Source organism: Culex quinquefasciatus, chromosome 3 (genome assembly GCF_015732765.1).
Source record: "Culex quinquefasciatus strain JHB chromosome 3, VPISU_Cqui_1.0_pri_paternal, whole genome shotgun sequence".
Lineage (NCBI taxonomy): Eukaryota > Metazoa > Arthropoda > Insecta > Diptera > Culicidae > Culex > Culex quinquefasciatus.
Genome location: NC_051863.1, coordinates 89,387,786 through 89,459,874, shown reverse-complemented (window position 1 = coordinate 89,459,874; position 72,089 = coordinate 89,387,786). Strand labels below are relative to the sequence as shown.

General features: G+C 37.0%; 1 protein-coding gene, 1 long non-coding RNA gene and 2 pseudogenes across 2 annotated transcripts; 2 read left to right on the top strand and 2 right to left on the bottom strand.

Moving 5' to 3' along the window:
* Window positions 1–14,104: 14,104 nt before the first annotated feature.
* On the top strand, window positions 14,105–17,277 carry LOC119769051 (annotated as a pseudogene).
* A 27,433-nt stretch (window positions 17,278–44,710) lies between these two features.
* LOC119770612 lies at window positions 44,711–50,588 on the bottom strand. Its single transcript, XR_005278912.1, has 3 exons — window positions 49,851–50,588; window positions 49,594–49,797; window positions 44,711–44,871 (listed from the first exon to the last, which is right to left on the bottom strand). It is a non-coding gene; the product is annotated as an uncharacterized LOC119770612 (long non-coding RNA).
* A 13,013-nt stretch (window positions 50,589–63,601) lies between these two features.
* On the top strand, window positions 63,602–64,339 carry LOC6049095 (annotated as a pseudogene).
* Window positions 64,340–64,512: 173 nt separating this feature from the next.
* LOC119769050 lies at window positions 64,513–67,532 on the bottom strand. The gene is made up of 3 exons (XM_038260940.1): window positions 67,431–67,532; window positions 67,153–67,371; window positions 64,513–64,566 (listed from the first exon to the last, which is right to left on the bottom strand). Exons 1-3 carry the CDS (start codon window positions 67,530–67,532, stop codon window positions 64,513–64,515), a joined length of 375 nt encoding a protein of 124 aa, XP_038116868.1.
* Between the last annotated feature and the right edge of the window lie 4,557 nt (window positions 67,533–72,089).

Below are 72,089 nucleotides of genomic sequence, written 5' to 3'. Positions count from 1 at the left end.
GGAGTGTGTGTTCGATCGATCCGTGGCCTTCGGGAGCCGCGATATATTGTGGTTAAGTGATTGCTTCTGTTTTGGTGGCTGGGGCGAAGAAAAAGTTCCGCTCAGTGTTGGCGGATGCAAGGAATGTTCAGGCCAAGCAGCTGCCCCCAGAAGAGGAATCCTCTTGCCCTTAATGTCACTTGGCCTCCTCCTCCTCCTGCAGGTGCTGTCTTGACACGGATCAACGCCGGAACGATTTCGGTGGATTTGACAGGACACGGTGGGTCTCGTGGCGCAGGGGTAGCGGCTTCGGCTGCCGATCCCGATGATGCTATGAGACGCGGGTTCGATTCCCGCCTTATCCACTGAGCTTCTATCGGATGGTGAAGTAAAACGTCGGTCCCGGTTTCTCCTGTCTCGTCAGAGGCGCTGGAGCAGAAATCCCACGTTAGAGGAAGGCCATGCCCCGGGGGGCGTAGTGCCAATAGTTTCGTTTCGTTTTCGGGAGTTCTCGGTGAAGGAAAACACCGCTGGTTAAGTTTGTTTTGGTTTTGGTGTCGCGTGATTGGAATCCTGATTTGTGGGGGAACATTGTTTTCGCGAATTCGCGATTGTGTGCGTGTGTGTTTGTTTACGTTTGACGTATTCTTGGTGAACGGGTGATTACAACTGGATGAAACTTTCTTGGTGTTTCCGGAGGGGGTGAGCGAGAGAAAAACTGACAAATCCGCGTTGGTGCTGGCTGCGGCCTGCGATTGTTCATGTGACTGTGCTTTGGGGTTTGTTTACGTTTTTAATTGATTATTGTGAGTGTGTGGCAGGGGCAGGGACGTGACAATGTGACATTGCTTCTACCCCTTAAGGGGTGTCCGTGACAGAAGGAAGAACCTTTCTCTGGTTATTTCGGAGGAGGTAATCTATTGAGCGACTCGCGGGCAGTTTCCCGGTGAAGGTGGAGAGTGGAGTCCATCTGAATCGATGGTACATGCTGCTTCAAAATTCTTAGTAGGAAGAAGTATTTCAACGATTTTTTGACTCAGATAAGTATTATTTGCTTTCCTTTTCTATTTTTTTTAAATATCATGTTGGATTATTTGATAAAAAAAACCCTGGACATTCTGTTTGAGAATTGATACTTTGTGTTTTGTTTTCTTCAACAGGACCACAACCTGGACATGTTTCGGGACATTCAGCATCTGGCATTTTGTTTAATTAGACAAATTAACTGCGATGCAATCATGCTTTGGTTGGATGGATTGGAAGAGGATTAACCAGGTATGTACGAAAAATATTATTTTAAGGTGAACCTATCACTGTTCGAACTTCATTTTGTAAATTTTGCGAATATATTTTTTTTCAAACCAAATCAATGTAGTCATAAATTTTATATTAATTGAATTTTCACCAAGATATATTGATCACAGATGGCTTCGAAAATCTTTTTCTGGGAAGTCACTAGAATATTTTGTGCGAATTATTGTTTAAATATTTTTTAAAGACGTTCTCGTGAAGAGATTTTTTTTATTTAACGTTGTTGCCGTATTATAATGGTATAGTAGTTGTCCTAAGCTGAGATGAGGAGTACCTTTAAAAACTTAATTCAAAGAAAGATTTTGGTTTTGAGCGAATAATTCAACTGAAGAAAGAACATCATCTTTCTTCAATATTTGATTTGCTTTTATTATTTCAGTGTTTTAAAGAATTTGGGCATGAATCGTTTTTAAGTTTATAAATTGATTTTTTTAGAAGTAGATTATGTTAAAGTCAATGTAACTTTTTCCAACAAAAAGTTGTTTATATTACATTGAAAAACTGATGATCTATGTAACTTGCAATATCAAAAAAAAGTGAAATTTTATTTAAATATTTAATGAACCTCTTTAATTATTTTTTACATTTAAAAATATTGTTGACTTTCAGTACATCATTTTAATAACAGATTGATTGAAAGTTATTAACAAAAACCTTCAAAAAATAGATATGACTGGTGTCCCATAAAAAATACACATTGTTACTGAGTTTTGTGGCATTAATATAAAATGAATATTAATGGCAAAAACTCAATACATAAATCGATTCAATTTAAATATCAATGTTGATAATTAATTCAATTTATACGCAATGTTTTTTCACAGTACGCTTTCACTGTGCGTGCACGCTCTCTCTCTCTCTCTTTTCGCTTTTCTCCCACTTGCTGCTTACACTCGCACACACGGCGAAATGTCAAAACAGGAATCAAAACAAACCGGTGCTGTGGTTTTATGTTTCGTAAATCGGGAAAAAGTGCATTTTGGTGCATTATGTGTCGATAGTCGTATGTATTTGTGTTTGTTTATGTGTAGTGAGTGAGGAGAAAGTGGAGGTTGTCGTTTTACCGCGGAAAAAAACGATTTGTAGCGAGAACCTTGTGTGTTTTTGCGTCACCATTTTGGTGCATTAGAAGAAGGAAAACTAAGTAGATTCACCACCGCCAGAGTGGGCCACCGATGGAAACTGAGGCTTCAATTCGGTGCGGAGTGAACCCGGCAGGCTGTGCTGTTTTTGTTTATGTGTTTTATGTCGGTAATTGCGTGTGTATTAGTTTGTTTATGTGGGGATGTGGTTTGCAAAAGAATTCGGAGGAGGTTTTTCGCGATCGACTTTTGCACCTGTCACAGAAGAAGTCAGAAGAGGAATCCTCGTTGCCGGTATGGCCACCATCATTCAGCTTTACGGAAGCTCTACAATCTCCAGATTCTTCCTGTGGCAGACGGTGCTAGTTTTGCCTGTTGACAGATGCATCTCGCGGAAGAGGAGCTTTGCAGTCGCAAGGTATTATTTATTTATCACAGCCCCCAATGTTTTTGTTCTGCTGCAGCTTGTCCCCTCCGTCAAAAGCCCGGTTCAAATATTTTTTATTTTCAGCCTCTGAAGGAGGACGAGGCAAAACGGTGCAATCTAATAAGCAGCTGCGTTTTGTAACTGTCTCCAGCGGGGCGGGTCCTACCTATTTAGCAGCACCATCTTCCACCGGAAGATTTTGGGGCCTCCATCGTTCCGGTAGCCATCATTTGCATTGGACAAATCCGGTCATTTCGACAACGGAATTCTCGTTTTTATTCAGATAAGTATTGTTTGCTCACATTTTGTAGAAGTTACATTTAATAATTATTGTAAAGGCGGAGTATCTTTACAAAAATGATTTACATTTTCATTTTAGAATTGATACTTTGTGTTCTCTTCTCTTTCACAGGACAGCAATTTCTGGACAACCATCATCATATCATAGTATTCATCATAGGGGATTGACTGGATGGATTTAGAGATCATTTACAAGGTATGTTAAAAAATATTGTTATGTGAACATATCACTTTTTATCAATTGGATATTAAATACATGTCAATTCCCGTTTTTTTTTTAAGATAATGGGTCTTAATTGAAAACATTCATGGTGTTAATTTTTGAGATATTACCCTTAAAACTACTTTTGAGAAAACTTCTTGCAAATTGTAATTCTCGCTTACTTTTTAAAAGGTCCTATGTTAATAGGAAACTCATGGCGCTTTGGTGGTTTTGAAAAAGTAATCTAGAATTATTTATTGGCAAAAATAAAAAGGAATCTAAAAATATGCAATTCAGCATTTCAATAAGACGATTACACCAGTTGTATGATTCACGTTTTTTCAATTCGTATTCAGTCATATTTTCGTTTTGCAAAATCATCTTCAATCAAAGTCATCTTTATGGTTTATGGGTTTATGGTACCCATGCTTATTAATGTTAACCCCAAATCAAACAAAATTATCAATTTATGTAAATAAGTTAGACTCTAGTACATTTATATATTTTCAGAAAAAAAAAAACACCAATATATCACTTGTTTTCATAGTTCTTTTATGTTTTCAGATGACAGTTTTGACATAAAAAAAAACTTCTTCTGACTATTTTTTTGTAAACAGTGCATTGGGCTTACACACTTACCAAAAATCATGATTTTCTAATTCAATATCCCACTTTTCATACGATTTTTTGAGTTCAGGTACTACAACCATAAAAATGGTTAATCGTATGAAAAGTGGGATATTGAACTCAGAAAATCATGATTTTTGGTAAGGGTGTACTCAGTTCAGATAGCGCGATGCACTTTTACTTAAAAAATAAGCCCTTTTAAGTTTTCTGTCGAAAAATACCATCTGAAAATAAAAATGTATCATGGGAAGTTACGAATTATGGATTTGTAAGATTTCTTCACAAATCACAACTTTTCATGATACATTAATGTTTCTGGATGATATTTTTACGAACAGTTTTTTCAGGCAAAACCTGAACCTGTCATGATTTTTATGTTTCTTAATGATATTTTTTCGCACCAATTTTTTCAGGAAAAAGCAGAATTGGCCATGATTATTTCATGTTCCTGGATGATATTTTCGGTACCATGACATGATATTTTTAAGTTCAAAATGTCAACTTGGTTTGATATTTTTTGATGTTTCGTAGAGTAACTCATGTTACATTTTATGTTTCTACATCTCTTAAGTCAAGCGTTCTGGAAACATGTCATCTTCATGTTTTTGGCAACATGACAAGTTTACCGTAAGATGTAATTTTCTGATCGGGGGGTTACTCTACGAAACATCAAAAAAATATCAAACCAAGTTGACATTTTGAACATCAAAATATCATGTCATGGTACCGAAAAATATCATCCAGGAACATGAAATAATCATGGCCAATTCTGCTTTTTCCTGAAAAATTGGTGCGAAAAATATCATCCAGAAACATAAAAAATCAAGACAGGTTCAGGTTTTGCCTGAGAAAACTGTTCGTAAAAATATCATCCAGAAACATTAATGTATCATGAAAAGTTGTGATTTGTGAATAAATCTTACAAATCCATATTTCGCAACTTCCCATGATACATTTTTATATTCAAATGGTATTTTTCGACAGAAAACTTAAAAGGACTTATTTTTTAAGTAAAAGTGCTTCGCGCTATCTGAACTGAGTAAGCCCAATGCACTGTTTACAAAAGGAAATAGTCACAAGAAGTTTTTTAATGTCGAAAACTGCCATATGAAAACATAATAGAACTATGAAAACAAGTGGTATATCGGTATATAGTGGTATTTTTTTGAAAATATATAAGTGTACAAGAGTCTAATTAATTTATATGAAATGGATTGTTTTGTTTGATTTGGGACTAACATTAATAAGCATGGGTACCATAAACCAGATGACTTTGATTGAAGATGATTTTGCAAAATGAAAAAAGCGTTAATCATACAGCTGGTGTAATCGTCTATTTGATATGCTAAATTGTATATTTTTAGATTCCTTTTTATTTTGGCCAATTCTAGATTACTTTTTCAGAACCACCAATGCGCCATGGGTTTCCTATGTACAAAGGACAATTGAAAAAAAGCGAGAATTACAATTTGCGTGAAGTTTTTCTAAATGGTAGTTTTAAGGTTAATATCTCAAAAATTAACACCATGAATGTTTTCAATTAAGACCCATTATCTTTTGAAAAAACGGGAATTGACATGTTTTGAATATCCAATTGATAAAAAGTGATATGTTCACATAACAATATTGTTTAACATACCTTGTAAATGATCTCTAAATCCATCCAATCAATTCCCTATGATGAATACTATGATATGATGATGGTTGTCCAGAAATTGCTGTCCTGTGAAAGAGAAGAGAACACAAAATATCAATTCTAAAATGAAAATGTAAATCATTTTTGTAAAGATACACCTTTACAATAATTATTAAATGTAACTACAACAAAATGAAAGCAAACAATACTTATCTGAATAAAAACGAGAATTCCGTTGTCGAAATTACCGGATTTGTCCAATGCAAATGATGCACTTTTTCCCGATTTACGAAACGAAAAAGCACAGCACCGGTTTGTTTTGATTCCTGTTTTGACATTTCGCCGTGTGTGCGAGCGTAAGCAGCAAGAGCGAAAAGAGAGAGAGCGTGCGCGCACAGTGAAAGTGTACTGTGAAAAACATTGCGTATAAATTGAAATGTATATTTTAAGGGATACCAGTCTTATCTATTTTTTGAAAATGATGTACACAGAAAAAAAGTTGAATTTTGGAATGTTGAAAATTTGGTAGGTTGAATATTACCTTTATTTACTAATACTTCATAAAAAATGTTTAAAAATGTGAACCTGATGAATATTCATCAAAAACTGATTGAAATTCATCATTTTCTGGGGTAAAATTAATCTTTTATTTTGCCACAAAATCTGTCACCATTTCCTGATGAATATTACCATAATTTTTTTTTCTGTGTACCGAAAGTCAACAATATTTTTAAATGTAAAAAATATTTAAAGAAATTCATTAAATATTTAAATAAAATTTCCCTTTATTTGATATTGCAAGTTACATAGATCATCAGTTTTTCAATGTAATATTAACAACTTTTTGTTGGAAAAAATTACATTGACTTTAACATAATCTACTTCTAGAAAAATCTATTTATAAACTTAAAAACGATTCATGCTCAGAATTCTTTAAAACACTGAAATAATAAAAGCAAATCAAACATTGAAGAAAGGTGATGTTCTTTCTTCAGTTGAATTATTCGCACAAAACCAAAATCTTTCTTTGAATTAAACAGTTTCTAAAGGTACTCCTCATCTCAGTTTAGGACAACTACTATACCAATAAAATACTGCAACAACGTGAAATTTAAAAAAAACTCTTTACGAGAACGTCTTCAAAAAAATATTAAAACAATAATTCGCACAAAATATTCTAGAAAAAGATTTTCGAAGCCATTTGTGATCAATATATCTTGGTGTTTCAATTCAATTAATATAAAATGTATGACTACATTGATTTGGTTTGAAAAAAATATATATATATGCGCAAAAGTAACAAAATGAAGTTCGAACAGTGATAGGTTCACTTTAAAATATTTTTTTTTGTACATACCTGGTTAATCCTCTTCAAATCCATCCAACCAAAGCACGGTTGCATCGCAGCTAATTTGCCTAATTAAACAAAACGCCAGATGCTGAATGTCCCAAAACATGCCCAGGTTGTGGTCCTGTTGAAGAAAACAAAACACAAAGTAGGGGCAGGGGGGGCAGAATGGACCGCCTAAAGGAAATGCACCAAAAACCATAGAAAAACATGAAAATTTATGAATCCAGTGTAGTAGGCTTATGCTTTGGAATGTTCCCTTCAATGTTGTATACTTGGACGATGAAATTTTTTTACATAAAACTATTTTTGAGCCACTTTAAAAAAAAAAGTTTTTTCGACTAACTTTCCAGGGTGCGGGGCAGAACGGACCACCCTGCGGGGCAGAATGGGCCGCCTTAGAAAACAAGCCATTTCTTCTAATACAACGTTGAAGGGTGATAAGAAATTACTTGAGGGGCCTTTCCATTATAGTTTCCATGAAATTTGATCACTTTTATAAAAATAGTAACTTAAAAAAACAAAGATTTTTGAAAATAGTGTAAATATGTCGAAAAAAGACACTATTTTTACAACTAAGCGTCGAAACAACTAAAAAATCATTTTGTTTTGTTGCATTAAACGTGATTTGTGAAGCTACCAGGAGTGAAATAATCCATTTAGCTCAAATTTTGTAACTTTTGATTGTTTTTATTAGGCAGGAAAAGGGTGGTCCATTCTGCCCCCAAGTGGATTTTAATTTAACACTTCCACCACCAAGCCTCCAAATGATTTTAAGGTTCCGTTGCTGTTTGTATACCTTGGTAGTATCATCTAGTAACGTTATAAGCATTGAGCAAACTTTTTCAAAAAATCCAACTTTTCAGAAAGCTTATTTAAGAACCTCAAAATAAACAACATTTGCGTGATTTTTCAATAAAATCACATTTTTGCTCATAATTCGAAAAATACAATGAATTCAAACATCGTTTTCGGTGTGGTGATGTTATTTGACCTCCTTTATAAGACCCTTGCCTTACAGTTGGTCTAAATCCATTCTAAAGCCCAAAACCAAGGGTGGTCCATTCTGCCCCCATGGTCCATTCTGCCCCCTGCCCCTATCAATTCTCAAACAGAATTTCCAGGGTTATTTTTATCAAATAATTCAACATGATATTATATAAAAAAAAGGAACAGGAAAGCAAATAATACTTATCTGAGTCAAAGAATCGTTGAAATACTTCTTCCTACTAAATATTTAGAAGCAGCATGTACCATCGATTCAGATGGACTCCACTCTCCACCTTCACCGGGAAACTGCTCGCGAGTCGCCAATAGATTACCTCCTCCGAAATAACCAGAGAAAGGTTCTTCCTTCTGTCACGGACACCCCTTAAGGGATAGAAGCAATGTCACATTGTCACGTCCCTGCCCCTGCCACACACTCACAATAATCAATTAAAAACGTAAACAAACCCCAAAGCACAGTCACATGAACAATCGCAGGCCGCAGCCAGCACCAACGCGGATTTGTCAGTTTTCTCTCGCTCACCCTCCGGAAACACCAAGAAAGTTTCATCCAGTTGTAATCACCCGTTCACCAAGAATACGTCAAACGTAAACAAACACACACGCACACAATCGCGAATTCGCGAAAACAATAGGTCTATTCCCGTACTGCAGAATTCTGCAATTCTGCACGAAATCGGCAGCAGAGCGTTCCCATACTTTTCTGCAACATAAGTAACTTTTTCCCAGGCAGAACTTCTGCAATGAGAGAGACAGAAGTTGCAGCAAAACCGTTCCCGTACTTTTCTGCAAGCTCTCTCTTCTCTTTCTTGTTGAAAAGTGACTGCAAGTTGGTGTGATGGATGTTGAGTACACGCTTACATAAAGTTTGCAATTTTGGTGAAATCAAGCATTTTATTATTAGTTGTAATATTTTTTTTTGTTTTATTATCACTAAATTGAATTAGTCTTTTGAAGAGACGTTTGTATATTTTGAATTGATGATTTTTTTGGGTAGTTAGTTTTTTTTATGTCTGGTTTTATTGAGAACGATTTTTGTGTTAACGATTTCATGCTTAGTTCATTAATGTAAATGGTATAGCGATATTTTTTAGTGTTAAAATGATAACTTTTTGATTAGACTAAATATGTGTGTTTAAATAATAGGTAAATTTAATTGCCAAATAATAATTTGTACCTTTAACGGTGCTACCAATTTGTATTCTTATTTGAACCAAAAAATGTTATGTAATTTAGTCGAACTCTTAAATTTTAGGAAGTTTAAATTCTGAAATTCGGGAATTCTTAAATGCGCCATCTTGAATCACAAAAAGTACATTTTTTTGGAGTCGTTAGAAAATCAGGTTTAGAGGATTTAGAGATTGAACATTTTGACGAGTTCTTCAGAAAATAGAGTACGAACTGTTTCTATGTTTTTAATATTTGAGTTTTCATTTTTATGTACAGAATTTTAAAATTTTACTTGTTTTAGTTTCTTAATTTTATATTATTTTTTAAACTGTAACTTTTGGATTTTTGTGTTCTGAACTTTGAAATAATCAAACTTTTGAGTCATTTATTTCGAATTTAAAAATATTTGAATTTTTAAGTTTAGGAACTTTTAAGTTAGAAACCTTTATTTTTATTTCAAATTTTGAAAATTAAGATTAAGAATTTTCAATGTTTCATTTTTATTATTTGAATTATCAAGCTTTTAATTTCTGATTTATTGTTTTTTTCAGAAATAAACATTTGCATTTTTAAATTTCTCTAATATCTGATTTATTTTTTTCAAGTTCCTCAATTTGAAAATATTTTTTTTTATATTTTTAATCACGAATTTCTTAATTTTCAGATTTATAAATTTATGAGTTTCAAAATTGTAGAGTTTGTGATTCATTTTTTTATTTGTCAATTTCGCTGCGTCACCGTTGTTCTTCAATGTGAAATCCAATCATAATTTATTTTTTCTTTTTCTTTTTTAATTATGTTTTTTTAAACGTACCTGCCATTCTCATTTCTTAAATTGTTTACCTAATGTAAAAGTTTTGAGTTGTTTCTAATATAAAATGTCTACCTAAGCATTATTAATTTCTAGTTTAATAAATGGTACATGCTTGATTTTTTAGATAAAATGTTGATTTGCATAAAAAATAAGTCCTCGTTCTAGAGGTAAACTTCTTTCAATTACAATTTTTGTCAATCCATTTTTTTAATTGTTTTGAAATAATTAAAAAAAATTCAATACCCAATTTGAGTAAATCCACTCAACTGTGTACAACATTGCAGAAAAAGTACTGGAACGCGCTTACCCAGGCAAAAGTTTTGTGGCTTCTCTCCTTGCAGAACTTCTGCAAAGAGAGATGAAGAGAGCGAGTTGAAAAGTACGGGAACGTGCTGCAAAAAAGTGACTTATGCTGGCTGCAGAATTCTGCAGAAGCTGCAGAAATTCTGCAATTCTGCAAGTACGGGAATAGACCTAATGTTCCCCCACAAATCAGGATTCCAATCACGCGACACCAAAACCAAAACAAACTTAACCAGCGGTGTTTTCCTTCACCGAGAACTCCCGTGTCCTGTCAAATCCACCGAAATCGTTCTGGCGTTGATCCGTGTCAAGACAACACCTGCAGGAGGAGGAGGAGGAAGGATGCCAAGTGACATTAAGGGCAAGAGGATTCCTCTTTTGGGGGCAGCTGCTTGGCCTGAACATTCCTTGCATCCGCCAACACTGAGCGGAACTTTTTCTTCGCCCCAGCCACCAAAACAGAAGCAATCACTTAACCACAATATATCGCGGCTCCCGAACGCCACGGACCGAACGAACACACACTCCCTCGGCCACAGAACGTACTCACAACCCGCGGCGATTCGCGGACTACAACTTATCCGCGGAAAACTACTGCGCGAAAACGTAAACAAACCAGCCCGCCACGAACGCAAAAGCTGTCTGTCTGCCGATTGCCGATTCCTGTCACGACATGTCTCGCGCGTTGCGTGCGAGCAGTGAACGAAAGAAGAGAGAAGAGAGAGAGAGAGAGAGAGAGAGAGAGAGCGAGCGCGTGGGCTCATTTTTGCGCTTTGCGATGAAATTTTATGTGCGTTAAAATACTTTTTAATGTGATTAGTTTAACTAGTGTATTTAAAGTAAATTAAAGTGAAAAAAAAACTCACTAAAAATTTCCATTAACAAAAGTGGCATTTTGCGGAGGAGTGAAAATTTTGCTAAGTCCAACGAAAACATGATGGAAAATAATTGTTTCATCTCATGATTGACAGGTCGATTTTTGTTCTAAGTCCAAAAATAATTGGACATTCGAAATTTTGCTAAGTCCAACGAAAACAAGATAAAACTAGAAAATATCATCTCATGATGGAGAGGTCGATTTTTTTCTAAGTCCCAAAATAATTTGGCTTTCGAAATTTTTCTAAGTCCAGCGAAAACTTGATCAAACATCAAAATATCATCTCATGATATACGGGTCGATTTTTTTTCAAAGTCCCAAATAAATTAATTTTCGAAATTCTGCTAAGTCCAAAAATATCAAATAGAAATGAAAATAAAACATTTGATGATCCACTGTCTAGGAACATAAAAAGTATCATGAAATTCGGCGGCAATTTTTTTAGTTTTTGGAACAAACAAAAATCATGCCATGTTCACAAAAACAACTCAAGTTATTTTTTTGTTCGTCCCATGATGCGACTTTCTGCCCGGGTCACTTTCCGCCCGGGAACATGTCATCTTCATGTTTTTGGCAACATGACAAGTTTACCGTAAGATGTAATTCTCTGATCGGGCCGCGGGAAACTGCGGCATTCAACGCGGAACGAGAAGATGGGCGAGGCCTTCCTTCCTCCTCCAGACACATAACGTGTACGCTGTCATACGCGGTCATGTGTGAAGAGATACGGTAATAATCCTTCGGTAATTGACCTCACTTTCAGATTCAGAATCAGACCTCGGATGAAGCTGTTTCCTTTTTCTGTTTCTGTTAGCCGATTTAGCGTTCAAACGCTTCACCGTCGTGACGACAAAATCTTCAGAAGCTTTGCGTTTACCTTTGTTTTGACGCATTTTGCAAGCAAAGTTCTCTTGAAAAGATGGCTTTGTTACATAAAAAAAACAAAATACAACAAAATTTCAGGTGGGGTTTGTTCTTGAAAAGACTGTTTAGAATTTTGGAAAATAACTCAGGTAATCTTTAAAAAGACTGTGAATTTTGTTTGAAATAACTCTGAGCTTAGGTCAGTGGGGGTGACTATGGGTCAAAAACGACACACCTCTCGTAATTACTTAATAACAAAAACAATTTAAATAACATCGAAAATCTTCCAACGTAGATTTGTTCTTAGATAGTTTACTAACATTTTCCCAAAATATGGTGGATTTTGATGAACACTAGCTTAAATGCCAATAGTTTGAAAATTAACCCAATCTCACCCCTTAGAGGAGTGACATTGGGTCAAATGAAACTAAAATGATGCTCAAATACAACGATATGGTAAAAACAAGTCATCCAACAGTGTTTCTTGTTCGAGGGAATCGTATTGACATGCTACAATGTTTGAAGTGGAGATTTTCAAACATTTGGATAGTTTTGAGCAATCCCAACAAAATTTTTAGAAAAATGATTTTTAAGAGGTCATTTTTGGCCAAAACGTACCTCAACTTTAGAGAGGAGCGGTCGTGGCTGAATGGTTACGATGTTCGCTTTATAAGCGAATGGTTCTGGGTTCGATACCCATCTGCTCCCAACGAGAAAGTTCTGGACTCATTGAATTTGGAATTAATGAAAAAACATCAGCTCACGGCGGGGTTCGATCCCCTGTCCTTAGGATTGGCAAGCAAAATGCTTTCCACTTTACCGTGGAGCATTAGTAGCTTTAGTAGGACTTAGACTGATATAGTTGAATCCAAGAAACGGACGAGAATAAAGTTGAATGCAAGTTGAATATCAGAACATACAAGAATGCATTGCATTGCATGCATGCAGGCGCATTTGAAATGAACCTACTTACCTCGCTATAAATAGCCTGGGCGACTGCTAGAATTCATCCAATAAGAGATGAGAAGAATTGAAAGCATTCCCATTAGAAATGAGAACACACGAAGAATTCGAACAACAATGCCAACGGTCGTTACCACTCGCCTAGGGTGGCTCCTCAGACCATTCACCTTCCCAAAAACCGTCCAACTCCAAGCGAAACTTACTTGAGGATACCGTGGAGATTTTCCTTAATACTCTTAAAAAGTGGAGCATCAACACTTCCCGTCTTCCAATTCCCTTTCCTTGTCCCTGGTGCGCGGTGGAGATGGGAGCGGCCGGCAATGGACGGCTGCCATGGTGGTGAGAATCTGGTTCAGGTGGAATTGGTTCTATTCCCAATTATCGATTCCTAGGTAACTTGGGCTTAGACAATCAGCACATCACATGGCGAAAATCCAGTCTGCAATCCGCTAAAATCACCGTCTCCTAACGAAGCGAAGCGAAGCGAAAAACGTACCTCAACTTTAGACAGCTGTTAAAATAACAGGATTTGCTCTAGGAACGAGATTTTTTCAGCGAAGTCATCTTAAGATGTCTCCTACACAACCCTTTTAACAAAATTCAGTTTAATTGAGAAGAATCTAAGAAATTGTGAAAACCGTAAAAAATCACTTTGACCCAATCTCACCCCCCAGACCCAATGTCACCCCCACTGACGGTAGTAAAAAATACCGCAGCTCTGTGTTCGCAAGACACTGACCTATCTGAAGTAAAAAATAGTTCTAGTACTTGTACTTGTACTTATACTTACTACGTACTTTTTAAGAATTTCAAGTAAATCTAGTTTCTGATGTATTTTACTTCAAGCTTCACAAGTAATTCAAGCATTTCAATAATTTAAAAATATCAGGGATTTAAAAAAAATCTCCGTCACAATGTCTTCATGAAAACAACGAGCTATCACATTCCCTCCTAACCGGGGTGACATTGATAGGATTTCAATTTATTTTTGAAATATTTTCCAACTTGTATGGTTTGTCTCAAGATTATTATTTTCAAAACATGTACTGGGGTTATTATTATTAAAACATGTACTATGGCTCACTTCACTGCAAAAATTGTTGTAAAACGCCTGCGTGTAATAATGGTTTGTGTAATCAATTTTATGTAATATTACATAGTTTTCATGGAACACATTTTGTATTTTTGCCTAACACCAATTACGCCTAAATTGTGTAATATTAACAACCTTTTTAATTAATATTCCATACGCGTGTTTCCTCATATTTAGCTGTCAAATTTTTCCACCATCAGCAATCAAAACAAAGCGTACCAAGTCGGCCGGCTTCAAGGAGGCGATCCAGCAGATCGAGGACTTTATCGCCAACCCGGAGTACTCTGCGCAACTGTTCACGGGCGAATTTGACAACCGTCCCGAAACGGACGTCGAGTTCAACAAGCTGCGCGGGACGGAACAGGATAAGAGAGAGGACGGCCAGGAGGGCTAGAGCGTGAACAACACGACGACGTTGAGTGCGCTGGAAAAGGCCTAACGACGAGGACGGTGCGGTTTCAGTGCGTTGGTCAATCGTCAACTAACTCACCGGGCGGGACTGTTTTTCGAGAACGAACTGGAACGGAATGGCCGAAGATCCGGCGTTGCATAAAATGGCTCACTGCTTCGGGCGTAAGCTGTGATAGTTCCCCGCCGCCGTTACTAATCATGGATCTGCTGCGGCATCACTCGGAGTTCGAGCAGCTCGATCGTTCCGGTCTGTAGGTGAACTCCACCGTCCACACGCTGGAGTATTCCGACGCCAACGATGTAATCAGTTTGGCGCAGTTTAGGCGCTTTTCACAAAAGTGCTTCACCCGACTTTGGGACGCCCCGTACACGATCCAAGGCCCCCTGACCTGGCGACGGTTCCATCGCCTGGCCGGACGAGGCACAGGCCAATGCGAACCTAAACCCGTACCAAACTGACCCTGCCCCGTACGCCATCCAATACTGGGACAAACTTCTGCTTGAGCCGTACTCAAACGCGCGGGACATTGCGCAAAAGTCTTCCGCCATGAAAAAAGTGTAACCAATGGTTAGGTTAGCTTCAAGAGTGGTGAGACTGTTGTTCCGCGACGTGTAAATTAGCATGCCGAAAGGGAACCCTGTGAAAGCTGGAGAGCGGAACATCCCCACTCGAGTAGCGGTCCAACGCCAATGGACGCTACCAACGCTGCACGCTGGAGTAGTTGCGCTAGTCACCACCAGAAAGCGCCACGAGAAGGACAATGGATTCGCTAGGGCGAAATAGGATGAGAACGGGGCGAAACGGGAAGGATGGATGAGGTTGAGGATCGCTGGAGAATCTGCGCCATTGGATCGGTCACTTGCCTGGTTATTGAAGAAGTTGACGGTCGAACCAGCTACGTTCGCCGTCACGTAAAAGTGAAACCTGTTCACAGTGTGTGAGGTGAAACCGGTGCAGAAGACCGGAGGAAAGGGTCCGTCGATCGGAAGATCCGGACGAGCTGCAGGAGAACCTGCACAGAAACTGGACAACCAGGTAGAGGACGATCCCAAAACAACAAATCCCCGAATCAGCCAACCCATCTCCTTTCCGCCATCTTCTAACGCTGCCCCATTGTGCCCTACAGACCCCTCGGTGTGTACGCTTCGCGTACCGGCCGGCAAGCCCAACCCTGGGTGCCGGAAGCCCGTGTGACCCACACGATACCCGCAGTATCCCCTCAGCGATCGTCACGCCAGACGATCGCAGCTTTACATCGTTCCGGTGTGGGAACTGCCGGTCGCGACGCCGCCATCTTGTTCCGAGGAACATCCCTGTCGCGACCATAACCGCCACCGAATCTGCCAACCGTTACAACCCGTCGACGCCGGAAACCAGGCAATCCGGTGGACTTGTCCACCGAAGTCCTGGGTCCGTCAACAAACCCAGGAGCGTCGAGGCAGAAGGCGAGGAGAGGGTCCGAGTACGAGCTGAAGCAGCTGACCGTCAAGCACGAGCGAAGAGCAGAAGAAGGCGTTCCGCTCCGGTGGAGTGTGTCCCGGATGCGAGGAGGCGACAACGACGGCGAGTAGCAGAAGCCGACGAGAACGAGCAGCGGCAGCAGTGACAGTTCCGGAAAGGGGCCCCAAGGAAGAAGGAAGAAGAGGACGTGTGAGGTAGGACTATAGGATAAGGAAGTGGGAAGGACAAGGAAGTGCAGCTTGAGTCTGCCGAAATAAACTGTCACGCGAGTACCGGAATAAAGTGGGTGTTTTGTTTCAAAGGTATAAGCAGGTGTTTCCCTTTTGTGCCGAATTCGGATTAACAGGCAGACCCTGAGGTTTTTAGTAAGGGAGGTCTCATCATTGCTGGAGTTAGCCAGCCATATGTTATAAAAGTTTGTGTCGAACTGCCCAATAAGTTGAACCCGGATAAAATGCTTTGTTTTGTTGTCTTTTTAAGGTTTAAATTTTGTGTGAGCGATGTTTAGATGGATTTTTAAACCTGGATGTTGTTCTAGGTCGCTCCAACCTCCAAGGCCAACGCCTTCGTCAACAAAACCAGGGCCATCGAGGACATTGCGAACACGTCATCGTCGAAGCGCAAGCGAATACAAATATCCGGCGACGTGTAGACGCTACACCTGTACATCTTCTCGCGGTGCGTCGCAACGTGCCCGTGTCACACCTGTTGAATCGCCCCGAAGCAGTGGCGCGTCCTTTCACGCCCGGAATCAACATATCGAGCGTGTCGAACGCGCTTCGCAACATTCAGACCTCAAATCTGAAGTTCCTTCCTCGGGCTCGGCATCATGGGCTGCGGTATCGTAAAGAACCTGCTCAACTCGGGCCACTCGGTTGTAGTGGAACCGCACCGCCACCAAGTGCCGCAAGTTCAGGAGGCGGGCGCCGAGGACGCTGACACGCCTTCGGATGTGATCGAGTTTACGGACGGGACGAACTCGTGCGTGTCGGATCTGCAAGAAGCGAAGGATGTAAGGCACTTCCTTGAGTGATTTCTGGAATATGATCTCACTTTTGTTGTTACAAATTACAGCTGGTGTTCGGCAATTGTTGCGTCTTGTCGGCCAATCTCGTCGGCAAGGGCTTCGTCCAAATGACCGGCGACGACCCGGAAAAGTCGCAGGACATCGCCAAACAGATCATTTCCAAAGAGGCTGGTACCTGGATCCAAAAGTAAGCGTGAAACGCGGACCTCGCTACAGCCCAGATTCTAATTAGTTTCTTTTGTCTCGGCCAAACCAGACAGTGCCATCTCGCGCAACACGTTCTACCTCGGTGACATGGTCAACGTGACCATGATGGACCTGGTGCAGATGATCCACGGCGTGACGCTGGCCGGCATCGCGAAGGGTCTGTAAGTTTCGGTGATGCAGCATGCGGCAGCCGCAGCTGCGAATGGAAGTTGCATCGACCCTCAGGACGGTCTCTTCTGCTCGAGGACACCCAGAATCACATGACCTGAACCTTCTGCTGCGTGGTCTCACCATCCACATCGTGTTGATTTCCCCCAGGATCAGCACGGACCTGGAACGGGAAACGGTGGATTCGAGTTCGGCAATTACGTCATCTAGAAGTACTTCGCCGAACGGAAGCAAACCTTCACTCTCAGCTGCCTTCGATAGCCCTAGAAAGCATTCCGCCGATCCAGCAGCAAATCGTTCGCGAGCAGCGAAAAAGAACATCAAAGATCCGGAAAGCGTTGAAGATCCGGCCCACAATGGAACATTAAAATGATTGTTCAAAAATAACGCAAAAATGTAAAAAGACAATAATTAAGTAATTAATTTCAAGTGTTAAAGAGAAAATTATAAGCAATATCGAGAATAAAAATTTCGTTTGTTTATGTTTGACATGACATTTCAAGGTAGAAACCAATTCGATATCTACCCCTGGTCCCAAAAATGGGCTCTGTGTAATATTACACATTTTTGGGTGTACATTCATGGATGTAATTTTAAGCGGTTTTTTTCACAAAGGTGATGTGCATGCTTTTTGATGCGATTTTACCATCGGATTTTTTTCTGTGTTCTTGTTGAGCTATTTATTACTCGATTACAGTTGAAAACGCTTTAAATGAGCTGTAATCGAATGTCAAAGTGCTGAAATGGCAACATTAGAGGCACGCTGGAATTAGATGCTGATCCCCTACGTTAAAAATTTTTATTTTGAATTTCAGGGTGTTGATAGTCACGTTTTTCTTGATAAAATCAGATTCAAAGTCTTCGAATTTTATTTTTAGGTCAAATGGACCACACTAAGGTTCCCTGGGCCTTGTAAAGTCAAGGGGCATGATTTGATCCTAGTGCATTAGTTAAAATTTAGGTATACATTCTTTTTTAAAAGCACTATGGACACCACTTCATGCTACGAGAACTCGCTTTGTCGCAGCCCCAGGGCTTAAGCGTTGACCGATAAGCTGTCTTCGTGAACTAGGTAGTTCTCCGATAGTGAAAATATCACAATTGCACAAGGCACCGCTGCTTCTGTGACTATTTCACTATCACAATGTGGGATTTAGGTGGGACTTCAGGATAGTACAATTGATTTGTTGCTTAGCATTAGCATTTAAAATAAATCTGTATGCTTTCCAAATCTATTTGATGATAAATTTAGTTGCAATTGTTAAGTTAGAGTAATGCTGTCAATAAACTTTGATTGATGTAGAATACTAGGCATTCTTTTATGTCAAATTGTCCATAGAGTCTCGATCAATCAATAATGTAATGATATCGGACAAAATTCGTTGATCTGTTGAACTAACGGTTTTCGGATTATGGTTGTATTGACCATTGTTGCGAATCGAGGAACTACGGATCTTTTGACGTAAATGGTCATTTCTTTTTCAAATCGCGATTTCTATCCTATTTGTATTTCAGTTCACAAATTTTTATTGTTTTTTTGATAGAAGTAGTACTACAACAGTTAAAGGAACGTTTAGTTTTGAACATTAAGTTTAGAGGATTTCAGATTAAAATTTAGATTTTCAATCCAAAGTAGTTAGCAAATGAATATTTGGACTTAAATGAATAATTGAATAAGTTGGACTTATGAATAACACACAACTGTGCATTTATTCTAGAGTCAGATCCATACAGCGTCAGTGTTTATTTGGTCGAAGTGTACTAATTGATTGGCAGATCTGATTCTAGTTGTAATGTACGACAAGACTACTGACGGACGTGACGGGACGAGGGCCCAGTTTAGAGGTTTCAACATCAACGATGTGCGGCTGGACCACCATCCCAAAAAAAAAAAATCAAATGGACCACACTAAGGTTGATGATATACATTGTAATAAAAAAATCAATGTTTATATTTAGTAAAGGCCGTTGCAAATACTTTTCAAAGTTAAAATATTTCAAGTACTTCCAGTATTTCAGGTATTACAAGTATTTCAAGTTTTTTAAGTATTTCGAGTTTTTTTTTATGCTTAACAAGTATTGCAATTGTTTTTTAAGTGCTTCAAGTATTTTATTTGTTTTTTTTTTATTATTTCATGAACTATCTCAAGTTTTTTTTAAATAGTTTGAGAGGTATTCCAAGTTTTTAAAGTTCTTATTTTTTAAGTTTTCAAATGTGTCACTCTCCACCAACTCACACAGCAGTTGCCCGACCCCTCTTGGACATTCGTGATACTTCGCGCTAAGGGGTAATTTTGGTTCCTGTTCACGAGCCTGAGGTCCATTTTTCAATATCTCTTGATGGTGGGGCGGTACGATCCCTTTCATTTTTCTGGATTTATACTTTGACAAGTTTTTAGTGATTTGTAGCTCGAAACCGAGCAGAAACTTGCAATAGAGACCACAAAAGACCCGAAGGTCGGTTATGTGGATGGTTTGATTTTTTTTAGCTCGAAACCATGAAAAGATAGAAATTTGGTGTCAAAGAGACTTTTGTGTAAATTTGGACGCTCGACATGATGGCGTACTCGAATTAAAAAATACGTAAACGTATCTTTCATAAAAAAATAAATACTAGTTTTAAAATCACCGCTATTTCCCGTTACTAAACTGTCAATTGTCTGATTGTTGAATAGTCCAACAAATATTTTTTTGAAAAAGATCTAGAGTTTTTTTTTAAAGGTCCTATAATCATATGAAACACAATAGCTTATTGGACATTTTCAAAACAAAAATCTCTATAGATATCTTAAAACGAATGCTTAATTCGGAGGATCGAGGGTGACTCCGTACTAAAAAGATGGAGGGTGAGATCGCAGAGAGTAACTAATCCACCTTTCCATGTTTTCGGCTCAAATCTCTCTTTTGATTCTTTGATATTCTGCCAAACGACACTGTCTGCCCTTTGACCTTTTCTTCCGAAAATTATTCTGCCAAATGACACATTAAGCTGGTTGACATTCTGCCAAACGACCGTTCTGCCATTTGTCCTATTCTGCTGAATAGTTTTCTGCCAAATAATTTTCTGCCAAACGACTTTTGCTGCCGGATAGCATTCTGCCAATTAACCTTTTCTGCCATTTGTTTTTCTGCCATTTAGCGTGCTGCCGAAAGTCATTCCGCCGAACGATTTTCTACCAGATAGGTTTTTCTCAGTAACTGATAATAGTGGCTGTCAAATACGTGTTCTTATTTTATACGTCTTACTTACATCGGTCTTCCCCAAATATTTTAGTAGTGAGGTCCAAAAGTATGCTGGGATAAAGTGAACTAAAACTGCCGATAATTTGTATAACTTGAGGCTAGACAGGAACTTGAGATGGGGGTACCTGCAAAAGAAAACATTTGAATGATTTCTAAATTCGACAAGAAGCTTATAACATAGAGCCTATATGGAAAAGCAAAATGTTGCTCAATACCTTGCAAGAGTAAGGTTGGAACAAGCGGCGAAACTCTTTACACCAGAGCCTCGGCTTAAAACTTCAAACCCCGCATAATCAAAAACTGTTCAAAATTTTCCATAGTTTCAGAAGAAAAAATACTGTAATACCAAAATAATATAATAATATAATTTTCCGAAAGATCTCGCCGAGACATGAAAAAATTGCGTGCAAAATTTCCTGACAATCAGCATAGGAAAGAACATTTCTTTCCACCGTAAACTCAAACCCGTGATCTTCGACTATGCCATCGCCGGAAACACCCTTGACAACAAATTGTGTTTCACTATCCACCTCCATTACATCGTGTCCAGAGCCAATCGACAGCTTGGATTCATCTTTAGAATCGCTGATGACTGCCGAGATGTCGCCTACGCTCACTGTACTGCGCGCTGGTAAGATCCATCCTCGAGTTCTGCTCCGTAGTGAGGTGGCTGTACCATAGCACTTGGACTGCTAAAATCGAATCGGTTCAGCGAAAATTCACTCGGCTCGCCCTTCGCCGTGCAAGGAATCCTGCCGGTTGGAACACGTACGAAGAACCTTGTCGTGATTTGCAGCTAGAGACTCTCGAGCAAAGGCGGCACGTCTCACAAGCAACGTTTGTTGCCAAAGTACTGGCCGGTCAAATTGACACTCCTTGGATTCGCGCGCAAATTCAAATCTACACACCTGATCAGCCACTTCGTCAACGTCAATATCTACAACTTGCTCACCGCAACACCAACTATAGACAGCACGAACCAATTCGTTTCATGTGTAGCCGATTCGAAAATTCGCTCAAATTATTCGCTCTATAGCATTGCCTTGGCGTTCTCGATTGCGAGATTCCTACTCGAAACTAGGTGTTCGAAGGCTTGATTGTTGAGGCAATTGCAAACCTCTTTTACACCTTAGCTTCCATCCACCCCGGGATTCGAACTGACGACCTTTGGATTGTTAGTCCAACTGCCTACGAGCGACTCCACCGAGGCAGGACCCAGGGAGACGACTCCTACACCTAGACTGAGCTAACGACCTAACCTTTTTAGGTTAGTCCGGGGCCAACATTTACTTCCCGTCCGACGGAAGGCATGATCAGACAAATCTCGTCTCGACAAATGCCACCGGGACCGTCTGGGATCGAACCCAGGCCGACTGGGTAAGAGGCAACCACGCTTACCCCTACACCACGGTCCCGGGTGTAGCCGATTCAACGTATCTCGAATAAAATTATATGATGATTTGCATTGTCAAAACCATGTAGTTACAATAGATATAATATCTATAGTTAGTTTATGGTTGTTTTTTTTTAAACTTCATTAGAATGACGATAAAGCTACCGTAGATTTCATGGTAACAGCAAATTTCATGGTTTTGTTATTGGAATTGTTATAAATTTTAAACAATAGAACTACCATCAAATTCATGATTACAGCAAATATTATGGTTCTGTTAGGCCGATGCAAATATTTAAAAAAGTTTTTGTCCCTCGGCCCTGGCCGAGGTCAAGGGGGGGGCAAAAAAATAAAAAAATATAAAAATTTTAATAACAAGCCATAGTCTTCACATTTAAATGAAAAAAGTGTTTTAAAATGCATTTTACACTAGTTCAGTTGTTTTGCAATCATTAGTTTTCAAAAAATCTAAGATCTGACAAAAACAAAAATTGTATCGAAAAAAAAGATTTTGCATCGAAAATTTTCTAAAAATCTTAAGATTTTTTTATAAACCCAAACATGCTAAAAATGATTTTAAACGCAGGAGAATGTATTTTAATTTGATTTCAGTTGGTTGCACTTGAATTTTCATTGAAATTTTGAAGTTTATTGTAAAAATATTTTTTTTGCCCCCTGATTTTTCGGGCCAATTTTTTGAAGGGGGGGGTGACAAAAACTTTTAAAAATATTTGTACCAGCCTTATTGGAAATCTCATAATGCATTTTTTCCAATTATTTTTTACAGTAAGTTTCATTGTAGTGTTATACCTAGTTGCGTAGTGTAAGGTTTATTTTTAAATATTGCGAATCTTGTAATTAAAGTATTGAAAACCGAGTAACCGAGCTCGTATAATAAAATATATTATAAATTACAATTATAATATTAAAGCATCGGGACTGGCAACACCAGCCAGCAACAGTCAACTGTTCGGAGCTCCTCAAACTTTTCGATTTTTTCGCCGTAATTAACAGTGTTTACCCGCGAGTTTGCTGCTCCAGCATACCAAGGGCCGGCCGTGGCCGTGGCAGTTCGAGTGCGGCCTCGAAAAACCCGCGAAGTTCATCTACCGGCAGAGTGCAGAAAGGTAAACACACCAACGCCGCATCGACCGCCATCGCGCACGGGAGCGTGCCCGGTGACGTCACCGATCCTTCTTTTTTACACGTGTCATACCGTCCACGTGAGTCCCCAGTACGGACGAGACAATCGACCCGGGCATCCGGAAGCACTTCCGACCAGCAGCAGCAGCAGCAGCAGTCCACCAGCACTACGACAACAACCACTTCCAACGTTCCCACCAGCAACGAATTTGAGATGCTGAGTGGAGAAGAAAACAACACCGCCAGTGACAGCAGCAGTGCTGGCGACGACGATGACGATGATGAACTTGCGCGCAAGCAAGAAAGCAGAAAAAGTGTAACTCTCCGAAGGAACGACGACCACCTCAATTTTTGTTTTGGATACGTTGGCGGACGATGTTGACGAGTTGCTTGAGGGACTCCAATATTGTCTTAAAATTAGTAAAACTTCGGTGCAAGTGATTACGCATAAAAACAGAATTTCGACTTGGTGGTGAAGAAGTTGAAGTTGCGAAACTTCAAATTCTTCACATTTGACCCACAGAGAAGGTCCCAGTGAAGATCGTCCTTCAGGGATATCCGGACCGCCCGATCTCCGACCTGGAAGAACACCTATCGGGCGTCAAGGTTAAGCCTCGAGAGGTTAAGGTGCTCTCGAAATCGACAACGGTGACAGGTACGTACACATTGTACCTCCTGTACTTCGATCGTGGGTCGGTAAAAATCCAGGACCTACGGCGGATCAAAGCACTGGACGGCTTCTTCGTTACGTGGCGATTCTACACGAAGAATCCGACCGACGCAGCGCAATGCCACCGCTGTCAAAAATTCGGACACGGTTCAAGAAACTGTAATCTTCCGCCCCGGTGCGTAAAGTGCGGTGAGAACCACTTCACCGAAAGGTGCAATCTTCCGCGGAAAGACCAGCTGGGGGAAAACGCCCAGCAGCACAAAGCGCGCGTCAAGTGCGCGAACTGTGGTGGAAACCACACGGCGAATTTCCGTGGCTGTGCCGCGCGGAAAAAGTACCTCGAGGAGCAGGACAAGAAGAAGAAAGCGCCAGCGTCCCGCCAACCTCCAAAGACTTCGAGCACGAACGCTGCAGCAGCTGGCGGCGGAGCGGTTCCATCGACCAACCCAGCGTTCCCTCCCGGTTGGGGAGGTTCGTACGCTAGAGTAGCCGCTTCTGGGAGCGGTACTTCACCGGGACAAGCAGACGTTACCGGAGATGATCTCTTCACGCTTCCCGAGTTTTTCGCTCTTGCTGGAGAGATGCTCACGCGCTTTCGTGCCTGCCGGAACAAGGCAGAACAATTCCAAGCTCTGAGTGAGCTTATGATGAAGTATATCTACAACGGATAAGCTGCCTTGTGCAGCGAAGTTTTCGACGTCAAAAGACAAAACAAACTGTGATCTAGTTTTAAGCTTTTCTATCTCTATCCTTTTCCTTAGCAAATTTAAAAGGTTTTTTTAAAATAATTTTTCCTTCTGTTGGCAAATCCATTGTTAGAATATCCAATTACATCAAAATGAACTATAGTACAAATCATAGTTGAAAGGTACTCCAAAACTCTATTAGGTTATAAGAATTACGAAATTGTGAATTGATTATTTACTAATAAAAACTAATTGAATTGAAAAAAAAAAATAATATTAAAGCACTTAAATATTAAAATACTTGAATGTTAAAATATTAAACTATTTTCATTTAAAAAAATATTGAAATACTAAAAAACTAAACTATTTTCATATAAAAATATTGAAATATTAAAATATCAAAACATTGAAATATTTAAAAAAAATATTACAATATCAAAAGAGTCGAAAATACAAATATTTCGATAATAAAATATTCGTAAAATTATACTACATATATGGCAACATAAAAATATTAGATTTTTCGAAATTTTAACATTTTAGGATTAAATGTTTTTGATTGCTTCTACACATTGTGAAGTTTTGATACTCGGACACTTTTTTTTATTACACTAACATTTAAAAATTTAAACATTTAAACATTTAAACATTTAAACATTTAGACACGGGATTTGTGCATTATCCATCGTCGTCGCCGTCGTTTGTAGTGTTTGTGTATGGTTGTGTTTTGGAATTTCTTCCAAATCGATTTGGCCAGTCGCGTTCGATTGTTTATGCCGCTCACACGTTCCGTCGTCGTCGTTTGAAGTAGAGACCCTAAATAGGGAGACTGGTCTAAGCTGGCTAAATCGATCTGGCAACGTATGTTTTGAGCTTGGCAACACTGATAAGTTTTGCTGGGCATAAAGGCAAATGCTCGTTTGGATACGTCAAACTCGTGTCTGTTTGGGTACGTCAAATTCACTTCGACCAGTCTCCTATTAAGGATCTCTAGTTTGAAGTGTATCCCGCCTATAGCGTCCATTTTCCCGGGGTTATAAAATTCCCGGGAGATGGGAAATTTTCAACAAATTTCCTGGGAAATTTTCAACAAAGGAGAATGGGCAAATTTTGTCCAAGGATGTACACGAACAGGACCATCTTTTTCGAAAGATCTCGCCGAGACATGAAAAAAGTCTTCTGGACCAACTCTCTAAACCCCGGGGTTCAAAAGTTACATGCTGTTGAAGTTTGAGCATTTTGGGTTAAAATGTACAAAAAATCGAATTTTTGCTATTTCTAAAATCATTTATAAAATCTCTGTTTCATTATGGATTTCGATTTTCTTGACTTCATTCGACGCGTATCAGCAAAAACTATGAGTTCTGATATGTCTTAGCATGATTGAAACATGATTTCTTTTGTTTTATCCGTTTGAACCGTTTGTGCAAGATGCATCCCATAGAAACAAGTCGAAACTTCAAGGTTTTGAAACCGGCTCCGACCCAGACTGCTTCAGTGAGTATGGAAGGCTTCAGTGCAATGTTGTAACAACTTATTGGGATGGTCTGAGTCATCCGAGAACTCCTTGGAGTTAAGACCGGTGAGTCTACCGCCGTAACAAGCAAGATGTCGGCGGTTTTTGACCACGGATCATACCCGCATGGCTTCAGTGAGTATGGTAGACTACTATGCTGATGTGTTGGAGTGTCCTGGGTTCTCCTAGGACTCCCTGGAGTTAAGATCTGTGGGTCTACTACCGTAACAATCCAAATGTCGACCGGTTTTGACAACGGAACATACCCGCATAGCTTCAGTGAGTGTGGTAGACTACTTTGCTAATGTGTTAGGATGTCCTGGGTCATCCAAGGACTCCCTGGAGTTATGATCTGTGGAGCTACAGCCGTAACAAGCAAGAGGTCGACGGTTTTTGACCCCGGAACAAACACGCATAGCTTCAGACAGTATGGTAGACTGCTTTGTTAATGTGTTGGGATGTCTTTGGTCATCCTAGGACTCCCTGGAGTTTAGATATTTGGGTCACTGTAACAAGAAAAAGGTCGATGATTTTTAACCGCGCATCATAACCGCAAAGATTCAGTGAGTATGGCAGACTGTATTGCTGTTATGTTGGGATGTTCTGGACCATTCCAGGGAGTCCTTGTAACAGCCGTAGACCTACAGATCATAACTCCAGGGAGTCCTTCGATGACCCAGGACATCCTAACACATTAGCAAAGTAGTCTACCACACTCACTGAAGCTATGCGGGTATGTTCCGTTGTCAAAACCGGTCGACATTTGGATTGTTACGGTAGTAGACCCACAGATCTTAACTCCAGGGAGTCCTAGGAGAACCCAGGACACTCCAACACATCAGCATAGTAGTCTACCATACTCACTGAAGCCATGCGGGTATGATCCGTGGTCAAAAACCGCCGACATCTTGCTTGTTACGGCGGTAGACTCACCGGTCTTAACTCCAAGGAGTTCTCGGATGACTCAGACCATCCCAATAAGTTGTTGCAACATTGCACTGAAGCCTTCCATACTCACTGAAGCAGTCTGGGTCGGATCCGGTTTCAAAACCTTGTAGTTTCGACTTGTTTCTATGAGATGCCTCTTGCACAAACGGTTCAAACGGATAAAAACAAGAGAAATCATGTTTCAATCATGCTAAGACATATCAAACTCATAGTTTTTGCTGATACGCGTCGAATGAAGTCAAGAAAATCGAAATCCATAATGAAACAGAGATTTTATGAATGATTTTAGAAATAGCAAAAAATCGATATTTTGTACATTTTAATCCAAAATGCTCAAACTTCAACAACTTGTAACTTTTGAACCCCGGGGTTTATAGAGTTGGTCCAGAAGAATTTTTTTAATGTCTCGGCGAGATCTTTCGAAAAAGTTGGTCCCGTTCGTGTACATCCTTGGACCAGCTCCCATACAAATTTGCCCATTCTCCTTTCCTGGGAAATTTTCAACAAATTTCCCGGGAAATTTGAAATTCAATGAAAATTATTCTGATCAAGCTTCTGATCAATATTTGGCAACAGAATTGTATAGAACAGCAACTTTAATAGGTAGTCCAAATGAGTGCGAGGATCAATTAATGGCTTGACTGCTTGTAAAAAATCATGCAACTTTGAAAAAAGTCTTATTTTTATGCTGTTTTTCAAATCGTACCAAATCAAAAAGAAATAGTATTGTTTTTTTTGTTAAGAAATATTTTTTACTCGAAGTGTTTGGATAGTGAAAATCTATGCTCCACAAGAATAAAATTGCTTTTAATTTGTCTCAGTGATCATAAAATTGAAATGGAAAAAATCATGCAGAAATAATGTTGTTCATGACAAATAACTTATTCCAGAAATAGTACTTTCAACTTGTAAATAAATAGATAATTATAATCACAAATACCAACAAACTTACTGATTAGATTTTACTTCCCATCAGTCCGCAGTTTTACTACGATATTTTTATTACGAAACGCATTTTTCTTCATTATATCGCGTTATTTCGCCTGTCGAAACACTTGCGCTTCCGTGAATAGTGGAGTTTAGTGCAATAATTGTGATATTGTGACTTAATTCGTGTAATTAATATTATATTCGCGCCGTTGTTTTCGTCGTCCTCGCGAAGCATTGTAGCCTAATAACACTGCACTCGTTACCCGTAGTTGCGCCACCTCACGCGCACTAGTGAAGCAGTGCCGTTGCAGTGTGTGTTCTGTTTACCCTTCTCAACTACCCAGTCGAAAGAACGGGCCAAAAGCGGGTCAAAAGCGTTCCTTGTTTTTAAACGATTTTCGGACAAATTTCGGATCGAAGATGCCTAAATCTGGAAAGATTGAGGTGCTTGCGTGCTGTGATGCCGGTTCTCGTGGAACGAAGATTAGTTGTGAATTCTGCGCCAAGAGCTGGCATATAAAGTGCGCCAATATTACTGCGAACGCACTCAAAACACTTCGCGACACTGGTGGTGCGTGTTGGCTTTGCCCGACGTGCAGATCACCAGATGGAAGACAACCTGCTTCGAGTGATACCAGCAAACTGATCTTCCAGCGTGTCACATCTGCGCTGTTGCTAATCGGGAATTTGACGGATACAATGCGAGTCTTCTGTCGGGTGTATTCTGCATCGCACCCGACGCCCGCTGCTCTTGATCCTGACCTCTGACACCTTTCACGCCAATCTGAGCAATCTCTTTGACTCGATTCTTGGTGACGGTAACAAAAGGCCCCGTACGAGCAGCTTGACCAGGCCATCTGAAGTTCAACCCGAGACAATTCTGAGAGTTGACGTTCCGGTTGACCAAACTATCGAGTCAAACATTACAGTTCCTCCCGTTTCAGACGCTGCTGGCACTTTCCCGACGGCCACACCAGAGAATTTGGCCGCTGTCGCTACCACTCAGTCGGCCGCGACTCTGCTGCCCGCCGCTGTACTCGGCGTTTCTCCTTCGGCTTCCCAGCAATTGGCAGCCACCGTTGCCGCTGCCACCGCCGCCGCCTCGCCAGTCAGTCCGCTGGCTACCTCTCAGCAGCTCGGCGCTTCTCAGCCGGCCGGTTTCCAGCAATCCCCAACCGCCGAAACCAATCCGCAAGTAGCCGACGTCGCAGCAATTTCGCCTACAATTCAGTCCGGCGTACCACCGCTCCCCTCAGCAAGTAGCCGACCTGTAGCAGATGGATTTGTCGCCCCCGCAGGTTCTGCAGCCGCTGCGAATCATGCAACAGGCCCCGCCACAATCGCTAACTATGCCCTCGTCCCAGCCTCTAGTTTTGCCACCACCGACTATGCTTTCCGCCCAGCCTCTGGTCAAGCCTCAACCGCCGCCGCCGCAAATCATACCCTCGCTCCAGCCTCTGATTTCGCCGCCGCCGCCGCTAACACTGGCTCCGCCTCCGCCTCTGATTACGCAGCCGCTGCAGACTGCTCCGCTAGCATCAACCTCTGCTGTTACACCCAGCTTCCACAACGAACTTGCCGCCCGCTCTTCTGCAGTTATCAACGCCAACCAACAATCGACAAGACCTACTGTTAATTTTATACCATACCCGACCAGTTTTACCGTAACCGAAGGAAATCATATTAACGTTTATGGACCTAGTCCACCACTGCTTGATCAGCAGCTTACAGTCAGTTCCACCCAGAATGCTCAAACACGCCAAACAAATTGTATGCCACACACCACTCAAACCACTTTAGACCACAATCAAACATCGATCAGTCTCTCACCACCTAGCAATCTCAATCAGCCCCACCATACATTACTTGTAGCCCATCTTGCGCAACCAGCACCAGAGCTGAAATGGTATTACGTTTCTCGATTCTTGCCAAACGAGACTCCCGAAAACTTGATTCGCTACATTCGAAACCAAACGAATTGTGACTCATGAAACGTTCGTTTGAACAGCCAGTGCTGCACTGAGTGCCGCACTCGTCGGTGCCAGTTTTGGTTCAATCGAACGTCATCTGTCAGTGTGCGTGGAACTCGCATGAAACTGAAAAAATATCGAGTGCGGCACTAGAGTTTCAGTTCCAAGATGGCGGTGAAACTCGTGCGGAACTAGCGCGAGTTTCTTCAAAGAAACACTTTGACAGCTCTGAGTGCGGCACTCAGTGTGGAACTAGCCATCAAACGAACGTACCATCAGCCTCAATCGAGTGCCAGAAGCTAGTTCACAAAAATCGTAATTCGAACAGACCTTTCACATTTCTCTCATTCAAACTAAGTGTCCCTGAATCGATCGAGAACTCAGTCACTGCTGCTGATTTTTGGCCTGAAGGAGTTACCAGCCTTTTTATCGAATCGACAACCCGCCGAACAAACCGGTCCTCCCCTGGTCAGCCTCCAGCACAGCAACCCCTCGTCGCCGACCTTCACTTACCATGATGCCGAGCCAATCGTTGACGCAGCGGGCAGCCTACCTGTATCCTCACAACCTGTCGTGGCCTCCGTTCCATCCCAACCAGCTGACGGTGCCTTCCGTATACCAGTACATGCCGCTGTACAGTTGGATGCCAGAGTTCAGCAACATTCAACAATCAACAATGGATAACAGATAACATTTTTCTACCATGGACCATGTTCCGGATTCACCGGTTCCAGGTGGCCAATGTGTCCGGATGTCCTTGGACAGTCTTTTGGGGGAAAGTAAGCAACTTCCCAGAGCCAGTAGATATTTTTTGACATGTCGGACTATGGGAATCACAGATAACATTTTTCTACCATGGACCATGCTCCGGATTCACTGGTTCCAGGTGGCCAAAGTGTCCGGATGGCCTCGGACATTCTTTTGAGGGAAAGCAAGCAATTTCCAAGAGCCAGTAGATATTTTTTAACATGTCGGACTATGGGAATCACAGATAACATTTTTCTACCATGGACCATGTTCCGGATTCATCGGTTCCAGGTGGCCAATGTGTCCGGATGTCCTTGGACAGTCTTTTGAGAGGTAGCAATCAACCTCTCAGAGTCAGAAGATATTTTTTGACATGTCGAACTATGGGAATAACATATTACATTTTTCTACCATGGACCATGTTCCGGATTCACCGGTTCCAGGTGGCCAAAGTGTCCGGATGGCCTCGGACAGTCTTTTGAGGGGTAGCAATCAACTTTCCAGAGCCAGTAGATATTTTTTGACATGTCGCATGGCATATTTCCGTGACTTCTAGATTTTGTCCCCCACGGTTGTACTACAGAACCGGTTACGGAGGTCCCGGGGCTACCTGAAGGGGTCATTATATGTCGTTAACACATTGGGGGATTTGTTTTTGATAATACTTCAGTTTTTCACACTAACAAAACCAGCAAATCAATCCATAGTCTCCAGTCGACAAAAGGTGCCGGTGGACAGACTGAAGACATCACGGAATCACCCACCCAAGGGGAAACAGGAAACGGAATCGAAAGCGAAAGAAAACGTCGTAGAGGGATTCATTTTGGCAATATGCAAAAAGCTGAAGAAGGGGTTAACAATTAATGAAAAAATAAACAAAATGGTTCAATGTTGACATAAATAACATACTATAAATAACAATAAAATGCCGGGTCCGGTGGTTTAGTGGTTAGCGTGGTAGCCTCTAAATCCCAGTATGGCCTGGGTTCATTCCCAGATGGCATTTTTCGAGACGAGATTTGCCTGATCACGCCTTCTATCGGATGGGGAAGTAAAACGTCGGTCCATTTGCGTAAAAGAGGTTTTGGGTGACTCACCACACATAACCTTCGGACGCAGAAACTGGCAACAGAGCCCACAAAAGACCCGGGGCCGTTAAAGTGGATTGCTTTGCTTTTTAATTAACAATAAAACTACTGTAAAATCAACTTATTTACTATTTATTTTTATGTCCGAATATAGTTTTCACCAGAGTCTCGGCCCGAAACTTCAAACACGAACAAAAGCAGCGAACCGAAGATTGGCAATGACGTTTTGGAATTTTGACAGTTTGGAACGCATGAATTACCCCATTATCGGATTCCCGCATGGGTGATGTGGAAATTGTTGCACATGACTGAAGTTGGAAATTTTGCAACTTATTTTAATTTATGCTAAATTTTAAAATTTAAACACGAATCTACAGCGAATCGATGTGAAAACTAAAGATACACTAAAGGCACGATGATTTGATGTGCAATCTTGATCAGAATCGCGATAAAAGCGGTTTAAATTGAAAAATTATAATACAACAAATTATGGTCTTGTATTTAACGAAATTTTGTCTGTTTTGTAAGACTTAATGTTATTGCACAATGGTTATAGAATTTTTTACAAAAAAGTAATTTTTTCGGTTCGTCCACAAATAATCTCATGTTTGTAAACAAACGACGCCATATTGCCAATGTTGTTCGGTAGCTCATATCAGGCCATCACCGGGGCCCTGGTTTTCACAGTAGTATTTGGTGGGGAACAAACCATACAGAATTATTTTTACTGTGCAATCTATTGTAATGCTTTTTTTTTAATTTAGATTTATTCAGTTTTTCTTTTCCATGTACATTCATTCAGTTAGATTGGGGTGCGTGTGGTTGAGCGGTTCGGTCGACGGTTGATTGGTTCGCGATTCTAAACTAGTTTTTTCGTGTGTAAAACGGCAAATACCGGCCTAAAATGCACAAAATCTGACGTGTCCGACCAGTAACATTGCCGGATGGATAAAGTTTTTTCGAACTTTTCTCGAAAGTGCGTGTAATTTTGTGAAAATAAACCGTCGATCTTCTCTTGAAAGATGGCTACCGTCCACCAAAGCTGGACTCTGCCCCGTCGTCGTCGTCGGCTGTAAACATGTATTTGTGTGCCCGGTCAGAAAACGCGTCGTGTAGTGTGCGTGTGTTGAAGGAGAAGAGGAGATAGGACGATCATCGTGCTGCTGCTGTGATGAGGCAATTCGGAACGAGTCGAAAAGTTTGGACTACTCTGAGCCAGAAGCCATGCGGTTTTTATGCTGATGCCAAGAGGATTTCCAGAGCAGCAAAGCCAACGATCATCCGCGGTGAGAAAGTTCCAATTATATTTTCCTTGTACCATGATTTTTTTTATGTTTGCGAGTGTGAGTGAGAGCGAAACAGATATAGCGTAACTTATCTAGATAGATTTTTGCCCTAAACAGTGGGCCAAATTTTAAATTTTTCATTTCTTTTTGTTTGTTGTTATTTTCTAGTTTTTTAAACTGGAAACTTGCGTGGTATTGAGCAGAGTTGTTTTTTTATTTAATTATTTTTTAGATCATGCATTTTAAATAAGAAACTATAAATACTGAAAGCTAATAAGAAATTGTAAGCACTATTTTTTTTTTTCATAAAATTATTTTTATTAGGTCCTTTTCGGTACTGGGACCTGGTTAGGACCGAGTCGGCTTTTGTAATTACATTTGACTTAATAATTACAGAGGATCTTGTGATTGTAAGCACTATCTGCATGTGTCACCTTATATGTTTTAACCGTAATGTTAGGCAAAACTATTCATTTGAAAAATGGTTGACCCTAAATAGTAATTTAAATTAGTTAGTTTTTTGTGTGACCGTCTGAGTGAAAGAATGAGTGAAAAAGTGAGTAAATTACTAATAAATAATTTGGTTACAGCGGTTTTCGGTGGTCTTGCGATGGATTTCAACCAAATTTAGTCGGATAGTTTAGTCTGATTAGCAACGCGTTTACGTCGGAGCGGTCTTTTTCTTCGCGTTCGCCGCCGTGTTTGATGCATACATGAACTGTTTTCCGTTTTATTCCTCTACTTAAATAATGAAAAAGAAAGAATATGAAATATTGACTAAGGGCGCGTTTTATTATTAATTTGTGGATTATACTTAGTAATATGCTCTTTCAGTTAGTTCAAGCTTTCCACAGCCGGCTGTCTAGGCTTGTACGATTTAATTTATATTTAAACACTAATCGGGGATTGGCGGAAACTGACAGTTGGATTTTACCGGTAGAAAAGTGCGCGTCGCGGCCGTTTTCGTCGTCTTCTTTCCCCCGTATATTCGTGTGATAGCCTCGTTATTGATCGATTTTGATTTGCTTTTGCTCGGTCGTTATTATACAACTTACTGCTCAATCATTTAGTTTTAGTCTAATTCGCGATTAAAAGCTCAAAAATTCCGACAGATGGCGCAAAGCATCGAAGAATGACGATTCAAATTTTCGCTGTTCGGTTACATAGGAATGCAAACTTAAAATTGATTTTACAGCTCTTAGAACAACTTTTGAGAAAAAAATCAAGTAGTATGATTGTTAACTCTTTGCCCTCTTTAAATTAACGCAATAAAAAATAATTTGAAAAAAAATAATTTTGAAAAAATAATATTGTTTAAAATGGTAGAGCATCAAAAGTTAACAAAGTATCAGCTCAAATTTTTGCTCAAAAGTTGTTTTGAACGCTGGAATTTAACAAAACAGAATTCGCATACATAACCTCAAAGGGCGGAAATTTCAATCGACATTCTTCGCTCTGTTCTGCTACTCAACACTAGGTGTCGCATGTCGTTTGGCTCTTGAACGGCAATTGAGAGATTCGACAGAAACGTGCACGCATCCTGGTGGCGAGTAGAAGCACTACGCAACGATGTTCGGAATGACAGCGTGCTTGGAAATATTTTTTTGTAGTTTTGATTTTATTTCCTTCAAATATTTTTTAACGTCGATGAAAGTTATTGTAAAGTGTGGCAATCGCATAAACGAATCATAGGGGCTGAGTTAATTTTTCATGTTTTTTCCTCAAATTTACCAAAAAGATCTTTTGAAAAATTGATTTAAATATGATTTATTTGATTGATAATGCTCATTATGTGTGTATTATTGATAGAACAAACTATTAGAGTCATATTACAGCATAATTACAATAATTTTATCAAAAAATTGCCAGTTATTCAAATTTTTCCAAAAAATTCCAAAAAATCACCAAAATGCATTTTTAAGGTCAATATTTTGGTCAAAGGGGAAGAAAAGTAAAGTTTAAACACTTTTACATAACATTTCATCATTACTTTTAACTTTTGCAACATTTAACTCAAGTTGTCCAAAATATCGATCATCTGTTTAGAAAAATCGTTTAAATAAAATACCAGTCACAATTAATCACTACAAATCACCACGCATTATGATCGTATGCGAAATTGCCACTCTTTGCAATACCCCACTTTTCTGAAAATGCTTGATTTTTCATCATAAACGCGATTTTTCCCTAAAATCTGCTCAAACTGTATGGGAGCTGTCATTCCGAACACCGCTGGAACAACAGCGAACCTAGCGGAAAAAACGTCGTCGAATTCTTCAATAAAGTGTTCAAGTTTTAAATCTGTCCCAATACCTTCGCATCATTTTGGTTCTATCTTTCCACAGCCGGCTGTCTAAGATTTTAACCATTCATTAAACTCAACAGAAAATAAACGGGAATCGTCTCATCAGCAGCATCCGATTGTTTGCCTTGAGAATAATCTATCACTCTATAAACAAAACTTTTGATTTTTGGGTCACATCATCATCTTCTATGATGAATCCTGACCATTACCCTAACCCACTAACAAAATCCCAAGTAGAAGTAGTTTTTCCGGCACACGTGGGGGTGTGGATATCGTATAGAACCCACTCTTGGTAGCAGCCTGTGCTAACTAACATTCCCGTCCCATTCCCCCGAGATCTACAAACTGACATGGCGGGCGCCGTTGGTGGCCAACGACTGCTACCTATTCTTTCTAGCTCTAGTTTTGATGATCTTGATGTTTTATCTTTTCAACGCATTCATACATGCTGTTGATAAGAGAAACGTCACTAGATCGTTGAAGCGTACGATCAGTCGAGTTGATAGGGTATTGCGGTCCTGTTCAGCAACGGAGAAGGACAACCATGGGTGGTCTCTCATGCTCATGCTCATGCTCCATGTACATTCATTCAGTTAAAATATTATTGAGTGTCCAATCACAATCGATGACTTTTCACCTCAATTTTAAATACTAGCAACTTTTATTTATTCATGAAATATTGTAGCTTTCGCTATTCAGTGATTTCAAATGTAGGAGGTCCTACATGTACAAAAGGGAAAAGGGATACCTTAAAACTAACTTATAAACTATATAAAGAGCGGATCAATGCAGCTGAAGACTGCAATGATTTTTGTCGAAATGCATCAATTATCTTATTGGACATAACATCCAAAGTGTCAACTTCGGCTAATTGATGAAGTTCACTGGTGCTGAACCAGGGAGGAAGTTTCAGAATCATTTTCAGAATTTTGTTCTGAATCCTCTGAAGTTTTTTCTTCCTGGTTAAACAACAGCTTGTCCAGATCGGCACAGCATAAAGCATGGCAGGTCTGAAAATTTGTTTATAAATTAACAGTTTATTCTTGAGACAAAGTCTAGAATTCCTGTTTATAAGTGGATACAAACATTTAATATATTTGTTACATTTAACCTGGATACTTTCAATGTGATCCTTGTAAGTAAGGTTTTTGTCAAAAGCAAGTCCAAGATATTTCACTTGATCCTCCCACTTTAAATTTACCTCATTCATCTTTAAAATGTGATGACTTTTTGGCTTAAGAAAATCAGCCCTTGGTTTGTGAGGGAAAATAATAAGTTGAGTTTTTGCAGCATTTGGAGTAATTTTCCATTCTTTCAAATAAGAATTGAAAATATCCAAGCTTTTTTGTAATCTTCTTGTGATGACACGAAGGCTTCTACCTTTGGCGGAGATGCTTGTATCATCAGCAAAAAGTGATTTCTGACATCCTGGGGGCAAATCAGGCAAGTCAGAAGTAAAAATATTGTATAAAATTGGACCCAAAATGCTTCCTTGAGGGACGCCGGCACGTACAGGTAGTTGATCAGATTTGCTGTTCTGATAACATACCTGCAGAGTACGATCCGTCAAATAATTTTGAATAATTTTCACGATATAAATCGGAAAATTAAACCTTTTTAATTTCGCAATCAAACCTTTATGCCAAACACTGTCAAATGCTTTTCTATGTCTAGAAGAGCAGCGCCAGTAGAATAGCCCTCAGATTTGTTGCTTCGAATTAAATTTGAAACTCTCAACAACTGATGAGTAGTTGAATGCCCAAGGCGAAATCCAAACTGCTCATCAGCGAAAATTGAATTTTCATTAATGTGCATCATCATTCTATTAAGAATTATTCTTTCGAATAATTTACTAATAGATGAAAGCAAACTAATGGGCCGATAGCTTGAGGCTTCAGCAGGATTTTTATCCGGTTTCAAAATCGGAATTACTTTGGCATTTTTCCAACTACTGGGAAATATGCCAAATCAAAACATTTGTTGCAAATTTTGACCAAGCTACTTAAAGTTGCTTCAGGTAATTTTTTAATTAAAATGTAAAAAATGCCATCCTCACCAGGGGCTTTCATATTTTTAAATTTTTTGATAATAGATTTTATTTCATTCAGATCCGTATTGAAAACATCATCTGATGAAAATTCTTGTTCAACAATATTCTGAAATTCTATTGAAATTTGATCTTCAATAGGACTCAAAACATTTAAGTTGAAATTATGAGCACTCTCAAACTGCTGAGCAAGTTTTGAGCTTTCTCCCCATTAGTTAATAGAATATTATCACCATCTTTTAAAGAAGGGATTGGTTTTGAGGTTTCTTAAGAACCTTTGAAAGTTTCAAAAGGTTTGGAATAAGGTTTAATTTGTTCGACATCTCTTGCGAACTTTTCATTTCGCAGGAGAGTGAATCTGTGGTCAATAACCTTTTGCAAATCTTTTGAATTCGCTTCAGTGCAGGATCACGAGAACGTTGATACTGTCTTCGGCGAACATTTTCAGACGAATCAGAAGCTGAAGATCGTCATCAATAATGGGAGAATCAAATTTGACTTGGACTTTAGGAATAGCAATATTCCTAGCATCCAAAATTGCATTAGTTAAAGATTCCAAGGCTGAATCAATATCAGCTTTGGTTTCTAAAACAAAATCATGATTTAAATTGTTCTCAATATGATGCTGATACCTGTCCCAATTAGCTTTGTGGTAATTAAACCCGAGCAGGGGTAAATAACACGGGAATACCAAATTTTGGTATTACTTGGGCAAATGACAGCGACCAAAATGTGCCCTTGGTTGCCCAGTAATAGATGGTAAAATACCATGAAATCATACCAAAAGCTTGTATGTGGAAGGGCACAACAATACCATACCATGTTATTCCAAAGGTAAAATAATACCACAAAATAAAATCATTTCAATACCAAGTTGAGGTCTTCTGGATTTTTGAACATTGCTTGAATACCAAAACTTGGTATTGTCATGGTTTTAATTTTAGGTATTCCCGCCCTTGGAAAATCATATTTTGGTATTCCTGTGGTCTTCCACAAACATGATATTGGTTTGATTTCATGGTATTTTACCATCTATTACTGGGCAACCAAGAGCACATTTTGGTCGCTGGTATTTGCACAAGTAATACCAAAATTTGTTATTTTCATACCATTTTTAGTGCAGCAGTTGCAGTTAGTGAAAAAAACGTAAATGATCCTTATGCAACAACCAAATCTACTCACCTGATGATTCCATGTTGTTTTTAGTGATATTCTTCACCACACCGAATGCATTTGTCATTGATGAACGGCTGTACTTGAAGTTCTTGAAGCTTCTGAAAATTAACAAGATTGAAAAATAAGTATTATTAAAATGAAACTGGATTGAAATTCACCAAAATTCAATAATCTGTTGATTGACTCGTTTTTCAAAGTATTTGGTTATCCCAACTTAGAAAAATTTCAACGTTTTTGAAAAAAATATTAGTGGGTATATCACAAAAAAAATTTAAATCAGCTTTAACATTTTTGGGTTTCAAGTCAAGTTAGCGCAAAATTAATTATCTCGTCAAAAATTTAAAAAAATCCATAGTTTCAGAGAAAATTGATGAAACCTTTCAATACCAAAATAATACCAAAATGTGGCATCCTGACTTAGAAATTTTTCCACAATGTCAAGTCATTTCTGTAGGGGGTATATCAAAAATGTTTAAAATCAAGTTTGAAATTTCCGGTTTTCAATGAAAGCATTCGCTTTGAGACATCATTTTAGCGCAAAATTAATTATTTTGTCAAAATTGGTCAAAATTTTCCCATAGTTTGAGAGGAATTTGATAAAACACTTTAATACCAAAATAATACCAAAATGTGCCATCCTGACTTAGAAAATTTTCCACAATTTCAAGTCATTTCTGTAGGGGTTATATCAAAAATGTTTAAAATCAAGTCTGAAATTTTCGGTTTTCAATGAAAGCATTCGCTTTTAGACATCATTTTAGCGCAAAATTAATTATTTTGTCAAAATTGGTCAACATTTTCCCATAGTTTCAGAGGAAATTGATAAAACACCTTAATACCAAAATAATACCAAAATGTGCCATCCTGACTTAGAAAATTTTCCACAATTTTAAGTCATTTCTGTAGGGGGTATATCAAAAATGTTTAAAATCAAGTTTGAAATTTCCGGTTTTCAATGAAAGCATTCGCTTTGAGACATCATTTTAGCGCAAAATTAATTATTTTGTCAAAATTGGTCAAAATTTTCCCATAGTTTCAGAGGAATTTGATAAAACACTTTAATACTAAAATAATACCAAAATGTGCCATCCTGACTTAGAAAATTTTCCACAATTTTAAGTCATTTCTGTAGGGGGTATATCAAAAATGTTTAAAATCAAGTTTGAAATTTCCGGTTTTCAATGAAAGCATTCGCTTTGAGAAATCATTTTAGCGCAAAATTAATTATTTTGTCAAAATTGGTCAAAATTTTCCCATAGTTTCAGAGGAATTTGGTAAAACACTTTAATACCAAAATAATACCAAAATGTGGTGTTCGACCATTGACAAATTCTGCAATTTTGCAATATCAAAATAATACCTTAAATTGGTATGATACCACATTTTGCTCTTGCATAATCCTTAAGACAAAGTTTTAAGGGTCCAGGAATACAAAATTTGGTATTGATACCAGAGAAAGGTATTATTACGCATTTCCCTTGTTATTTACCCATGCTCGGGAACACAGAACTATTGGGTCTGATAACTGCTTCATGAGAAAGTGAAAAAGTTACTGGAAGATGATCAGAATCAAAATCAGCATGAGTCACTAAAGGACCACAATACTGACTTTGATTTGTCAAAACCAAATCAATTGTTGATGGATTTCTAACAGAAGAAAAGCAAGTTGGCCCATTCGGATATAAAACCGAATAAAGACCAGAAGTGCAATCTCTGAATAGAATTTTACCATTGGAATTTACTTTTGAATTATTCCAAGATTGGTGTTTGGCATTAAAATCACCGATGATCAAAAATCGAGATCTATGCCGAGTAAGTTTATTCAAATCCCCTTTGAAATAATTTTTATTTTCCCCAGTGCATTGGAAAGGCAAATATGCAGCTGCAATCATAATTTTCCCAAATGAAGTTTCAAGTTCAATGCCCAAACTTTCAATAACTTTTAACTTAAAGTCACGTAACGTGCTATAAGTCATACTACGGTGGATAACTATTGCAACTCCACCGCCATTTCGATTCATTCTGTTATTGGTTATAACTTTATAATCTGGATCACTTTTCAAATAAGCGCCAGTTTTTAAAAATGTTTCGATTATAACAGCAAAATGCACGTTATGAACACGTAAAAAGTTGAAAAATTCATTTTCTTTCGCTTTTAAAGAACGAGCATTAAAATTCATAATATTGATGGAATTACTTAGATCCATGATTAAACTTCAGGGTAAGAACAACATCATTCGCAAATTTTAATCCAATCTGGATTGCTTCCATCATGGATGTGGCATTACTCATTGTTTGAATCAAACCAAACAGTGAGTTTTGCAAAAATCATTTTTCAAACGTAACATCGCCGAGATCAGAAGATCCCAAAGCGTTGCCAGCAGAAAAATTTTCAAATGAAATTGAGGTACCTGCCCAATTTGAAGATTGGTAGAGGATTTAAAATTCGTGGATGAACCCGAACCCGAAACGACGTTGGCATAAGAAATACCATTAGTGTTACCTAACTTTTCCACGGTAGGGGTATTGTTCGAGTGAGACAGCACGAACGTTTGATTTAAAGATGCAGGTACAACCTGACTTTGAGAAAATTTCGGTTTGGATTTCGGCTGATGCTTAGCACGAGAATCCAAAACCTTTTTTCTGATGGGGCAATCCCAGAAATTTGATTTGTGATTTCCACCACAATTTGCACATTTAAATTGGGTGACTTCTTTCACGGGACAATTGTCCTTGTCGTGAGAAGAATCCCCGCAAACCATGCATTTTGGAACCATGGCGCAATGATCAGTACCGTGACCGAATGCCTGGCAACGCCGGCACTGGGTCAGATTCTGGCCATTACCGCCATGTTTCTTAAAATGCTCCCACTTTACCCGTACATGGAACAAAAACTGAACTTTGTCCAAAAGTTTCAAATTGTTGATTTCATTTCTATTGAAATGAATCAGATAAAATTGTGAAGTCAAACCAAAGCGAGAAATATTCCCATTTGATTTTTCTTCATTGGTATTACTTGGGATGGGGCAAAGCCAAGCAACACCTTAAGTTCGTTTTTGATCTCATCCACCGACAAGTCGTTGGAGAGACCTTTCAGGACCGCCTTGAATGGACGAGCATTCTTGGTCTCATACGTGTAGAAATTGTTTTTGTGGTTTTTCAAATAACCAACAAAAGTTTGGTGATCTTGTAAAGATTCCGTCAACAAGCGACATTCTCCTCTTCGACCAAGCTGGAACGAAACCTTCAAATTGCAAGTTTCCTTGCAATTCTTCAGTTGCGTTCGAAAGCTGGCCAAATCGGAGACGGAAGTCACTACAATTGGCGGAGCCTTTACTCGTTTCTCGACGGCAGAAGGCTCAGTACGAGGAGAAGGATCCTTGTCAACAGTTTCGGATAAAACACCGAAACTGTTTGCCAATGGAATTGGAGGATTGACCTCACTTTCAGAATCAGAATCAGACCTCGGATGAGGCTGTTTTCTTTTTCTGTTTCCGTTAGCCGGTTTAGCGTTCAAACGCTTCACCGACCTAACGACCAAATCTTCAGAAGATTTGCGTTTACCTTTGTTTTGACGCATTTTGCAAGCAAAGTTCTCTTTAAAAAGATGGCTTCGTTTGTAAAATACAACAAAATTTCAGGTGGGGTTAGCCTTGAAAAGACTGTTTAGAATTTGGGAAAATAACTCAGGTAGTCTTTAAAAAGACTGTGATTTTTTTTTTAAATAACTCTGAGCTTAGGTAGTAAAAAATACCGCAGCTCTAGTGTCCGTTCACCTCGAAGGTTCGCAAGACACTGTCTATTGTAATGCTTATTTATTTCATTGTCCGATTATAGTTTGGTAGCAAAAAAACCATGTAAAACTGTGCATTTACTGTGCAAACCATTGCACCATGGGCCATCCCCAAATTATTTTTTTGCTTTTTTAATGTTTTTTTCATACAAATTTGAGTAATTGTATGGTATTGAAATGGTATACGTCTATTTTTATGACTTTTCAAGTTTTTCAATAGTTGATTGTTTATAATAAATAGTCTACTTTTCATACATTTGCAAGTAAAACAGAATTGCGTATATATTAGCCCGGTAAAAAAATAAAGTTGCTCAAATCAAAAATTATATGAGATTGCCCGAAAGAGTACACAAAATGGAGGCTCAGGCCAAAATTTCAGCTCATTTGGTTGAAAACTGGCTTGCCTTGAGCAGGAACAAGTTTAAATGGGAATTAACCCGTAAAACTGGAGCATTTAGGTTAATTGCTCTGTACATGTCAGCCGTTAACAATTGACGACATTTACATACCATGGGGTCCTAGGGGATGGTCTGGGGAACAATTCCTCCGAAGGGTGCAAGACGATCCGAGGCTCCTGGTCTTGCCTTGAACCGGATTCATTCCGGCGTCGCAGAAATTCTCATGGTCCCAGCCAAATGTATAGGGGAAAATCAAAGCACACTAAGAAGGCTGCCTCGATCAGAGGACGCCACATGTCAACCGACCACCACGTGGTCGGAAAATAACTTCAAATTCGGCTTCAAAATTACATTTAGCGTTTATTAAGTGTTTTTGTTTAAATATCTGATTGCATAAAGTGTCCTAGGAATAACAAAACCAATTTAAAAGCCAACATTGATGATACCCTTCTGCCACGTGGTGGTTGGTTGACATGTGGCGTCCTCTGATCGAGGCAGCCTTCTTAGTGTGCTTTGATTTTTCCCTATACATTTGGCTGGGACCATGAGAATTTCTGCGACGCAGGAATGAATCCGGTTCAAGGCAAGACCAAGAGCCTCGGATCGTCTTGCACCCTTCGGAGGAATTGTTCCTCAGACCATCCCCTAGGACCCCACACGGAAAGAAATCCTGTCAGCGGATCCGTTTACATTGTAAACACTTTGCTCTAGATTTCGTTTACAAATGTTATCGATCCGTCGTCCGTTCACATTTGCAACAAAAACGATTACATTGTAAACGCAATTTGACAACATAACGCCCTCCTTAATTTGGTAACGTTCTGCATACTTGCAGGCGTTTCTGCCGGTTCAGCCATAGAACCCTGAAAGTATGCAGCACGTAGTGCTGCTTTTTGAGTGGAGCTACTTCTTCTTCTTTGTTACATATTTCGGATACCCGCAATAGGGTTGGTAAAGAAATAGGGTAGTTAAAATTATTATTATAATTGTTTTATTTAAAAAATCAAAAATTAAAAAATTCAAAAATTTCAAAATTTCAAGAATTTCAAGAATTTCAAGAATTTCAAGAATTTCAAAAATTAAAAAATTTCAAAATTTAAAAATTTCAAAAATTTCAAAATTTCAAAATTTCAAAATTTCAAAAATTTCAAAAATTTCAAAATTTCAAAATTTCAAAATTTCAAAATTTCAAAAGTTTCAAAAATTTCAAAATTTCAAAATTTCAAAATTTCAAAATTTCAAATTATTTCAAAATTCAAAATTTAAAATTTCAAAATTTCAAATTTAAAATTTGTTTCAAAAATTTCAAAATTTCAAAATTTCAGAAATTTCAAAATTTCAAAAATTTCAAAATTTCAAAATTTCAAAATTTCAAAATTTCAAAATTTCAAAAATTTCAAAATTTCAAAATTTCAAAATTTCAAAATTTCAAAATTTCAAAATTTCAAAATTTCAAAATTTCAAAATTTCAAAATTTCAAAATTTCAAAATTTCAAAATTCAAAATTTCAAAGTTTAAAATTTCAAAATTTCAATTTCAAAATTTTCAAAAATTTCAAAATTTCAAAATTTCAATTTCAAAAATTCAAAAAATTTCAAATTCAAAATTCAAAATTTCAAAATTTCAAAATTTCAAAATTTCAAAATTTCAAAATTTTCAAAATTTCAGGTTTAAAATTTCAAAATTTCAAAATTTCAAAATTTCAAAATTTCAAAATTTCAAAATTTCAAAATTTCAAAATTTCAAAAATTTCAAAAATTCAAAATTTCAAAATTTCAAAATTTCAAAAATTTCAAAATTTCAAAATTTCAAAATTTCAAAATTTCAAAATTTCAAAAATTTCAAAATTTCAAAATTTCAAAAATTTCAAATTTCAAAATTTCAAAATTTCAAAATTTCAAAATTTCAAAAATTTCAAAATTTCAAAATTTCAAAAATTTCAAAAATTTCAAAATTTCAAAATTTCAAAATTTCAAAATTTCAAAATTTCAAAATTTCAAAAATTTCAAAATTTCAAAATTTCAAAAATTTCAAAAATTTCAAAAATTTCAATTTTTTTTAAAAATTTCAAAATTTTTATTATTTTACAACTTTTGCGAATTGGTTTACTGGTTTATTGCTATGGCGCTGTTCGTTGTCCTGTGAATTGTAATGCCGTATTGAAGTAGTTACTGCCACTGCTGCCGGAAACCTTCACAGAAGCTCAAGTTGAAAAGGATCGCACGGTTCATCTTATTGGTGCCGCATCCCAGCCTAGACGATTTGGACGAAATAAGCGTGAATTAGTGCTAAAAAATCAAATAAATAATTTTTAAAAATAAAACATATTTAAGTATTTTGGTATTTTGGTATTTGGGTATTTTGGTATTTTGGTATTATCGAATTTTGGTATTTTGGTATTTCGGTATTTTGGTATTTTGATATTATCGAATTTTGGTATTTTGGAATATTGGTATATTGGTATTTTGATATTTTGATATTATCGAATTTTGGTATTTTGGTACTTGGGTATTTTGGTATTTTGGTATTTTGGTATTTTGGTATTTTGGTATTTTGGTATTTTGGTATTTTGGTATTTTGGTATTTTGGTATTTTGGTATTTTGGTATTTTGGTATTTTGGTATTTTGGTATTTTGGTATTTTGGTATTATCGAGTTTTGGTATTTTGGTATTTCGGTATTTTGGTATTTTGATATTATCGAATTTTGGTATTTTGGTATATTGGTATATTGGTATTTTGATATTATCGAATTTTGGTATTTTGGTATTTTGGTATTTGGGTATTTTGGTATTTTGGTATTTTGGTATTTTGGTATATTGGTATATTGGTATATTGGTATATTGGTATTTTGGTATTTTGGTAATTTGGTAATTTGGTAATTTGGTATTCTTAAATTTTAGAATTTTAAATTTGTATTTTTGTATTTTTGTATTTTTGTATTTTGTATTTTTGTATTTTGTATTTTTGTATTTTTGTATTTTGTATTTTTGTTTGTATTTTTGTATTTTTGTATTTTGTATTTTTGTATTTTGTATTTTTGTATTTTGTATTTTGTATTTTGTATTTTGCATTTTGTATTTTGCTTTGATTTTTGTATTTTTGTATTTTTGTATTTTTGTATTTTTGTATTTTTGTATTTTTGTATTTTTGTATTTTTGTATTTTGTATTTTGTATTTTTGTATTTTGTATTTTGTATTTTATTTTTGTATTTTTGTATTTTTGTATTTTTATTTTGTATTTTTGTATTTTTGTATTTTGTATTTTTGTATTTTTGTATTTTTTGTATTTTTGTATTTTTGTATTTTTGTATTTTTGTATTTTTGTATTTTTGTATTTTGTATTTTTGTATTTTTGTATTTTTGTATTTTGTATTTTTGTATTTTTGTATTTTTGTATTTTTTATTATTTTTGTATTTTGTATTTTTGTATTTTTGTATTTGTATTTTGTATTTTATTTTTGTATTTTTGTATTTTTGTATTTTTGTATTTTTGTATTTTTGTATTTTTGTATTTTTACCTTTATTGTATTTTGTATTTTTGTATTTTGTATTTTTGTATTTTTGTATTTTGTATTTTTGTATTTTTGTATTTTTGTATTTTTGTATTTTTGTATTTTGTATTTTTGTATTTTTGTATTTTTGTATTTTTGTATTTTTGTATTTTTGTATTTTTGTATTTTGTATTTTGTATTTTGTATTTTTGTATTTTTGTATTTTGTATTTTTGTATTTTTGTATTTTGTATTTTGTATTTTTGTATTTTGTATTTTTGTATTTTTGTATTTTGTATTTTGTATTTTTGTATTTTTGTATTTTTGTATTTTTTGTATTTTGTATTTTGTATTTTTGTATTTTGTATTTTTGTATTTTGTATTTTTGTATTTTGTATTTTTGTATTTTTGTATTTTGTATTTTTGTATTTTTGTATTTTTGTATTTTGTATTTTTGTATTTTGTATTTTTGTATTTTGTATTTTTGTATTTTTGTATTTTGTATGTATTTTTGTATTTTTGTATTTTTGTATTTTTGTATTTTTGTATTTTTGTATTTTTGTATTTTGTATTTTTGTATTTTTGTATTTTTGTATTTTTGTATTTTTGTATTTTTGTATTTTTGTATTTTTGTATTTTGTATTTTTGTATTTTTGTATTTTTGTATTTTTGTATTTTTGTATTTTTGTATTTTTGTATTTTTGTATTTTTGTATTTTTGTATTTTTGTATTTTTGTATGTATTTTGTATTTTTGTATTTTTGTATTTTGTATTTTTGTATTTTTGTATTTTTGTATTTTGTATTTTTGTATTTTGTACTTGTATTTTTGTACTTTTTTTGTACTTGTATTTTGTATTTTTGTATTTTTGTATTTTTGTATTTTTGTATTTTTGTATTTTTGTATTTTGTATTTTGTATTTTTTATTTTTGTATTTTTGTATTTTGTATTTTGTATTTTGTATTTTGTATTTTTGTATTTTGTATTTTATTTTGTATTTTGTATTTTTGTATTTTGTATTTTTGTATTTTGTATTTTGTATTTTGTATTTTGTATTTTTGTATTTTTGTATTTTGTATTTTGTATTTTTGTATTTTTGTATTTTGTATTTTGTATTTTTGTATTTTGTATTTTTGTATTTTTGTATTTTGTACTTTGTATTATTTTGTATTTTTGTATTTTGTACTTTGTATTTTGTATTTTGTATTTTGTATTTGTACTTTTGTTTTTTGTATTTTTGTATTTTTGCATTTTTACCCTTGTATTTTGTACTTTTTGTATTTTGTATTTTGCATTTTGTATTTTTGCATTTTGTATTTTTGTATTTTTGTATTTTTGTATTTTGTATTTTTGTACTTGTACTTTGTATTTTTTGTATTTTTGTATTTTGTATTTTGTATTTGTATTTTTGTATTTTTGTATTTTGTATTTTGTACTTTGTATTTTTGTATTTTGTATTTTGTATTTTTGTATTTTTGTACTTTGTATTTTTGTATTTTTGTATTTTTGTATTTTTGTATTTTTGTACTTTGTATTTTGTATTTTTGTATTTTTGTATTTTGTATTTTTGTACTTTTTTGTACTTCATTTTGTATTTTTGTATTTTTGTATTTTGTACTTTATTTTGTATTTTTGTATTTTTGTATTTTTGTATTTTTGTATTTTGTATTGTATTTTGTATTTTGTATTTTTGTATTTTGTATTTTTGTACTTTTGTATTTTTGTATTTTTGTATTTTTGTATTGTTGCACTTATTTTTGTATTTTGTATTTTTGTATTTTGTATTTTTGTACTTTTGTATTTTTGTATTTTGTATTTTGTATTTTGTATTTTTGTATTTTTTATTTTTTATTTTGTATTTTTGTATTTTTGTATTTTTGTATTTTGTATTTTTGTATTTTTGTATTTTTGTATTTTGTATTTTGTATTTGTATTTTTGTATTTTTATTTTTTATTTTTATTTTTGTATTTTTGTATTTTTATTTTTGTATTTTTGTACTTGTACTTTGTATTTTGTATTTTGTATTTTTGTATTTTGTATTTTGTATTTTGTATTTTTGTATTTTTGTATTTTTGTATTTTGTATTTTTGTATTTTTGTATTTTATTTGTATTTTGTATTTTGTATTTTGTATTTTTGTATTTTTGTATTTTTGTATTTTTTGTATTTTGTATTTTTGTATTTGTACTTTGTACTTTGTATTTTTGTATTTTTGTACTTTGTATTTTTGTACTTTATTTTGTATTTTTTGTATTTTTGTATTTTTGTATTTGTATTTTTGTATTTTGTATTTTTGTATTTTTGTATTTTTGTATTTTTGTATTTTTGTATTTTTGTATTTTTGTATTTTTTATTTTTGTATTTTTTATTTTTGTATTTTTGTATTTTTGTATTTTTGTATTTTTGTATTTTTGTATTTTTGTATTTTTGTATTTTTGTATTTTTGTATTTTTGTATTTTTGTATTTTGTATTTTGTATTTTGTATTTTGTATTTTTGTATTTTTGTATTTTTGTATTTTTGTATTTTTGTATTTTTGTATTTTGTATTTTTGTATTTTTGTATTTTGTATTTTTGTATTTTGTATTTTTGTATTTTGTATTTTTGTATTTTGTATTTTGTATTTTGTATTTTGTATTTGTATTTTGTATTTTGTATTTTGTATTTTGTATTTTTGTATTTTGTATTTTGTATTTTGTATTTTGTATTTTTGTATTTTGTATTTTGTATTTTTGTATTTTGTATTTTTGTATTTTGTATTTTGTATTTTTGTATTTTGTATTTGTATTTTGTATTTTGTATTTTGTATTTTGTATTTTGTATTTTTGTGTTTTGTTTTTTTATTTTGTATTTTTTGTATTTGTATTTTTGTATTTTGTATTTTGTATTTTGTATTTTTGTATTTTGTATTTTTGTATTTTTGTATTTTGTATTTTTGTATTTTTGTACTTTGTATTTTTGTATTTTTGTATTTTTGTATTTTTGTATTTTGTATTTTTGTATTTTTGTATTTTTGTATTTTTATTTTTGTATTTTGTATTTTTGTATTTTTGTATTTTGTATTTTTGTATTTTTGTATTTTTGTGTTTTGTCTTTTGAGTTTTATTTTTATATTTTTTTGTGCGTTCTTGTTATTTTGATGTTTTAACAGTTTTGCATTTTTGTATATTTGTGTGTTCTTGTATTTTCAATATGTTGTATTCTTGTAATTTTTTACCGCGGGGCCATGTAAACGTAGAAAACTGTCGGATTCGCCCATCTGGTCCGTAAACGCTTCTCGATAAACTGCGCTGTTGCGTTGCCCAGCTCGTTCTCTAGAATAGCATAGGCCGTTTCGACGTGGTTCTCACCTCGGTTGGTTTTGGGATCGAGTTTGGACCGAACGAGACGCAGATCTGCGCACCATGTCGGAGTATATCGTGGCGACCGCACCTCCAACGGATCGGGTTGAGAAGCTTTCCCACTTTTCAAGAGGCGGCCACTTACCCAAGAGGAATGCACCTAGCGTCCGAAAGTACGTCACCCGTTTTGAAGTTCCGGTCGGCAACCATGCTCCGGCCGAAATTCGGCAACATCTCTACGTAGATGCCCTCGGCCACCAGAAGAAAACTTCGGAAAGGTCCGGTTGATGGTAGTTGTTGGCCAACAGGATGTTGACCAGGGTTTGTTCAGATCTCTTCAACAGCCGATCTGTAATTATCAAAAATTACGAAAAATCCTTCTAAATTCCCCCGCAAACTCACCGATTTCGTGATGCATGTGCTCTCGGTTTGCTTGCCCAGCGCATCATATTTGTCCTCGCCATCCTCGACCAGATGGAACCACCTAGATGGAACCTCCTCGGCCGGAAACTTCATCTTCGTCGCACACTAATCACACAAACAACACTTTAATTTTCGATGACAACCGGACGCGAAAACATGGGGAACATTGGGGTAAAGTGACTCGTTCAATATTTTTTTTTAGCGCAAACTGATCAATTTAGCCAATGTTAGTTACTATTTTAAATGCATATGAATATGAAGTGTTAAACAAAATCATTCATCACCATATGCTGACCCAATTAAGCTGTTTTGTAAAAAAAATATATGTTGAATTTTATTTAACCCCAATGCTCCCCATGATGCTGACGTTTTGCGGTCGCAAAACTCATTGCTTTTCTTTGATGTGTTTTTCGCTTTGCTCTGCTCTGCGCCGTAACGCATCCAGAAATTTTGAATACGCCTAACTGTATGCAAAAAGCCAAGCTAAAAACGCTAAAGTGTTAACATTGTGAGCACTTTTGCTTACATTGCTAACGAATTTGAAAACATTCGATGTAAACGGTTTCATTGCAGAATGTTATCAATCACGCGGACAGGATTTCTTTCCGTGCATGGTATATAAAAGTCGTCAATTGTTAACGGCTGACATGTACAGAGCAATTAACCTAAATGCTCCAGTTTTACGGGTTAATTCCCATTTAAACTTGTTCCTGCTCAAGGCAAGTCACTTTTCAACCAAATGGGCTGAAATTTTGGCCTGATCCTCCATTTTGAGTACTGTTTCGGGCAATCTCATTTAATTTTTGATTTAGGCAACTTTATTTTTTTTTACCCAGGCTAGTATATATTGTATTGCGAGTCTATATTATTAAATTATGGATAAGCCAATACATCCCCACTTCAAGAACATAACACCCCTTCCCCTCTTTCTTTCACCATCCCTCCCCACCACTAAAATTTTGTTAGGCGTAATAAATTCATTTTTAGTCAAATATTTATTATTTACTGCTGTGTGTTTCTTTATGTGAGTCCATGCCATACAACTTGAGACCTCCCCTACCCTTACGGGCATAAATTGCGAAAATTTTAATTGTTAAATCAAATAACAGAAAAATTTATTTTATTCTAAATATTAATTATGAAGTAAAACGATAAAATACAAAACATATTCATACTAATCCTAATGTTCTTGTTAATGAAAATTCATTTGATTATAGAGTTTCTGACGGCTTCGATATGTTAAAGGTACTTTATGACGTTTTGTACTAACCAACATAGAACTTAAATGTGGATCAGTTTCATGGATTGATCGCAGAAATTCATCATGCTAAGTCAATATTTTGCATAATACTTTTTTCGCTGTCAAACTAAGATTCTCCATTCTCCAGTTTTGCTTGAGAAACTTCGGTACGAATACCTTATTTTAACTAAGGTACTCAATTTTAAATGTAGGCAACAGAAATTCCAATAAAGTCATTTCGAACTTCTTGAAACCAGGTATTGATTTTTGAAGCGACGATGCCCACGAAGTAGGTAACAAAGCAAGTGAAATAAACGGGCGCATATGTAGATTGCAGCAAATTTTGATAAAACGTAAATGTTCAAAATGGCATATCTCCGAAAACGCAAAAATCGCAAGCTTGAAATTTCAGCAATGTTAGATTATGATCAAATCTTTCAAGTGATCTTAGTTTCATGTTTAGCATCGGTTAGCAAAAAAAGTACTCGATTAACAAACACAAAAAAATAAGTTTTGTCAAAAAAATGCTCCAGTTATTCGATGAAGACTTCAGTTTTTGGTTTGGAAACAACATTTTATTTATAAATAGTTTCAAAGCTTATCTCATTACCTTTCCAACGATGTATAATTGTCCTAATGAAATATTTAAAATGGCTGAGCTATGTTAAAATTAAACAATCAGCCTTTTTCACGAAAAACGCTAGTTTTTACTCCATCTTTTGACTTTCAGCTTGCGTATCTCCGTAATGAACAAACTTAGAGCTTTGAAAATTTGGATTTTTCTTAGTTAGAATGTTTACTTTCGAGAAAAAAATACCAAAAAATATTTGGAGAAGGTCACTTTTTTGAAACTTGGCCACCTAATGTACCATAGTGCATTGTAATGGTTATTGTTGTTATTATAAATGTGTTATGTTTTTTATGGTCAGGACCATTTTTTTTACGAAAAAGGCGACATTGAAAAAATTGTGAAATGTATAGTATTTGTTTTTCTTTGTATGGGGAAACCCCTACTTGGGTTGATTAGACGGCTCGATTGGAACTCCGAGAGTAACATTTCACCTCTCCATACAGCAATTCCCCACGAAAACAGCATGATTCGAAAAAAAAGTTCTCCGATCGAGCTCATTTTTTTTTCTGGGGGATCCTTGGCCAAAATAATTAGACCCGTATGTTTTTGTTTGGCCATTAGGGTGACCTACGCCGTGTTAGGGTGGTTAAAAAATGGCAATTTTCGTCGATTTTCGCAAAAAACACTTTTTTCAAAAAATCATATCTCCGCGCCATTTCATCCGATTTTAGCTGTCCTAGACGCAAAAGAAAGGTGATTAGTTTGGCTATTTGGGAAAAATAGTAAAAAGTTTCAAAAATCTAGCTTAACTTTTGAAAAGGTCGTATCAAAACTTAAAATGCTGTTTTGAAGGTCTCGGGACCAAAGAGCCTATGTCTGAAAATATTTTTATCGGATTCCTCGGAAAATTTCTCATAATATATCAAAAAATGGTGAAGTTATGTTTTCGATACTCTGAGATACGATTTTTTGAAAATAAAAACTGGATTTTTCGACGCGCCACGCGCAAAAATGGAAAAATGACGAAAACGGCAAGAAATCGACTTTTTTCACTAAAGCTGCGATAACTTTAAAATTTCAGATTTTTTGAAAAAAGTGGTTTTTGCGAAAATCGACGAAAATTGCCATTTTTCGAACCACCCTAACACGGCGTAGGTCACCCTAATGGCCAAACAAAAAAATACGGGTCTAATTATTTCGGCCAAGGATCCCCCAGAAAAAATTTGAGCCCAATCGGAGAACTTTTTTTTTCGAATCATTTCGTGGGGAATTGCTGCATATAGGTTAGTAAGTTTATAACATACCAAACAGCAGACTTCAGAGGATACTTATGAAGGTAGTCATTTACTTGATCTTTTACCGACGCCCATCTGAAAGGATTGCATGTGCTAGATGTGCAGTGATAAATAGAGATTTTTGAAGAGCTGAAAAAAAAGAGAAAAATCGTTGAGTGTGTGCATGCAGCATTAGGGTGTAATATGGTTGTATGAAAAAAAATAATGTTGTCCAAATTTGGCTAGCACAGCAACTTTTTGGTTCCTTATAGGGTTCTTAACAACTCCCAAAGTTTGGGAACGATTGGTTTAGTCCTCACTTTGCGCAAAGCAATTCAATTTTCCATACAAATTTGTATGGGAAAAATAATTTTTTTGAATTTTGATATTTAAAAAATCCACGTTTAATGCTATATCAAAACCGGATCCATATTCGGATGCTCTGGAATGTGCTCTACAACTTTCCCGAAGAGAGTATGATGCTTACTTGCTTCTATAAAAAGATACAGCGTCCTCAAAACTCGTCTAATACGTGATTTTCGATCAAAAAACACGTTTTAGACGAGTTTTGAACACGCTATATCTTTTTATAGGAGCAAGTTAACACCATACTCTCTTCGGGAAAGTTGTAAAGCACATTCCGGAGCATCCGATTATGAATCCGGTTTTAGTATAGCGTGAAACTTGGAATTTTTTAAATATCAAAATTCAAAAAAATGATTTTTCCCATACAAATTTGTATGGAAAATTGTATCGCTTTGTGCAAAGTGAGAACTAAACCAATCGTTCCCAAACTTTGGGGAGTTGTTTAGGACCCCAAAAGGAACTAAAATAATGCTGTGCTGGAAAATCGATTTTGATATTACACCCTAATGCAGCATGGAGTTAAACTTTCTGAAGTGACAGAAAGTTTAATTCTATGTTGCAGATTTGATAGCTCGATCCTACTTGTAAAGTAGAGCGGGGTAAAGGTACGCACTCAGTGTAAATCATTCTGTCACTGATACCATAAAAAAATTTGATTCGTGGTTTTCTTCAAAATTCCTTCAAAACGTAGCACTAGGACTAGGGGACCATCCATAAACCACGTGGACAATTTCCATACAAAAATATTTTTATGGATCGTGGACGACCGACAATTTTGCATGATGGTGGTGGGAATAGAATGTGAAGTACATTTTTGAGGACTCGGATTTAGAGTTGGAGTCGAAGTCAGGGTCGCTAATACTTCGGAAGTTGGAGTACGAGAGGAGTCGGCTAAAATTCGACAACATTGTATGAGAGTTGTTGTTATCGTTGTCGGAATCGGAGGTGTCGGGTGCTGAACAGAGTTGTTGTCAGAGTGGATAAAAGCTAGGTGCTTGCTATTTTATATTGCGAGAAGATTGAGTTGCTGGTAAATTAAAGAAAATAAGTGTTTGGTGTATTTGAGTTCATTGAGCAGTAATCAAAAAAATCATTATAAAAGTTTTTACAGAATATCAATAATTTTCTATTTTTTAAGTTGTTAATAGTGGAAGTATTCAAAATTTAATCTATTTTTTTAACTATTTCTGTTTTTTTTAAAAGTATTTTGGTAGTTGTAAGTATTTTTTTTGGTATTTTTTTTATTTTGATTTACTTCCCGTCCGACGGAAGGCGTGATCAGACAAATCTCGTCTCGAAAAATGACACCGGGACCGTCTGGGATCGAACCCAGGCCGACTGGGTGAGAGGCAATCACGCTTACCCCTACTTTTTGTATTTTTGTATTTTTGTATTTTTGTATTTTTGTATTTTTGTATTTTTGTATTTTTGTATTTTTGTATTTTTGTATTTTTGTATTTTTGTATTTTTGTATTTTTGTATTTTTGTATTTTTGTATTTTTGTATTTTTGTATTTTTGTATTTTTGTATTTTGTATTTTGTATTTTGTATTTTGTACTTTTTGTATTTTGTATTTTTGTATTTTTGTATTTTTGTATTTTGTATTTTGTATTTTGTATTTTTGTATTTTTGTATTTTGTATTTTTGTACTTTGTATTTTTGTATTTTTGTATTTTGTATTTTTGTATTTTGTATTTTTGTATTTTTGTACTTTTGTATTTTGTATTTTTGTATTTTTGTATTTTTGTATTTGTATTTTGTATTTTTGTACTTTTTGTATTTTTGTATTTTGTATTTTGTATTTTTGTATTTTTGTATTTTTGTATTTTGTATTTTTGTATTTTTGTATTTTGTATTTTGTATTTTTGTATTTTTGTATTTTTGTATTTTTGTATTTTTGTATTTTGTATTTTTGTATTTTTGTATTTTTGTATTTTTGTATTTTTGTATTTTTGTATTTTTGTATTTTTGTATTTTTGTATTTTTGGGTGCGCTGGAAGTGGGGACGCGAAGTCGTGATTATGCAGGTTAATTTTTTTTGGTGTGCTTTTGTGTCGCTATTCGTATGGGGTGAGTGATTGTGGTAATCGAATAATAGCATCATTGGTGCGCTGGAAGTGGGGACGCGAAGTCGTGATTATGCAGGTTAATTTTTTTGGTGTGCTTTTGTGTCGCTATTCGTATGGGGTGAGTGATTGTGGTAATCGAATAATAGCATCATTGGTGCGCTGGAAGTGGGGACGCGAAGTCGTGATTATGCAGGTTAATTTTTTGTGTGTGCTTTTGTGTCGCTTTTCGTATGGGGTGAGTGATTGTGGTAATCGAATAATAGCATCATTGGTGCGCTGGAAGTAGGGACGCGAAGTCGTGATTATGCAGGTTAATTTTTTTTGTGTGCTTTTGTGTCGCTATTCGTATGGGGTGAGTGATTGTGGTAATCGAATAATAGCATCATTGGTGCGCTGGAAGTGGGGACGCGAAGTCGTGATTATGCAGGTTAATTTTTTTGGTGTGCTTTTGTGTCGCTATTCGTATGGGGTGAGTGATTGTGGTAATCGAATAATAGCATCATTGGTGCGCTGGAAGTGGGGACGCGAAGTCGTGATTATGCAGGTTAATTTTTTTGGTGTGCTTTTGTGTCGCTATTCGTATGGGGTGAGTGATTGTGGTAATCGAATAATAGCATCATTGGTGCGCTGGAAGTGGGGACGCGAAGTCGTGATTATGCAGGTTAATTTTTTTTGGTGTGCTTTTGTGTCGCTATTCGTATGGGGTGAGTGATTGTGGTAATCGAATAATAGCATCATTGGTGCGCTGGAAGTAGGGACGCGAAGTCGTGATTATGCAGGTTAATTTTTTTGTGTGGTTTTGTGTCGCTATTCGTTTGGGGTGAGTGATTGTGGTAATCTAATAATAGCATGCCTTACTGAGTTATTTGTGTCTTGAGCGTTATTTTCGTTGAGTAATTGGTGTTTTTTTTGTGATCTTTATTAATTGTTTTGTGATTTTTAAAGCCCTTCCTATATCATCGTTGATCGGAAGGCACGGCGTCGGGTAAATGGTGTATAATTTTTTTGAATAAGGTTTTATTTTTTATGGTGAAAAAGCCATTTCTATATAATGATCGAAAGACGCACTGACATTTTGGATTAATTAATAGTGAAGTGAAATAATTGTGAGTGAGTGATTTTGTGTGTTAACCAGAAAGACCTTCCCATAGCATCGTTGCTCGGAAGGCTCGCCGACGGGTCTGTTATGAAAGTCCTCCCCATAGCATCGTAGCTCGGGAGGCATCGAAAAGCCAATACCTTGTCCTACTAACCCAAAAAATAATAATCACGTGATGCTTGAAGGAGATGCTGTGGATTCAACGGTCTCAAGCGGTATCAACAAGTATATAGCGAAAAACTGTGTGCTTGATGAGTCTGCAACTTCAACTATCGGACTAACATTCCTCCCTTTCGTTGAACTGCAGGCTTCTTGGGAGGGCGCCGGTATTGACTAATAAAGTAGGGATCTTCAGAGGTTAAACAGTGAACGGATGGTTGGCTCCCACTGATCATTTTTGATTCATTGTTTAACTTCAGCTGATCTGTCAATAACGGAGTAGCAGCTCATTGGCAGTCAACCATGCTCATGCTCATGCTCATGCTCATTTTTGTATTTTTGTATTTTTGTATTTTTGTATTTTTGTATTTTTGTATTTTTGTATTTTTGTATTTTTGTATTTTTGTATTTTTGTATTTTTGTATTTTTGTATTTTTGTATTTTTGTATTTTTGTATTTTTGTATTTTTGTATTTTTGTATTTTTGTATTTTGTATTTTTGTATTTTTGTATTTTTGTATTTTTGTATTTTTGTATTTTGTATTTTTGTATTTTTGTATTTTGTATTTTGTATTTTGTATTTTTGTATTTTTGTATTTTTGTATTTTTGTATTTTTGTATTTTTGTATTTTGTATTTTTGTATTTTGTATTTTGTATTTTTGTATTTGTATTTTGTATTTTGTATTTTTGTATTTTTGTATTTTTGTATTTTTGTATTTTTGTATTTTTGTATTTTTGTATTTTGTATTTTTGTATTTTGTATTTTTGTATTTTTGTATTTTATTTTGTATTTTGTATTTTTGTATTTTTGTATTTTTGTATTTTGTATTTTTGTATTTTGTATTTTGTATTTTTGTATTTTTGTATTTTGTATTTTTGTATTTTTGTATTTTTGTATTTTTGTATTTTTGTATTTTGTATTTTTGTTTGTATTTTTGTATTTTTGTATTTTTGTATTTTTGTATTTTGTATTTTGTATTTTGTATTTTGTATTTTTGTATTTTTGTATTTTGTATTTTTGTATTTTTGTATTTTGTATTTTTGTGTATTTTTGTATTTTTGTATTTTGTATTTTTGTATTTTTGTATTTTTGTATTTTGTATTTTGTATTTTTGTATTTTTGTATTTTTGTATTTTTGTATTTTTGTATTTTGTATTTTTGTATTTTGTATTTTTGTATTTTGTATTTTTGTATTTTTGTATTTTGTATTTTGTATTTTTGTATTTTTGTATTGTTTTTGTATTTTTGTATTTTTGTATTTTTGTATTTTTGTATTTTGTATTTTTGTATTTTGTATTTTTGTATTTTGTATTTTTGTATTTTGTATTTTTGTATTTTTGTATTTTTGTATTTTGTATTTTATTTTTGTATTTTGTATTTTTGTATTTTTGTATTTTGTATTTTTGTATTTTGTATTTTGTATTTTGTATTTTTGTATTTTTGTATTTTTGTATTTTGTATTTTGTATTTTTGTATTTTTGTATTTTTGTATTTTTGTATTTTGTATTTTGTATTTTGTATTTTGTATTTTTGTATTTTTGTATTTTTGTATTTTTGTATTTTTGTATTTTTGTATTTTTGTATTTTTGTATTTTTGTATTTTTGTATTTTTGTATTTTTGTATTTTTGTATTTTTGTATTTTTGTATTTTTGTATTTTTGTATTTTGTATTTTTGTATTTTGTATTTTTGTATTTTTGTATTTTGTATTTTTGTATTTTTGTATTTTTGTATTTTTGTATTTTTGTATTTTTGTATTTGTATTTTGTATTTTTGTATTTTGTATTTTGTATTTTTGTATTTTTGTATTTTGTATTTTGTATTTTTGTATTTTTGTATTTTTGTATTTTGTATTTTTGTATTTTTGTATTTTTGTATTTTGTATTTTTGTATTTTGTATTTTGTATTTTGTATTTTTGTATTTTTGTATTTTTGTATTTTGTATTTTTGTATTTTTGTATTTTTGTATTTTGTATTTTGTATTTTGTATTTTGTATTTTTGTATTTTTGTATTTTTGTATTTTGTATTTTTGTATTTTGTATTTTGTATTTTGTATTTTTGTATTTTTGTATTTTTGTATTTTGTATTTTTGTATTTTTGTATTTTTGTATTTTGTATTTTTGTATTTTTGTATTTTGTATTTTTGTATTTTTGTATTTTTGTATTTTTGTATTTTGTATTTTTGTATTTTGTATTTTTGTATTTTTGTATTTTGTATTTTTGTATTTTGTATTTTTGTATTTTTGTATTTTGTATTTTTGTATTTTGTATTTTTGTATTTTTGTATTTTTGTATTTTGTATTTTTGTATTTTGTATTTTTGTATTTTTGTATTTTGTATTTTTGTATTTTTGTATTTTTGTATTTTGTATTTTTGTATTTTTGTATTTTTGTATTTTTGTATTTTTGTATTTTTGTATTTTGTATTTTGTATTTTTGTATTTTGTATTTTTGTATTTTTGTATTTTGTATTTTTGTATTTTGTATTTTTGTATTTTGTATTTTTGTATTTTGTATTTTTGTATTTTGTATTTTGTATTTTTGTATTTTGTATTTTTGTATTTTTGTATTTTTGTATTTTGTATTTTTGTATTTTTGTATTTTTGTATTTTGTATTTTTGTATTTTGTATTTTGTATTTTGTATTTTGTATTTTGTATTTTTGTATTTTGTATTTTTGTATTTTGTATTTTGTATTTTTGTATTTTTGTATTACTTTGTATTTTGTATTTTGTATTTTTGTATTTTTGTATTTTGTATTTTGTATTTTTGTATTTTTGTATTTTGTATTTTGTATTTTGTATTTTTGTATTTTGTATTTTTGTATTTTTGTATTTTGTATTTTGTATTTTTGTATTTTTGTATTTTTGTATTTTTGTATTTTTGTATTTTTGTATTTTTGTATTTTTGTATTTTTGTATTTTGTATTTTTGTATTTTTGTATTTTTGTATTTTTGTATTTTTGTATTTTTGTATTTTTGGTTTTGGTGGCCAAAGTATTCAACACTAGTTCGTTTGATTTGCCTGGTAAACATCAAAGCTTTCATTTGCGACCAATACAGAATCAAATTTTAGCAAACGAAATCAATTTTGACTCGCTTATTACAAGCACGATACGAAGACCATTAATTATTTGTTTTTTTCCAACGAAACAATCCTCTCCGAACGAAAACAAACGAAAACCCTCGAAAACCCGAGTGAAAACGAAACAAAAATCTAGCAAAACAATGCAAAGGGCCGTTGAGTTTGTAAACAAAGAGTGTATCCCTTTCATACCAGATGTAAACATCCTCTAACGTGAGCAAGATACACTCTTTGTTTACAATCCCACAACGGCCCTTATGTATTGTTTTGCTAGAAATATTGCCTACCCGTCGGCTTTCGGCTGGCTGCGTGCTTTTTTCAGCTGGATTTTCAATGGAAAATTCCACGGAATTTACCAAAAACATCTTGTTCGGCCAGGTGCTGACTCAGCGTTCCTACGTTGTGTTTCGTGAATGGCCAGAACTCGCAGGAACCGAAGCAGCAGTGGACTTATGGGCGGACAGAAGATCCCTCAGGGCTTGGCACGGGTTAAATGAAACACGGGTGTTTCAGGAGAGCCGAGAGGCGTCCAGGCTCCTCGGCGGTCGAAAGTAAAAGAGGGCGATTTATTTCTCACATCTTAAAGCTAAGTTTACAATATTAAAATATCACAAAACTAATCACTGAAGACGAAGAAGTAAACATAAACAAACTTGACGTCAGCTTGGTGACGTTTTAGAAACTCACCACGCTCGCACTAGGGGTGATTCAACGAGTTGCTCTTTTCGCGGGAAATTGTAGGGCCCGGCGCCGATAGCGATCGCACGGCGGGACCAAAGTTGGATGTTTGATCCAACAAATTTATAAATGTAATCAGCAAACTAGTTATGCCAACGGAAAAACTAGTGCGTTCAATCAAAAACTTATTGAAATTACTAATTAACTGGTTTAGCAAGCCTGGTTCTAAGACTGACAGCATGTTTTTTAACCATGATATTGGTAAACTCTACCTTTTGTTGGTAAGAATCACTATTTTTGCGACCTGGTAGGGATAACAATTTTTTAGAAATTTTAACCAGTTTTTAGTAAGTTTTGCTAGAAACCTCCTCTCCGTGCAACGAAAAATTCTCAAAATCGTTTAGAACTCGCGATTTACGATTTACTGAAAAATGATTTGTTTTCATAAAAATATCAAAAATAAGCGTCCAAATTGTCCCGTATTTCACATTAAATCATAGTAAGGATTCTTATTCAGCCATTCCACGTCAAACAGGAAGTCTCCAAATCAAAAGTGCTCCGATTTGGCTCAAATTTGGAGTGGGGTTCCTTGGCCCAAATAATTAGACCCGTATTTTTGTTTGGCGATTAGGGTGGTCAATCCGAAATATTGGTCCAAAAATGGCATTTTTCGTCGATTTTCGCAAAAACCACGATTTTCAAAAATCATATCTCGGAACAGCTGAACCAATTTTAGAGCGCCACAATTCAAAAAACCCAGTTAACTCAATCCGAATTTTGAAACGGAATCTATTTAGAATCGTATACAAATTCCGTTTCAAACGCAACAACCGGTTCCGTGTTCGAACCGGTTGTTGCGTTTGAAACGGAATTTGTGTACGATTCTAATTAGATTCCGTTTCAGAATTCGGATTGATTTGACTGGGAAAGGTTATTAGTTGGGCTTTTAAGCAAAAATATGTTGAGGTCCAAAAAAACTAGCTGAATATTTGAAAAGGTCCTATGAAAACTTAATTTGCCGATTTCAAGGTCACGGGACCAAAGAGCCCATGTCTGAAAATATTTTCCCTGATTCCTTGTAATATTTTACATAACATATCAAAATTGGCGGATATCCATTAACACGTTTCGGAGATATGATTTTTTTACATAAAAATGGGTTTTCGATGCGCCGCGCGCAAAAAGGGAAAATGACGATAACGGGTAAAATCCACTTTTTCACTAAAACTGCGATAACATAAAAATTTCAGCGAAGACCTATACATGTCTGGGTACCAAAAGTTGCGTCTTTCAATTACGAAAATTTTGGTACCCAGACATGTATAGGTCATCGCTAAAATTTTAAAGTTATCGCAGTTTTAGTGAAAAAAGTTGATTTTTTGCCGATTTCGTCATTTTCCGGTTTTTGCGCGCGGCGCGTCGAAAACCCCAGTTTTTATGTTAAAAAAATCATATCTCCGAAACGTGTTAATGGATATCCGCAAATTTTTGATATGTTATGTAAAATATTACAAGGAATCAGGGAAAAATATTTTCAGACATGGGCTCTTTGGTCCCGTGACCTTGAAATCGGCAAATGAAATTTTCATAGGACCTTTTCAAATATTCAGCTAGTTTTTTTGGACCTCAACATATTGTTGCTTAAAAGCCCAACTAATAACCTTTCTTTTGAATTGTGGCGCTCTAAAATTGGTTCAGCCGTTCCGGAGATATGATTTTTTGAAAATTGTGGTTTTTGCGAAAATCGACGAAAAATGCCATTTTTTGGACCACCCTATTTCGGATTGGACCACCCTAATCGCCAAACAAAAAAATACGGGTCTAATTATTTGGGCCAAGGAACCCCCACTCCAAATTTGAGCCTAATCGGAGCACTTTTGATTTGGAGACTTCCTGTTTGACGTGGAATGGCTGTATTAATAATGTTCTGTATTCATATTGATTGATCCAGCAAGTCGTCATTTTTCATTGGCAGCATGTTAAAGTTGGAAAAATGTTTTTTTTTGCATGATTTTTTTTCGAATTTCTCTCAAAAATTCATCTAAACAATATAATATCTGATGTTTACTCCCAGTCCATACTCGAAGTGACCACACACTGAAGAGACCCACTGAGAATTTTGGCTCGAGCCTCGAGTCGATCTGGCTCGAGATCGAGCCTGAATCGAGTCGAGGCTCGAGCCAAAATTCTCAGTGGGGATGTGCTTCCGGTGTCAGGGCGTACAAAACCGATGGGACTCTCCCTTATAATACCAAGGGTCGGCGTGACGCTCGAACTTACTCAAAAGCCAAGAAAACATTGCGAATGACTAAGGGAAACCACAGAGAACAGATGTACATCATTGAAGAAACAGCATTGAAAAACGTGTGTTAAAATTCAAACCAAAATACGTTGGAAAGAGCTAGGGCGTATGTCACGCTCTAGGGGGAGGGAGGGTATGAGCAAGTGTGACATTGCATGTTATAAGAATAGGAAAAGCGTGACAAAGAGGGGGAGGGGGGGGGGGGGTAAATTTTGGCTGATTTTAGCGTTGATTGTGTTTTGGAGTATCGTCCTGGTCCACTTTTCTTTCCTTGAGCTTGTTGACCCGCAGCACGGAATTGTCTCAATTGGATTGACGTGTGACTTGGGCAACAGGAGCTTATCGAAGAATGCATCCGCGTATGGTCCATCATCACGTTGTACGAGGAACACATCAAATCCCCGCTGTTCGGATCAAAATTGGTTCGAGCATGCCGAAATGCTGATGGCCTGTGCTGTATTCAAACTGGCCGCGAAAAGGTCCGGTAAGGAATCGATGGCCATGGAAGCATTCGGTCGCGCTCTGCTCCAGCTGCCGACGACGATCGCCGACAACAAAGGGTACGATTTCGTTTGTAACGCTCAGCTATTTAAACGAAGAGTACCTGATGCGGCAAAAGATCAGTGACGACGATGAGCGCAGCATAATCGGAGGACGCGAAACGGACCCCGAAAGCATTGAAACACTGGATGAGGAAGAAGTGAACGTGGATATAGAATGCCTTCCGGAAAACGATCGGCACAAGCTGGAGGCGCAACATATCAAGGATTGCAATGAGTTGAATAAAAAGGGCGCCACGGAATTCTGGAAGGACAATTTGACAAAATTTTGATTTTGATTTTTTGCTTATTGGGTGTTTTTAGAACCGCCTTGAGTCACTGACCGCTGAATGGCGCACCACATCCTGTACGCTGCATTTATCAAGAGCTATCTATCTCCATCTTCCGTCCTGATTGTGATCTTCCCCCAGCGAATCGCCGAAACGTTTGCCGAGGAGGAGGGCGAAATCGCCCGGCTGTTCTCGTTTGTGGGGGCCATCGGCGACCTGATAAAGAGCACACTCGGCCCGAAGGGAATGGACATGGGCATGATTCAAGTGACGCACGGCCGCAGCGCCGGCCAGGTTGACGTCACCATCGACGGGACGACGATTCTGAAGGCGGTCTACGTAGACAATCCGGCGGCGAAGACCCTCGTGGACATGAGTCGCTTCCAAGACGACGAGGTTGGCGATGGAACGACTTCCGTGACTGAGTTGGCGTCGGAGTTACTGCGCGAGCCGGAAAAGCTGATCGAGCAAAAGTTGCACCCGCAGACGATTATCGCCGGATGGAGAGCGGCCACGCAGGCGGCACGTTTGGCGTCCCAGCAAAAGGAGTACTTTGCCAAGCTGGTCGTCGATGCCGTGATGCGGTTGAAGTGATCCGAGGAATTGACCGCGAGTCAGCGCATAAAGAGGTTGCTTCGAGGATTCGTTTTGGACGAAGATTTCCTGCTGGACAAGAAGCCCGGTGTGCACCAGTCGAAGCGCATCGAGAACGCAAAGATCTTAATCGTCCTTTCTGGATCGCTTGTCTCTAATGGAAATTTTTATACCGGTTTGCGCATTTGTATCAATACCAACTAATTCAAGTTTTGGTAGATTATAGACGTCATTTATATTGCAAGATTCGTAGATTTTGAGTTGATCAGGCTCTACTACTGAACTTGGCTTTGCTTGATTTTGTTGATGCAGTTTTGCTCGCGCTCGTGTTTGTACGAGATGCACATACATCTGTTTCAGCTCATCAATGTCGATAACTACTCTTGAAAGTGCGTTAGCTCCGACGTTTGATTTTCCAGGTACATAGTGTACTGCGAAATCAAATTCTTCGAGATCTAAGCGCATTCTAGTAAGTTTCGATGATGGCTCTTTCATTGAGAACAGATAGACTAGTGGTCTATGATCTGTTCTAAAGATGAATTTCCTACCATATAAGTATGGCTTAAAATGGTCATTTGCCCAATGTATGGCAACGAGTTCCTGTTCTATACATACCATACCAATCAGCTTAGAACACCATACGCGGTGCCCGTGCTGTATCAAGAAGGTTGTTCCATGTTGCTCGGTTCTGGGCTGCAGCTCGCCAGTCTCCTAGGTTGCAGATCTTTCTTAGGTCCGCCTCGATCTGATTTCCCCATCGTGCACGCTGTGCTCCTGCTCGTCGGCCTGTGCCGCCATCCGGTTGCGCGCGGTCAAAGAGCATCCTGACAGGATGGTCTTTGTCCATCCTCGCGACATGGCCGGCCCACCTGAGCCTCCCGATTCTCGCCAGGGTGACGATTGTCGGTTCTCCCAGCAGCGCGTGCAGTTCGTGGTTCATGCGCCTTCGCCACTCGTTCTGAGCTGTACGTACTCCACCGTAGATCGTTCGCAGCACCTTCCGTTCGAAAACTCCAAGGGCTCGTTCGTCCTCTTGCCGCAGCGTCCAGGTCTCATGGCCATAGAGGGCAACCGGTCTAATCAGTGTCTTGTACAGGGTCAGCTTCGTGGCGCGTTGCACTCGATCAGATGTCAAGGTTTTCCGTAATCCAATGTAGGCGCGATTCGCGGAGTGGATACGAGTCCGGATCTCTAAGCTGGTGTCGTTGTCGGCCGTTACCAGCGATCCCAAGTACACGAATTCGCTCACCTCCTCCAGCACATCGCCATCTACAGCTAAAGGGGTGAGTCTTGGGGGGTCAACGTCCTTCGAGCCCCTCCCTTTCATGTACTTTGTTTTCGTCGTATTCATGGCCAATCCAATTCGTCTTGCTTGCGTCTTTAAGGCGGTGTAAACCCTTTTCACCGTCTCTAGGTCTCTCGCTATAATGTCAATGTCGTCCGCATAAGCAAGAAGTTGGACTGTCCTGTTGCAAATCGTGCCTCTCGTATCTATGCCCGCTCTTCGCACAACTCCCTCAAGTCCGATGTTAAACAGCGCATTGGATAAGCCGTCACCTTGTCGTAACCCTTGATGCGATTGGAAGGGGTCCGCTAACTCCCTGCCACTCGCACGTGACACATCACACGATCCAAGGTAGCCTTGATCAGCCGAGTCAGTTTGTCCGGAAATCCGTTCTCGTGCATGATCTGCCATAGCTGTTCGCGGTCGACTGTATCGTAAGCTGCCTTGAAATCGATGAAGATGTGATGTGTGGGCACGTTGTACTCACGGCATTTCTCGAGGATCTGCCGGAGCGAGAAAATTTGGTCCGTGGTGGCCCGAGCGCCAGTAAACCCGCTTGATAGGGGCCCACGAACCTCCGTGCGTACGGTGTCAGCAGACGGCAGAGGATCTGGGAGAGGATTTTATAGGCCGCGTTGATAAGCGTGATGCCGCGGTAGTTGCCGCAGTCCAGCTTATCGCCCTTTTTGTAGATGGGACACACGACACCATCCATCCATTCTTCTGGTAGTTTCTCCTCCCTCCAGATCTTAGAAATCACCAAGTGGATCGCCCTCGCCAACTGCTCTCCTCCATATTTGAAGAGCTCACCGGGTAACCGATCTTTACCGGTGGCCCTGTTGTTCTTCAGCTGCCTGATCTCCTTCTTCACCGTCTCCAGATCAGGTGCCGGGAACTGTTGGTCAGCAGTGGGCGGTCCAAGTTGGGCTTCAAAGCCGTCTCCATGCGCTACATCGCCGTTGAGGTGCTCGTTGAAGAACTGCTGCCACCTGTTCAACACCTCGCCTTTGTCCATAAGAAGGTTTCCCTCCGCGTCCCGGCAAGTGTTGGCTTGCGGCGCATAGCCTTTGCGGGACCGGTTAACCTTCTCGTAGAACTTTCGCGTCTCGTTCTGCCGGAACAGCTGCTCCATTTCGGCGCGGTCGCGATCTTCCAGCTGGCGCTTCTTGAGCTTGAAGACCGTTCTCTGCTGTTTCAGCGCTTGTTTGTATCTGGCCACGTTCTCATCAGTTGCAGCCCTCAGCTTCACCGCATAAGCTGCTTTCTTCTCGTCAAGTAGCCGCTGGCACTCCTCGTCGAACCAGCGCTGCTTTCCAACTCGGACCGTACTACCTAGCGCGGCTTCAGCGGCACTGCCGATGGCCGAGCATATTCTGCTCCATCCATCGTTGAGCGAGGCAGCGCCGAGTTCCTCCTCCGTTGGCAGGCTCGCTTCCAGCTGCTGCACGTAGTGCTGAGCCGCAGCCGTGTCCTGCAGCCGCTCGGTGTTGAACGGCGGTGGGAGCCGGCTCCGTCGTCGTTGGTACGTCGTGGACAGTTTTGAATGCATGCTTGCACCCACCAGGTAGTGGTCCGAGTGGATGTCCGCACCGCGGTACGTGCGGATGTTCCGTATGTCCGAGAATAATCGGCCGTCGATGAGGACGTGGTTGATTTGTGTTTTTGTTCGTTGGTTAGGCGATGTCCAGGTGACTTTGTGGATGTCTTTCCGGGGGAAGAATGTGCTCCGTACCACCATACCGCGGGAGGCTGCGAAGTTGATGCACCGCTGGCCGTTGTCGTTGGTGACGGTGTGCAGGCTGTTCGGCCCGATCACCGGCTTGTACATCTCCTCCCTTCCTATGCGGGCGTTCATATCTCCGATGACGATCTTGACGTCCCTCTGCGGGCAGCTGTCGAACTTCTGCTCCAGCTTCGCGTAGAACGCTTCCTTCTCGGCATCGGATGATTCCTCGTGTGGGCAATGTACGTTGAAGATGTGATAGTTGAAGAAGGCTCCCAATCTATCACACGACTCCGCATCTTGCCCAACACTATGAAGCCGGTTCCCAGCTTGTTTTCGGCTCCGCCGCTCTGGTACATGGTGAGCTCCAAAGCATCATCCTCCAACATCTTCGCTCCCTTCCAGCACATCTCCTGCAGTGCTACAACATCGAAGTTGCGGGGTTTGAGCTCGTTCAACAGAGCGTACTCATACCCATCGAAACGTAGCGATCTGCAGTTCCATGTTCCGGGTTTCCAATCGGTGTCCTTTTCGTGCCTGGGTCTATGCCGTTTGTTCCGGATCCTTATTCCTTCTTGATTGTTCGTAATACTTGAATTTTCGATATGCAGCCGGATTGGTGCTGCGATACCTAGTCTCGGGGTGGGGCTGCCACCTTGAAGCTACCAAGACCCAGCTCCGGTTTTCTCTCGACACCGTAACGGGGGCCTTTCTCACGAGGCCTAACGGCATAGCTAAACCCTCCGAAGAGGATGAAGCCCCCCTTCCCTGTCAGCATACTACCATAGTTCCCACCGGGGATGGTTACCCGATCTCTCCAATGGTTACTAGTATCCCGGCTAGCGCCGCGGGGAGGCCAGGGTATCGGAGTTACTGGACAAGAGGCTAACGGACCGCTTGGTGGGTCTATTTTATTCCTGCGGTACTCGAAGTACCTATGGTACGCCATGTCCAGTCATTCGCTAACGTTCCTGTTCTATAGTGGATTTATTTGATTCACCTTTAGTGAATGTTCTGCTTGCGTAGCATACTGGTAAGTCAATATCTCCATGATTTTGGGATAATATTGCTCCACATGCTATTTTCGAAGCATCAGTTGTTAAAATGAACTGCTTTTCGAAGTCAGGAAATTGAAGAATTTTGGTGACAACAGTTTATTCTTAATTTCTTGAAAAGCGTTCTCGCATATATCAGACCAGATGAATGGTTGATTTTTGCGTAATAGTCGATTTAATGGGTGCGCTATTTTAGCGAAATCTGGCAAGAAGCGTCGATAATAATTTGCAAATGCTACAAATCTTCGAACATCTGCATTTTCTGGTTTCGGATATTTTTGGATCACTTCATATTTTGATTTGTCCGGTTGAATGCCTTTATCTGAGACATGATGACCTAAATAAGTCACGTCTGTTCCGAAAAAGTTACATTTTGCTGGATTTAGTTTAAGATTGAAGTGTCTTAGTTTGGAAAAAAACATTTTCTAAATTCGAGATGTGATGATTGATTGAGCATCCGACAACAATAATGTCGTCAATATAAAGGAATGCACATTCTGGTGGCAATCCACTCAAAGCAATCGTCATCATTCTTTGAAAACTGTTGGGCGAAATGTTTAATCCAAATGGAAGTCTATTGAATTCGTAGTGTCCATTAGAACTAGAAAAGGGTCTAGCTCATTTCCCCGAATGACATTTCCCCGAATGCCATTTCCCCGAAAATCATTTCCCCTAATTGGCCACATCCCCGAATACCACTTCCCCTAATCAGCCACATCCCCGAATGCCATTTCCCCGAATATCATTTCCCCTAATCGGCTATATCCCCGAATACCATTTCCCCTAATCGGCCATTTCCCCGATGTGACACTTACGCTAATTGCCGTTTATTTAAATTTAAATTTTCCCGAATTTTCATATTCCCTAATCTTTATTTTCGCTAAAGCCTTTTTCCATGACTAACAGTTATTTTCTCTTTCAATTTTACCGAACAAACAGCTTTTTCGGGTATTCTATTGATTAAATGTTGTAAATTGGGTAGTAAAGCCCTTTGTAAATTTTTTTGAACAACGGTAAGGAACACGATTAAAAACCATTTCTGATGACGTTTTTTTATTTATGCAAAAAAAAAGTTATTAACAAGACAACATTTTTTCGATGGATCAACTATGGTCCCCTTGGAACGAGCTGTCAAGTAGGAGCATTTCTGCCAAGAAGGGCCGGGAAGTGAATTTTTGAAAATTGAATTAAAAATCCATGTTAAATCCTTTGCGGTCGTTAAAAGGGTCATTGTACTTTAAAAATAAGCTTTATCATTGTGAACACTAATATCAGCTTAATTTTAGGACCCAATTACAGTCCAGACTCGATTATCCGAAGCCTCGATTATCCGAAGTTTCGATTATCCGAAGTTCGATTATCCGAAGTGAAATTTTTCCGAGGCCTTCGGATAATCGAGTTGTTGTGTGTTCAAGAACCCAAAAATCGAACAAATAGGTTCAGGCTGGTACAAATTTTATTTAAAGTTTTTGTTGATTATACTTTTCGCCAAATCCAAAACTAGCAATGTGAATAAAATGATCAGTGTGAACGGGGTTCTGTACTACGAAAATCGCACGGTATGTTTTCTGAATCATAAAAAATAACAAAACTTCTATTACATTATTATTATGATGTCTATAAGTAAAAAGTATTTGGTTCGAGAATATATAACAAAAAGTCTGTAACAATATTCATTGTATATGAATGAATAGTACCAAACCTTTCAACACTCTTTCCCCCCTAAAATGCTACGTCTGTTCTGAGTGAATCCAAAAAGAATGTTGATCATTCAAGGCCAATACGAGCCTTTCAAGAAATATTATATGTGGTTTGATGTGATAAAAATTGCCATCATTTTTTTTCTTATAAAATGCTATTTCCCCAAACGCGGTCAAGCAGAAATGCCCGGTGCCCAGGAGCGCGCGCGCTCCGGGGCACCGGGCATTTCCGCTTGACCGCCTTCGGGGAAATGGCATTCAGGGAAATGACTATTCAGGGATATGACTAATCGGGTAAGTGGCATTCGGGATTGTGGCCTATTCGGGAAAATGACTTTCGGGGATGTGGACGATTAGGGGAAATGGGAAATTCGGGTAAATGGAATTCGGGGAAATGACTATTAGGGGAAGTGTCTTTTCGGGGAAGTGGCATTCGGGAAATGTCCCTTCGGTAATATGGGTTTCGGGGAAATGTCATAGATTCCTAGAAAAGGCTGTGAATTTTTTTGATTCCTCTTTAAGTTCAATTTGGTGAAATCCGGACATTAAATCCAAAGTTGTGAAATATTTTGCTCTACCTAGATGATCTAAAATTTCATCAATTCTTGGTAAAGGAAATTTGTCACCGAGAATCTTTTTATTTAATTGTCGGAAATCCACTACCAACCTCCATTTTGACAAAGAACTTTGTCCTAAGGGCTCTATTCTGGTGAGGTGTCAATCCAGAAAAACGAAAAATGTCGCGCGTTACGAAAATGTTGCATGCTTGGTACTGCGGAAGGGGTCAGCAACGAATGAAGTGTGGCAACAATGGTGCAACATTCTCGCGTGACAGTTCCAAGAAAGCAGGAGACGAGGCAAAATTTGCACCATGTTGCCACATTTCATGCGGACTATAAAAGCTAACAGATAGCCTCTGAACAGATAGTTTTGACCGAAAATCCGTCAGAGACGGATCGACGGTGGTAATTTTATTGCTCACACACACATACACACATTGAAAGACACAGGTTGTGCACCAACTTGGGAGGAATAGAACGGTCACTCGGAAACCAGAATGATTCAAGGCAATGGGGTTGGGACCAAACTGGTAGGATATTGGCCACACCCGGAGTGGCCATGGCCCTGAGGGAAGGTTCTACCGAGGGACATTTATTAAACAGTCTTTATGTTGCTAGAGGGGCGACGATAGTCAAACTTTTTTTTGTTGAATGTTTTAATTTTGTCATAATAGCGTTTCCAGTAAAATCTTATTTTTAAAATATTTTTATCATTTTTTAGCTGCTTTGGGCACCGATTAATCAACTTTTTTCCCCACTCATAAGGGCGCCTCCAGTAAAACTTACATATTGAGAATTTACATAAAAATGTTTACGTCATAGGGGCGCTCCCATTCCATTTTCCATATCGAGAATTGGCATGAATTTTTTAAGTCGAGAATTTGCATGATTTTTCATATCGAGAATTTGCATGATTTTTTCTAGTCATAAGGACGCCTCCAGTCAAATTTTCATAACAAAATTTGTATGATTTTTTAGGTCGTAGTGGCGCCTCCCATTAAATTTTCATATTAAGAATTTTCATAAAAATGTTTAAATCATAGGGCGCCTTCAGTCAATTTTCATAATAAGAAATTGTATGATTTTTTTAAAGTCGTAGGGACGCATCCATTAAATTTTTCATAGCCAAAATTTTCATGATTTTTTAAGTCGTAGGGGCGCTTCCTGTCAAATTTTTTAATCTTGAAAATTTGTTTCAAAAAAATTTAAGTCGTAGGGGCGCCACCAGTTAAATTTTCATAATAAGAATTTGTATGATTTTTTTAAGTCATAAGGGCGCCTCAATCCAAGTTGCCAGTTCGAGAATATGCCTTTAAAGTCGTAGGGGCGTCTTCAGATATATTTTTACATTGAGAATAGGGTATATGGCCCTATTTTGGACCTACTATGCAAAGCGTCAACACATTTCGCATGGTTCTCAGGAACGGTCTAACTAATTTGGCTCGTTTCAGTATTGTTTTGTGCTTTAATTTATGCTTAACAAAGTGTACTATTGAAAATTGAAAATAATTTAACCATTTCATTGTAACAAGCATTTCAAGTAAAACATTTTTTGGATGCTTTTTGGACTTATTGAATGTATTTTGGAGACATCGCTGAACCTATTTTGGACCCACACTCTGATTGGTTGA

Excerpts from the sequence above, each read along its gene's own strand:
- LOC119769050 (XM_038260940.1), bottom strand. The coding sequence starts at position 67,532 with ATGTTGGAGGATGATGCTTTGGAGCTCACCATGTACCAGAGCGGCGGA. Across the intron at positions 67,372-67,430 it reads TGGGCAAGATGCGGAGTCGT|GAATCATCCGATGCCGAGAA; the intron begins GTGATAGATTGG and ends TGCCCACACGAG. Across the intron at positions 64,567-67,152 it reads CAGCCTCCCGCGGTATGGTG|TACACTATGTACCTGGAAAA; the intron begins GTACGGAGCACA and ends TTGATTTCGCAG.